The 71,178-nt window shown below is 31.8% G+C and overlaps 7 protein-coding genes across 11 annotated transcripts; 3 read left to right on the plus strand and 4 right to left on the minus strand.

Annotated features, from left to right (window-relative positions):
- The first annotated feature begins 8,195 nt into the window (after nt 1-8,195).
- On the plus strand, nt 8,196-15,440 carry LOC107936250 (COP1-interacting protein 7). Its single transcript, XM_016868943.2, has 13 exons — nt 8,196-8,631; nt 9,120-9,299; nt 9,447-9,570; nt 9,646-9,685; nt 9,820-9,872; nt 9,951-10,006; nt 10,565-10,717; nt 10,892-11,064; nt 11,525-13,041; nt 13,130-14,059; nt 14,148-14,565; nt 14,688-14,753; nt 14,965-15,440. Exons 1-13 carry the CDS (start codon nt 8,573-8,575, stop codon nt 15,030-15,032), a joined length of 3,837 nt encoding a protein of 1,278 aa, XP_016724432.1. The 5' UTR covers nt 8,196-8,572; the 3' UTR covers nt 15,033-15,440.
- Nucleotides 15,441-15,702: 262 nt separating this feature from the next.
- On the minus strand, nt 15,703-17,462 carry LOC107936251 (60S ribosomal protein L14-1). The gene is made up of 5 exons (XM_016868944.2): nt 17,299-17,462; nt 17,094-17,195; nt 16,227-16,356; nt 16,024-16,136; nt 15,703-15,932 (listed from the first exon to the last, which is right to left on the minus strand). The coding sequence occupies exons 1-5, from the start codon at nt 17,299-17,301 to the stop codon at nt 15,876-15,878; spliced, it is 405 nt and encodes a 134-aa protein (XP_016724433.1). The 5' UTR covers nt 17,302-17,462; the 3' UTR covers nt 15,703-15,875.
- A 627-nt stretch (nt 17,463-18,089) lies between these two features.
- Nucleotides 18,090-21,650, plus strand: LOC121214467 (glycolipid transfer protein 1). 2 transcript variants are annotated; one of them, XM_041088166.1, is made up of 7 exons: nt 18,090-18,285; nt 18,657-18,811; nt 19,313-19,368; nt 19,606-19,736; nt 19,839-19,974; nt 20,174-20,305; nt 21,400-21,650. In XM_041088166.1, exons 2-7 carry the CDS (start codon nt 18,694-18,696, stop codon nt 21,430-21,432), a joined length of 606 nt encoding a protein of 201 aa, XP_040944100.1. In that variant the 5' UTR covers nt 18,090-18,285; nt 18,657-18,693; the 3' UTR covers nt 21,433-21,650. The 2 variants fall into 2 exon arrangements, with proteins under 2 accessions (XP_040944100.1, XP_040944101.1); XM_041088167.1 differs by having other exon boundaries at nt 18,173-18,412.
- Nucleotides 21,651-21,740: 90 nt separating this feature from the next.
- LOC107936252 (kinesin-like protein KIN-10A) lies at nt 21,741-25,235 on the minus strand. The gene is made up of 5 exons (XM_041088165.1): nt 24,439-25,235; nt 24,003-24,158; nt 23,695-23,913; nt 22,251-23,597; nt 21,741-22,174 (listed from the first exon to the last, which is right to left on the minus strand). Exons 1-5 carry the CDS (start codon nt 25,048-25,050, stop codon nt 21,884-21,886), a joined length of 2,625 nt encoding a protein of 874 aa, XP_040944099.1. The 5' UTR covers nt 25,051-25,235; the 3' UTR covers nt 21,741-21,883.
- A 5,690-nt stretch (nt 25,236-30,925) lies between these two features.
- Nucleotides 30,926-35,450, plus strand: LOC121214469 (KIN14B-interacting protein At4g14310). Of its 3 annotated transcripts, none has more exons than XM_041088169.1 (4): nt 30,926-32,586; nt 32,941-33,156; nt 33,232-33,554; nt 33,677-35,450. In XM_041088169.1, exons 1-4 carry the CDS (start codon nt 30,994-30,996, stop codon nt 34,206-34,208), a joined length of 2,664 nt encoding a protein of 887 aa, XP_040944103.1. In that variant the 5' UTR covers nt 30,926-30,993; the 3' UTR covers nt 34,209-35,450. The 3 variants fall into 3 exon arrangements, with proteins under 3 accessions (XP_040944103.1, XP_040944104.1, XP_040944102.1); XM_041088170.1 differs by having other exon boundaries at nt 33,235-33,554; XM_041088168.1 differs by having other exon boundaries at nt 32,941-33,554.
- On the minus strand, nt 35,135-44,073 carry LOC107936257 (phosphate transporter PHO1). 2 transcript variants are annotated; one of them, XM_041088171.1, is made up of 15 exons: nt 43,711-44,073; nt 42,068-42,157; nt 41,760-41,976; nt 40,928-41,291; nt 40,618-40,666; nt 39,444-39,515; nt 38,900-38,987; nt 38,677-38,797; nt 38,351-38,600; nt 37,097-37,201; nt 36,864-36,908; nt 36,355-36,504; nt 35,927-36,205; nt 35,554-35,690; nt 35,135-35,446 (listed from the first exon to the last, which is right to left on the minus strand). In XM_041088171.1, the coding sequence occupies exons 1-15, from the start codon at nt 43,963-43,965 to the stop codon at nt 35,359-35,361; spliced, it is 2,310 nt and encodes a 769-aa protein (XP_040944105.1). In that variant the 5' UTR covers nt 43,966-44,073; the 3' UTR covers nt 35,135-35,358. The 2 variants fall into 2 exon arrangements, with proteins under 2 accessions (XP_040944105.1, XP_016724443.1); XM_016868954.2 differs by having other exon boundaries at nt 38,900-39,029.
- A 22,567-nt stretch (nt 44,074-66,640) lies between these two features.
- On the minus strand, nt 66,641-67,737 carry LOC107936218 (uncharacterized). Its single transcript, XM_016868911.2, has one exon. It carries the CDS (start codon nt 67,263-67,265, stop codon nt 66,855-66,857), a length of 411 nt encoding a protein of 136 aa, XP_016724400.1. The 5' UTR covers nt 67,266-67,737; the 3' UTR covers nt 66,641-66,854.
- Between the last annotated feature and the right edge of the window lie 3,441 nt (nt 67,738-71,178).

Genomic DNA, 71,178 nt, shown 5'->3' on the forward strand with positions numbered 1-71,178 from the left:
GACGGTACCATTGAGATATTGAAGGCTCGTTTAGTTGTCTTTGATAATCATTAGATTGAAGGAATCGATTGTAATGAGACTTTGCTCCGGTGGAAAAAATGGTGACTGCTCAAACCTTATTGGCCATCGCTGCATTAAAGAATTGTGAGCTTTATCAAATGGATGTTCACAATGCCTTTCTGCATGGGGATCTTGATGAGGAGGTATATATGAAACTTCCACTTGGTTTTGACGCTTCGGATCCGGGCACAGCGTGTAGGCTTTGAAAACCTTTGTATGGTTTGAAGCAAACACCTCGCTATTGGTTTGCCAAGCTCGTTATGACTCTAAAAGGGTATAGCTTCATACAATCTTACTTGGATTATTCCCTTTTTACATATACTAGGGGCATTGTATAGATTAATATGCTTGTGTATGTTGATTTGATCGTTTCTGGTAACAATTCAACTGCATTGAAGTTTTTTTAAGGCCTATCTCAGTAATTGTTTTCATATGAAAGATCTCGGAGTACTAAAATATTTTTTGGGTATTGAGGTTGCTTATAGTGCTCAAGGTTTGTTCTTGTGTCAACATAAGTATGCACTTGATATTATTTTTGAGACAGGATTATTGGGAGCCAAACTAGCTAGCTCTCTGATTAAATAAAACCACATACTTGCACACGCTACAGAATAATTGATTGCAGATCCCGAATCCTATCGACATTAATGGATCGCCTTATATATTTGGTTGTTATGCATCCAGATTTAGCATATCTTATGCATGTTTTATCTCAATTTATGCAACATCCCAAGTAGAAACATTGGGATGTGACAATTGGAATAGTTCGTTATTTAAAAGGTGCTCTGGGCCAAGGTATCTTCCTCTAAGCAGATAATGAGTTGTCTTTAAAAGGTTGGTGTGACTCAAATTAGGTTGCGTGTCCCATCATTCGATGATCTCTAACTGGATGACTCATGTTTCTTGGGAAATCGCTTATCTTCTGGAAAACTAAAAGGCAACACACTGTCTCTCGATCCTTAACTGAAGTAGGGTATCGTTCTATGGCCTTTGTTACTTGTGAATTGAAATGGTTAAAGGCTTTGCTACTTAGCTCTGGGATGCATCACCCTAAAGCTATTCATTTGTTTTGTGATAGTTATTCTGCTCTGGATATTGCTCGTAATCCCATTAATCACGAACGTACAAAGCATATTGAGGTGGATTGTCATTTTCATTTTACTATGAATGCAATTTATGAGGGTCTTATTTCTCCCTCATATGTCTCTACTACATATTAGCTAGCAAGTATATTTACAAAGGCTTTGGGAAAGAAACAATTTGATTGTTGTCTTAGCAAATTGATCATTTACGATTTGCATGCTCTAACTTGATGGGGGTATTACGGGAAGATTAGTATGTAATATTTTGAGATAATTTATTTAAAGGAGCAGTTTTCTATATTATAGGAAGTAAATGGTGAACAGGAGTAATTTTCCTATTTTGATTCTAAGTACGTTATGACATGTATATATATTCTCTTATGTTGATTAATGATATTTTGTGACTTTCCCCTACTATTGTCAATTTTAAATCATGTGATAATTATTTTAAAAAACCTTTTATTTTGTCTTTTACATAAAATATTATTTTGATTTCTCGAATTATCTCAACTCTACTTATTATTTTTCATCGTATTTTTTCTTTATCAAGGGTTTTAGCGAATTCATAGAACGAATGCCCTTGTTTCATGGAAAACAATTTGGTTATTAAAAAACAATTTAGAGATTCATGGAAAATAAGTCATTTTTTATGTAAATTGATTTACCTTTTTGCAAAATATAAGTCATTTTTCGAAAAAAAACTTTTATGAGTAATTTTATTTTTATATAAAAATTAATTTAAATCAAGCCTAATATTATTATATTAATAATTATCATTTCATTTTAATTTTTTAAAATATTAAATTATTAAATTATTAAAATTAAATATTAAAATATTCAGAATTACTAAACATATATATTTAATAATGTAATCCTAAACTGAATCAACATGATTAATAAGTAAATGGAAAATTTCAATTAATCCATGTGCTACGAATTTGTTATGAATTTAATTGATTTACTTTAATTAAGTTAATTTTTATTTTTTTAATTTATTGAATTGATCAATTTTAGTCTTCATATTTCTTTAATTATAAAATTTCAACCTTATCCTAAACTAAAACAGTTAAATTTGTTTGGTTAAATATCACTATTAGTCTTATACTGTAGTTGTAGATTTTAGTTTACATTCTTCAATTTGATCATTCTTAGTCCTGTATTTTCTGAATTTTAAAATTTCATTATTAACACAAAACGTTGACTTTTTTTTAAAGCAATATATGAAATAAAAATTGACATTGCATTACACTTGTGATAATATATCTGTCGCATAAGATGTTGGGAATAATAAAATTTAGTGAATTTAGCATATACCATTTTTTGCTAAAACTTCATATAAATAAAAAAAGCCAAAACAAAAAATCCCAGTGAAGCAAAGAAACAAGAAAGTAACAGTTTTTTTAACTGTCAATTGGACCACTTTATTTATTTATTTATTTATTTATGGAATTACTCAGGTTTAGTTGTCAACTTGTAAATTTTTAAATGCATTAAGGAATTACTCAAGTTTAGTTGTCAGCTTGTAAATATCTTTTGGTATATTAAGATCAGATTAAAAGATAATTTTGTCTCTATATTATAAGTGGGTATTCAATTTTAACTATATTTATTTTAATTACTATTTGAATTTGTATATTTGGTTTAACACATGCTTATTCAAATTTTACTTCTTAAACTTTGATATTTAATTATCAGAGCTAATAAAAATTTAAATTAATATATAATAAAATTATATTTTGACTTAAAATTTTGGTTTAGTCATTTAAATTATTATAAAGATATAAGCTACTAAAATAGTGAAATTGTATTTTAGTTCTCGTAGAAATATACACTTAATTTCGTCTACAATTTTTTTTCTGACTTCGTCTTTATCTGATCCCAAGTTTAAGGCGCATACTATAATAAATGTGTATGTTTTAAATACTAGATTAGATTATTAGTGATACATATTGCTTATTGTGGATTTAAAAATTAAAAATAAATAGAGCACATAATAATCTCTTAATTAGTTTATAAAATTTTTAAAAATATATATTATCAATGCAATGAAATAAAATTCAATTAATTCTTTCACATTTTTCTTCTTATGAAAAAATAAATGTTCATAATTTTTCTTATATAATTATTGATTGAACAATTGGAATTTTCAAATCCATACTTTTAAACTTTGGATTTAATTTCCAATTTCAATGGCCAACTTCAAGGACTATTTCTATTTCTATGTACCTTGAAGGAAATATTTAATAATGATATTAAATCTAAAAGACTTTTTTTAAAGGTATTTTCATTTTCTTTAACCAATGTTTTATCAATCAAAGGATTATAAAATATTATGTTTAGAAGAAAACTAATGAAAAAAATAAACGGAAATAAAGTTTCAATATAAGCTCAATGGTATCAAGAATTGGCTCAGAAAACGACTTGTTAGTTGAGAGAATTTTTTTCCTTTTTTGGGTTTTACAAATTTATAGATATGTAATGACTCTGTTTTAAAAGCCAAAATTTTTGGTTAGAAAGTTTGATGATAAAATTGATAGAATTTGTGTAACATCCCGGAATCTAGGTTAGAAGGTTTGAGTTTTGTGGTTAGGGTCAGTGAGTGGGTTGAACATCGGGGTTCAATTTCGCGTTTTAATGTTAGAATAGGTTTGCTGGTCTGGTGGTTAATTGTGTGTTAATGTATCTCTGGGTCTAGTATTTGAATCCTTGTGAATGTTCTTCATTTTTTTTACTTTTTCTTTTTCTTCCCTATCGTTCCTTTTTTCTGTTCTTTCTAATTTTAATTGCGCTTGTTTTTGCTTCTTTTGTTTTGCACAATTTATTTATTGTTCCGTCAAAGGAGATTGCTCTTGTGTGTTTCGTGTTATCGGATGTGAGTCAGAATAGTTTTGTGGAGGCGAAGCAGTTAATCCTTATTGTTTGCAATTCTGATTTAAGATGTGTTTCCGAAACTGTTGATTTTAAGTGTTGAGTTATTGATGGATTGCATGATATTCTGCATATTTCAGTACATTTCTGGATTTCCAAAGGATGGGGATCGTTTCGGTGTCAAAAACACGAATTTCAAGCTATTTCAATGTGGTTTCATAACCACACGGGTGGCCACACGGGCGTGTGCCCTACACGGATGGCTCACACGGCCGTGTGAAATTGGGAATTAGGGCTTTTGGGTAAATTTTGGTACCACACGGCCTGGTAACATGGGCATGTGTACCTACACGGGCATGTGAGATCTCCACACGGCCGTATCTCCTCTACTCTTTATTTTTGCCATTTTTGGACAGTGAGTTACACGGGCTGCTCACAATGGCGTGTGTCCCCTCCACATGGGCGTGTGTGGCCTTCACATGGGCGCGTAGACCCCTATACGGCCTGGGCACTTCCACTCGACCGTGTGACCCTATTTTGCAGAATTTTTATTTTGAATCATAAACTGTCTGTTTTATGTTTCTGTGTAATCTGAACCTCGTTCAAGCCTCGATAAGTGTGTTTGGGACTCGATTTAGTTTGGTTTGTGTATATATATACGTTTATGGGCTTTAATTTTATTGCTCATTTATGTGATAAATAAGTATGAGTTTATTATTGTTGACGTAGCTGAATATTAGAATACAAGTGTAATCAAATCTGAATCTGTTCAACTGGAAATGTTAATGTCCATTTCTGTATGATGTCTGCATAATATGTGCATTGTTGCAAAGCATGAAAATTTCGGGATCTGGCCATGAAGAGAAGGAAGACAGAATTAGCAATTTTAATTGTGATACTTTTGTATAGCGATTTACCGCACTATCCTATACGTATACTATCTCAGCTATATACAGTTACTCAAGTGGCGTAGTTCCACGTTGTGGTGTGTAGGGTGGATGAACCTATTATGGTTCTGTGTGGTGTGCATGGTGGACGGGCTTACCATAGCCCTTATGTGGTGTGCTGGATGGACGAAGTGGTGTTTGGTTGGCGGGATGGGATCTTGACTTGTGCATTTGTTCGCATCTGAATATACGTCTGTTTGTCAGAACATTTTGTCTGTTTGTGTGAACTTTTGGTTATTGACAATATAGTTAATGTAATATAAAATGTCCTAATTAATGCGTATGATTGGATCGTCATCTCTGTGGTTTGATATTGTATTTGACATACCGATTGAGACTTTCGTAAGTGATATTTTTATACATATGCTTGCCTGAAGTATTTATTGTGTCACTCTGTCTTTTGCCTTCTGTTCATGTTTCGGATTCACACTGAGCTCGCATAGCTCATCCTTGTAGTGTTTTTCTTTTCAGGTACATTCTGTGTTTTGAAGCTAGACTCGGTATACCAGATGTCTCAGAAATATATGGTTTGATTCTGTTTGAGTAAAATCTCATAAGTTTTATATAATAAAATTAAGTTGGTTTATAAGACAATTATATAAACTGTGATACAAGTTTTTATGCTGGACTTTCAGAAGGTGTTATTTGGACTGAACTTTAGAAACTATGGATTTTATTTCTGAATGTTTGACTCCGGTTTAATATTGTTTCAAACATAATGAACAAAAAGGCTTTCTTGGTTTGAATTAAAGTTTTAGTTTCCGCCACTTCTGGTGGCCAATGTAACCTCCAGGATTTGGTCTAAACTTCTAGGTGGGTTTTGGGGCGTTACAATTTGTAAATGTGCATGGTTAAATTTATTAAATTATTTAGAATTAAAATCAAATTGATAGAATATGTAAGTATTGAGGACTAAATGTGTTATTATACCAATTAGAAAAGGCTTTCCGTTATCAATTTAACGATAGGTGACCAAAACAGAAATAAATTAAAATGTTAATGCCTAAATTAAAAAACTTTAAAATCGAATAACCAAAATAGAAACGCTTGGATGACAATTTGTATAATTTACCTTTTCTTTTATTATACTTCATTAATTAGTTATTATTAATTATTAAAATTAGAATTTTATCTTCAAATTATCAAAATCAAAGTTGGAAGCTTGAATCAAAGTAAACATTTAGTGCCCAAGGCAAAATTTAATATTAAGTTAAAATTTAGTTTCAATTTTGTCTATGAGTACCAAACTATAAAGAAAATTATTTAAGAAATAATATTAACAAATAGTAAAAAAAATTTATAAGCGAAATTAAAAAAAATTGTTTAGTACATAGGATTGAAATTCTGCAACAAGTCTTAATTATTTATTTTTTAATTTTTTAAATATAATTTAAAGACATATGGCATGATTTCAATCCCGTGGAATTGTAAAATTTCCATAATTATCCTAAAAGAATATCATGTGTCTTATTTATTTATTTTTAATTTGTTAAAATATCAATTAATGATACTTAAAAAATAAATAAATAGATATTAAAAATTAAATAAAATTTAAAAAAATAAAAGAGGTCTTTAACCAAATGATACTTAAACTAGGGGCGAAGCAAATAAAATTTGTTGGGGTCGGGATTAAATTATATATTTTTATGATAGTAAAACTGTAATTTTATTATTTTAATAGCTTATATCTTTATAAAATTTAAAAGATTAAATCAAAATTTTATCATTTTTGAGGTTAAAGTACAATTTTATCATTATTAAATTAAAATTTTATAAATTATAAAAGACCTAAATATAAAATTTTTTAATTTTAGGGGGGCCGAGGCCCTGCCAGCTCCCTGGATCCGCCTCTAACTTAAACAGTAATGCTTTGTTAATCTCAAGCTTTTCAAAATCGGACCGGTTCATTGGATTAACAAATTCTGACGGTTTGATTAAATAAATCATTAAAAATTAATAAAAATATTAAAATCAATTCAATAACCGGTTTAACAAATTTTTTAATTCGATTGAACTGATTAATATCGATTCCCAACTCAATTGATTCAAAACCTTTCTCATATCAATATCCTAATCGGTTTTTGTTCAACAAGTCTGGTCGGCCCATCAAATTCGGTTCAGGTAACGTTGGCTAATCTTCAACTTTCTGCTTAATTAAGAGAAAATTTGTTGTGAAGGATTAATTTAGTACACGTGAAGAGCTTGCCAAAAAGAAAACTAACATTTTAATGATTGCAATTGCAATCACAATCTAATGAAAAATTACTAATCATGTTTTGCATCATTATAATTTGGAATTTAAAATTTTCAAGTCTTAAAAAATTATCAAAGTTTCTACGTAAATTTAATAAAATAAAATAAAAATTGAAATAATATGATTAATTTTATCTAAACGTTGGATTACTCGTTTGGCTTGACTGAAGTTTTAAAAATTTAAGTTAATTCTTTTTTTTTCCAAATAAATTTATTTAATAATATATTAATTTATTTAACTTTAAATATAAAATATAAAAATAATAATATAGGGCTGTTTAATTTTAGCATTATTTTGATTTCCATCTTATGAAGTGTAGTGTGATGACCCACGGTGAAGGGGTTAATCACTATTACTAGAGGTGGATACCTGATTCCGATAAAAAAATTATTTAAAATTAATTTGTAAGAATTTAGTATTAGGTTTTCTGTTGATATCAATTTCAAGTTTGATTATTAGATTATTTTTTATCACATTTTTTATATAAAAAAAGCTTGATTATATTTTATATCTTGTAATAATGACTCACATTCTAAATTAGTTTTAACGCATTAAAATGTTTTAATTGAGTGTTCAAAATATCAATACATTGTCACTTAGATTCTTTCGTTAATTTAGTAATTAGATTATTCGATGTTATAAAAGTGAGTTAGTATTTAATGCCTAATCCGATGAAAAAACTTAATTGATATTATACGTAACGTACTCAATTAATATATTTTAAAATTTAAGAAATAATTCAAAATATGAACTGTGGAAGTCTATGTTTTATATATTATAAAAAATCAGTGTTTACCGTTGACAAAAAACAAAAAGGGTAGTTGCGTAAATTCATGAAATAAATAATTTCATCAACTAACTCCTTTACGTTTCAGCATTCCCTATGCTTGCCGTCAACTTTACTTCAAATTCCCAATTATACCCTCTTTCTTTTTCCTTTTTTCCATTTTTACCTCCTCCCAACAGAACAATTTTCCGACCAAAGTGTAAATCAAACAGGAAAATGTTTTGTAATTTCTTTCCTCTCAGTTTCCCACTCAACGAAAGTAGCAGTCTTTGGATCCTCCATTTTTCTCTCCCTAAAAAGATGCCCTTTTTTTTTCACTCTCTCACTAAAAGCCTTTATATATTCTTTTATGAGAACTTTCCCATTTCTTTATGCCTTTCTGATTCTCTGCAAACCCCCCTTTTTTTTTCTGGCGGTTCACTGAACTGAGCTATCTTTAGAACCCAAATGTCTTTATCTTTTTTTTTTTCTGTGAAATTTCATGAAAATTGTTGCTTTTTATTTATTTATTTCATAACGATGTCATTTCACTGTTGAAGATTTGCCTTTTTTTTTTCTTTGAAAGAGGTTAACAATGAAGTCTTCAACTCAGCTTGACTCAGCTGTGTTCCAACTCACACCAACTCGAACCAGGTAATGTTTGTTTTCTTTGTTTTGTAGCTAATACTTAGCTTGATATATGTATTAAGCTTGCTTCTACAACGTTTTAGGATTTGTAATTCTATAGTATCGTCTCTAAGTTTCGAAGTAGCATTAGAGTTTGTTTATTTACTTGGTATGTGAGCATTGATATATATTTAAAAGACTTGTCACGGAATCATTACTCTCTTTCTGGTGTGCAATACACTTATGGATCTTTGTTATTTGATTCATATTCAATGTGAGATTAATGCACGCAGTCCGGTTTCATATGATGTTCGGTATAGAGTCAGGGTTGGTCCACTCTGAGCACCACAGCCATTGCGGCACTAGTGGGGCATTGGATAATGGGTAGTTAATAGTTACAAGTAGACTCTGATATCACTTGTGACGGAATCATTATTCTCGTACCGAATTTGGTATTGTTTGTGTATAATATTTGTAGATATGAATTTTATTAGATTCTGCATTGCTTTCATCAGGTTTGAATTGGTGATATCTGAAAATGGGAAGTCAGAGAAAATGGCTTCAGGTTTGCTTAATCCATTCCTTGCCCATTTGAAGATTGCACAAGATCAGATTTCCAAAGGGGGTTATTCGATTATCCTTCAACCGGAACCCGGTATTGATGCCACTTGGTTCACAAAAGGAACCATGGAAAGGTATGCAAAGGTTGGCCTTGGAGCTATTGTTTTGATGGTTGAGTCCTTCATGTATGTCGAGTTTGTTGTCGAAAAATGGCTCTAGGATGAATCTTTTGTTTCCCTTTGAAGTTGGCACGAGATACTATTTGTTTTTCATTTTTGAAGGTTTGTTCGATTTGTGAGTACTCCAGAGATCTTGGAACGAGTGTACACCGTTGAATTAGAAATTTTGCAGATTGAAGAGGCGATTGCAATTCAAAGCAACAACAATATAGGATTGAGTGCTGCTGTAAGTGAAATGTTTGTGAGTTCTATTACATGTATACTGTAGAGATTAACTCTATTTTTTTCGTTCTTATGATAGGCTGAAGAACATCACTTAAAATCTTCAGAAAGCATAGAAGGTACTGCTAGTAACTTATTGCCTACTATGTTCGCTTCTAACTCCATCCGGATTAGTGCCATTTTACATGTAATTACGAATGGAGTTGTTTATTTATTTTTTGTTCTCTTATTAACACCTGATGTCCTTGAACAGGCAAAAGGGCTACATTGGATTCCAATGAGGAGAAAGCCATCATTCTTTACGCAGTGAGGATCCGCTAAATGATTCTTAGCATTTGTTATGATTTATGGGAACTTGTTTAACTCTTTTTCTTGTTTTGGCAGCCTGGAGCACGGCCACCCTTAGCGAACGGGTCTGCTGTACAGGAAGAAAATCCGAAGTATGTTTTACTATTGCTTGCATATTATCTATAGTTTTTGGTGGTCACTTCGAATTTCACATAGTTTGCATATTATCTATATTATCCTCTGTCTGCTTTACCTTCAAACTATACAAGGTTTACATACTTGAACTTGGCTCACTCGGCAATTTTTAGCTACCTATATGAAAGATTGACTGAACAGTGTATGAATTAAATCCAAGTATTCTTGAAGGTTAGAGTCAAGTCCAAGTAGGTCATGAGAATTTCAAGGAAGGACTAAAACATTATGGTTTCTAGGGGACTTCAATGTTTTGCATAACATTTTGTTGATTTTTCTTAATATTCATAATAGGGGATAAAAATTTATAGTTAATTGGCTAAATGCGGACATTTCATAATTTTCCGAGTAAAAGAATTTTTTTTTCTTTTTCTAAAAAAAGAAAAGACAGAAGGCAAAAAGAATAAGACAACTCGTATGTGGCATCATGTTAATTTTCAGCTGAACATAGTGTTGAATAACATAATTTAATTTGTTGGAATAATCTAACACGTTATTTTTTCCCGATATTTTACTAGAGTTCAACTTTTGAAAGTCCTCGAGACAAGGAAGACAGCACTGCAGAAAGAGCAAGGTATGGCTTTTGCACGTGCTGCAGCTGCTGGTTTTAGCATTGATGACATGGCACCTTTGATGTCATTTTCTGAACGTTTCGGAGCCTCTCGTTTGAGGTATGCAAGCTTTTCAAACAGGGCACTTAGTCGTATTCAAAGCATATATATATTATGCATGATCACATACTCGAACATGATTGAATGCTTTTTCAGAGGTCAAAATTACTCATGGAAGAATAATTGACAAACTGGAGAATGATTTCTCCATCACTTCATTTTTTTTCATTGCAGGGATGCTTGTGTAGAGTTTACTGAATTATGGAAAAGAAAGCATGAAACAGGCCAGTGGCTTGAAATCGAAGCAATGTCTAGACGAGCTGATTTCTCCGCTATGAAAGAGCTCAAGCAAGCATGGCCCGTGATTTCAGAAAACAATGGAAAATCCGGTCTTCAGTCAAGTACAGGTATGTTTTTTTTAGAATTTTCTTCTAGATAAAATGTTAGTTCACCTTTTCTTTTACATGACATGACATGTGTTCTGCTATTCTCTGAGTAACGGGAAGGTTACTTTAGTATTATTGCTCTTTTCATATAATTTGAAAATAAAGATTTCTCCGTACAATGATTTGTTGATATATGTATCAACATGTTCTGTGCATGTGTGATTATGTGCATTAATCTTTCGTCTATCTGGCCTTGCTTCTGGTGCATGTGATAGTCCTAATTTTCAATGTTGGAAACATGGTCTTGTTTAATTTTAAGGGAAAACACTACTGTTTGTTTTCGGGTTTTTTTAATTTATTTTGGATGGATTATTTAATGAGGGGTAAGTTATTCTCGTCTGATTTTCCGCCCACTCTATATGCTGGAACTTACAAATTTTCGTATTATGAACTGAAATAAGTAAAATTCCGACATTGCCAGATGAGAAGCCTCCCATGGATCAACAGACCCCTGGCCGGCAAGAGTATTCCCAAGCCCAATTTCCGCGTCCCCTGTTTCCTCCCTGGCCTATCCATAATTCTCCACCAGGTGGTATGCCAACCTTTCAAGGATATGCTATGCAAGGCATGTCCTATTATCCACACTATCCCGGAAGTAGTCCATTCTTTCAACAACCTTATCCATCAATGGAGGATCTGAGCCACAATGTTGGTCAAAGAATACAGAGACGGCATTCTATGGATAGCCAGAATGGATCAGAAGCTTGGAAGCTGGAGAGAGCAAAACCTCAAGATGATGTGGAGTCGGAGAATGAAACTTCAGTGAGTCCAAAATCAAGAAAAAAGCGTAGCAGTTCGGGTAAAAGACAATCTGGAATGGTGGTCATTCGGAACATCAATTATATCGCTTCGAAGAAGCAAAACTCGTCAGATAGTGACTCACATTCCGGCCCTGAAATGGACGAGGAAGATGGAAATTCAGTGCAGAAGAACTCTCTAAGATCCTCAAAGGGGAAAAGAAGTCAAGCGAAGCCTGTTGATACAGAAGAAACGGTTTCCGGGAAGGAGACAGATGGTGGACACTGGCAAGCATTTCAAAATTATTTGCTTAAAGGTGCTGAAGAGGAAGAACGTAGAGCAAACCAACGCATTTTTTCGGCAGAAAAGGAGGTTCAAGAAAAGAGAATACCGAATAGAGTGAGTGAAGACCCTGTAGTTTTCGGTGGACAAGAAATGGGTCAATACGAAGAAAGGAACATGACCGACATGCATAAAACTAGTGCAAGTAGCGGTCGCATGCTTAAAGCATCATCAAATGATCAGTCTTTGACTTCGATAAAAGGTGGTCACTCAGCTGATGATAGGAATTCCGTTGATGGTTCACATTATACGGAAATAGAGGGTAGGAGGGTGTATAGGAGTTCCACGAATGACGAGTTTATAGTAAATCGACAACAAAATACGAATTCTCCGTCAGGTCGATTGGCTGTTAACTGGTTTGAACGGTCATCAAACAATATTAATGATGATTCCTACATAGTTCCTTTCAGGTCAACTTCAGTCCCTCAAGTCGGAACTGATGATCGCAATGCCATTAGTATGGATTCCGAGTTCTCGTTGTCACTTCAGAAATCAGGAACTGCATCTAACAGGGTCGGAAGCCAAGTCAACTACAAAACAGATGATTTGACTTTGATCCCTGAGCGGGGAATGGAAATTGGGTCGATTGGTTATGATCCTGCCTTAGATTATAAAATCCAGGTTGATGCTGAATATGCTACTTCCCTAGATAAGAAAAAGAAAGAGGGCATGAAACGGTCTAAGACTTCAGAAATCCGGAAATCGAAACTTGTTGCAGATCCTTCCGATAAAAAGAAGACTGTAGGACCGATAAGGAAGGGAAAGCCTTCGAAAATGAGTCCTTTAGACGAAGCAAAAGCCCGGGCTGAGAGGCTAAGAACATATAAAGCTGATCTTCAGAAAATGAAGAAGGAAAAAGTATGCTAATCTCAACAATCTTTACAGCTAACTTGGACGGTTTATCAAAATAAATTATTTATTCATTTTCTAATACTTTCTTTTTCAGGAAGAGGCGGAGATTAAACGACTCGAAGCATTGAAGATGGAAAGACAAAAGAGAATTGCAGCTAGAAATAGTTCCAATGCAGCTCAGCCATCTACGGCCATGCAAAACAAGAAGCAGTTGCTGTTGAAAATTTCCCCCGGCTCTCATAAGGGATTGAAGTTCACTGATGCTGAGCCCGGATTGTCGTCGCCACTACAAAGATCCATCCGGATTACTCCTGTGGTATCGCCTGCTTCTCTTAAAACCCCCAAACCGAGCAAATTGAACAACGGAACCAACTCCAGTGGAAATAGATTAAGCAAGTCGGTTCCATCATTGCCTGTACAAAAGAAAGACATCGGCAGTGTAACACCTGATGCAAAGGTATCCATGGCAATGATTAGGAGATTATCAGAGCCGAAAGTAAGTAGCAGTGCACGTGTTTCTTTGGTGAAGTCACAGAACTCGGAACCATCACCCAGAAGAAAAGCATTTCGAGGGCCTGAAAGCAGAAAAATATCAGCAATTGTGAACCATGATAAGAGTAAGCTCGTATCCCTCCCAGAGCTCAAAATTAAAACAACTAAAGCCCCCAATATTACCCACAGCAATTCCGGAGGAAAGGGAATGACTCAGAAGGTGAATAGAAGTGTATCTTCTACCACCAGTGTTACTGAACTGTGTAAGAACCTGGACAAAGTTTCGTTCAACATTGATGGGGATGACAGTATGATAATTGAAAAAACCATTGTGATGCTTGAACAAGAGAAGCCCTCTGTTCCCCCAGTGAACTCATCAGAAGGTACTGCAGCAATACAGAAGGGAAATGACGTAGGGAGGAAAACCAAGGAGGTGTCAGATTATCCCTCCACTCGTGCACCAGTTTCTTCACTGAATGCCGGGTCACTTGATCATGAACACCTGACACAACAAAGATCACAAGCTTATGAGGTATGGTTTGCTGAACTTGACTGTAAAGGGTTGATTAGCCTATTGCAGTTCTCTAATTCATCTTAACCGGAAATGTACAATTTTTCAGGTGCAAAAGGTTAATGTGAATAACACCGAAAAGGAACCATCGAAGTTTACAAGTTCTAGTGTTACCAAAAAACCTTATCATGCCCCTTTAGCTCGGGTCTCTTCTTCAGAAGATCCATGCAGTGAAGTTTCAGATCATGCAATAGCACCTCCAACTAGATTGCAAGCTGCATCGAAAGAGTCCGAGAGTGTTAGAGCTCGTGTAGCTGATTCAAAGAACTTGAAACTAGAAAAGATTCCTGAAGTGCCGGATAAGCATCAAGTAAAGGAGTCACCCAAAGGGATTCGGCGGCTGTTAAAGTTCGGAAGAAAGAATCATAGCTCAGCTACAGGTGAACATCGCATTGAATCAGATAGTGTTGGTGTTAATGATTCTCCAGCTGATGAGTTTGTCACAAAGCGCGCGTCTACTAGTGAAGGTAATTGCCTTATAGTTCATCTCTTGTGCACTTTTCATATGATAGTTGTTGTTCTTTTGTAGCTTTGGTAGTTTTCCAACCATATTTGATCCAAAACCATCTAATTTTCTCGTTGTTGTCAGTTCATACGTTGAAGAACCTAATCTCTCAGAATGAAAACCCGACAGCTAGCCATACACTGAAAAAGTGTAAGTAATTGCTTCACATTGAACCATACTCATTCTTTGGTTCCTTTTCTTAAGTTTCGCAGACTTTTTAAGTATGTCTCTAATACATATTTGAACATATCCATGGTGGACAAATACCAATATTGGATTATCATCCTCGAGTCCGAGTAACAGAGTTTTACATCATTAAAGTTTGATAATCTAACATGAAGGACTTTATATAATCATGCAGCTGCTCGCTCATTTTCCCTATTGTCACCATTCAAAAGCAAGACCAGTGAGAAGAAGTTGACAGCTTGATGATGATGAAAGGTGAACCGAAGTGTCTCAATTGTCTCGTTTATATCGATTTCCAAAGGAAGTTCCTTAAGTAGACACAATGTTAAACCGAACTGGTTCTTAGCAAGTGACATCCCAGCATGATTTTATGTACTTTCTCTGTTGTAGCCATGGATTTCTGCCATTGTTTTACTGTAAATGAGAGAATGCCTTTGATTTTATCCCATTACCTCACAAGTCACAACCAAACCAAACATGAAACTATCAAAACCCGAAAAAATATAAACCCAACCCGAAGCCGTTCAAACCCACCCGATTGCCACAAGAATGCATTTCGCCAAATTAATTCCATTTTAACAGCAATTGAGTTGTACATCGACCCCTTACTTTTGTACCTACTTTTGTAATAAAAAAGTTGCCTTCTATGTATCATTGGTGTAGATTGTAGATCAATTGATGCAGTCTCTTATATGTTAAAATTCACTTGTGAAATCTACAGTGTTTATAGTTCAATTCATCATCTGTTCTTACTTTATAAGTTAAATTTTTTAAAAAAAATACTGTATTATTAATCAATATATCAGGCAATATCAAGCCCAAATTCTTAAAGATTTTGCTGCCATCAAATGAACAGCCAAGACATAAACACCAGAAATTTGAAAGGAAAAGAATACTGCAACAAGCAACCACATTGAGCAAGCAATATATAGCAATAAACTCACTACAAAATCTGTCATACAGCAAATAAGGTGTCCTCAAAAGACCTTAACCCTTTGTTTAATAGAAAAACGAAATCAATCCCAAAAAGAACTCGCGGAACATTGATGAAAAAACTAGCAAAAAATCCCATAATTCAGAATTACTTCAAGATGCATTCTCCTTTTTAAGCTTTGCAAGCTCTTGCCTGACGACTCCAGCCTTCTGCTCAAAGTTCCGAAAAAGCATATTTAGATGTTGATAAAAGAAATTACGTGTAAAACAGGTAAATGTATTAGTGGTGCAACAAACCAACCTTGATCTTAGCTAACATAAGCTTGAACCTATCGAAGTCGGTGAGCGCTGCCCTTCTCTTCTGGACAATCAGCTTTCTACCCCATGAGCTATTCTCCCACTTGTTCTTAACATCTAAGACAACCGCATAAAACTGATTAGAAAGAGAACATTATTTTGAGAAATGACAGTATGACAAATGTGAGTAAAAATTAGCGTCCTTACCAGCCTTCTCCATGGCTTCAATCAATGTTTTCTTCTTTGGAACTCGGGGAATGTCAATTGTGATATCTGTCAAAGTAAGCCTCTTGAAGTTCATTTGGCCTCTGACCATATCTGGGGCGTCAACAAGAGCCTGGCATACCAATATATAATAAAAAATTCACTTTCGTTTTTTATGCAATCATTACCTATCTTACTTTAACTAGACTCATGATTCTATCCTTATGTATGGTCACTAAAACTAGAATGAACCACAATTAGCAAGTTGCACATTAACAAACATGCTCACCTAATCCATTTAAGATTAGATAGATGTTCCCCCGGCTCTTTTTTTCTCCTGAAATACCCTTCTACAACCCATATCCGACCCATTAAAGTAGATGTGAATATGCAGTCCTCACACTCCCAATAAGCTTACATAATGTTGAACACATACAGATATCCGACAGTCACTCTTGAGTCCGAGCAACATAAGGTTAGAATAGTGATTCTAATAAGCTTCATCACTACAATACCATGACTTAACATCATCAGATTCATTTCAATAACATGTTTCAAACTAGGTTCCACTCAAACAAGAAATATACAGAAAACCTAGTTTTAATCACACTCTTTAGAATCAAAACAACTAAATTCCACTATAAATTAACAAAATTCATCCATGCACCAAATTTAAACCCAATTAAAAAACCCTAATATAAAAAACTTCAAAACCATGCCACATTGAATTTTATCATTTTTCCCCTTAAATCATACAACTTCACACTAAACCCATCATGCATTTCATAATTATAAATCCACCATACGCCTAAAACGATAATAAAAGAAATTAAAATGATGTTATATTAAATATTAAAAAAAGAGACATACTCTGTTCTGGTCAACAACATCAACGATGACAACCAATTTTCCGTAGTCTTTGCCGTAGTTAACGAGAGCCACCCTCCCGATCTCAACATACCTCTTGAACGGCTAAAAAATAATAAGAAAATTAAAAAAATTAAAAATTCCATATATACATGAATAAAAATCATGGACGATATCCTCCATTAAATTTTTTTTAAAAAAAACTCACCATTTTTTGCTGTGAGTGTGTGAGAGTGTAGGAAACTACAGAGGCGAGAAGGAAATAAAAAAGGAGGTGCGAACTGCGAACTACGGATTTTAGTTTATGGTGGATTTTATAGGGTGTTTATAACCGTTGGATCTAGGGTTTTTCATTTTTGGGTAATGATATGAGATTTGGGCTAATCAAATTTCGGTTCTCTTTTGTATAGGCTATTTGCTTGAATTTGGGCCTTCTTTTTCTCTCTTTTTATTGGGTCAATGAATATCTTTCCTCCGGCCCGCTTTGAATTTTTTTTTTCAAGTTTGAGCTAGAGTTTAACTCTACTACTTAAATGATTTGTTTTACAGTTAAAAAATATAAAAAAAATAATTCTATATTAATATTTATAATTAATTAGAATTTGGGTTAGATCATGCTAGCTCAAAATAAATAACATTGCTTGCAAAATGAGTTGAGTAATTAAATTAAGTAGGAATATTATTTGAATTCGGATTAAAAATTGGTTCGATATATTATTATGGACTTAGGAATTAAATCAGTTTTTGAATAAATTGGTCAAAGCAAATAAGTAATTGAAAATTGAAAAAAAATTTGACGATTGAATTAATTGAACTAATTTTTTTAATATTGTTTTAATATTTATATTTTTTATTATATATTTAATTATTATTGTGCTAATGGTCAAACTAATCAAATCATCATAATTTAATCGATCACTAATTCGATTATTTGAACATTAAAGGAAAGTCCACTCAAAGATATTTCATATTCGGGTGCCCGACCCAAATACTTGCTCATGGACAATCCGGATCTTAGCTTTGGTGACCTAAGTGAAACTTCCAATAAGATAAAGACACGTGTACACGCTGAAACGTGAAGACGTGCAACCGACCAACAAACAGCTGTTTCAGCTTCAGTGTCACTTCAATTCAGTTTCTCTCTCGTCTTCAATATTTCAACCGAATCCAATTCTCAAAGAAAAAAAATCGCCAGGTTCCGTTTTTTAATCTTTTATCTGTATTGAATTAGATTCATATACCCGCATTTTCAATCGTTTAGTTATTGTTTAATTCCTCACAATTCTCCATTTTCCTCAGTTTTAAGTGCAGTAGAGCTCCATGTATTGATCTCTCTGTCTCTTTTTATATATATTGTTTTTGATAGATCTGATCAAAATTCACACTTTTTGATATGATCAATTATGTTTTTTTTGTATGATTTTTGAATTGGGGTTTTGGGTTTTGAGTAAAAAGGTTAAAACTCTAGTGATTTGGAGATATATAAAAGTGGCTGGCTTTTTCTTTGTTGGATAATATTAATGTAGTGAAATTGAATCCTGGTGATTTTAATTTTGATTTTTGCAGTTAAGAAAGAAAAAAAAGTTGAAATCTTTTTTGAGCAATGGAAGGATCAGTTTTTACTCCATCATTGGAAGGAATGAAGCATATCAAATCTCCGGAAGGGGAAATGCTTACCAAGCCTTTTTTGGATGTCTGCAAGTTGATTTTGCCAGTCCTAGGTTTGTTTGTTTTTATTATACCTTCGGTTATCTTCATGGATTTCTGATTATGGGTTAATTTACTTATGTTAAGCTTGTTAGATTAGTTAACTTTTAACATCTAATTTGAGTTGAATCTTCATGGAAATCTTTCTTCAAGTTTGTTAGTATACCAGTTGACTTTATCGCTGCAAGTTTTTGAGATTTGCAAAGGATAATAAGATTGAAATCATTAGGGTTGTATGCATGATTTGATATCGAAATACTCTTTGATTATAAATCATTTGGTAATAGACAAATGCTTGATGATTTAGCTGTCAATGTTTTGGTAGGATTGTCTAAGCTTGCATTTCAAACTGGATCCCAGCAGTGTGTGATAGATAGTGAAAGGCCGAAATCTTTGGATGCTGAAGGCCTATAATATGCAAGCTATTACTGGCTTTCTTTCTTTATGGATACAATGTTGATACTTGATTTAGATCAAAAGATTAAAAGCTCTTGCTGTTGCTGTTGCTTTTACAGATAAGTTCGGATCTGCTATGAGCCTTGTGAAGAGTGATGTTGGTGGTAACATATCGGTAAGATGTTTATACTCAGAGTATGCTATTGATGATATTTGCTTACTTTTCCTTGTCCTAGCATGTCTTTTGTTAATTTCGTGCAACAACATTGTATGGAATTTCGAGATGGTCATCATGAGCTATTGTTCCTTTTATATACTTACGTTTGGAAGGCTTTTTAACGCCATGCACATCTGTTTAATGAAACAAATTTTATTTTCTAAAATTATTGTCTTTTGTTGATTCTGTTTCCAGAGGTTGGAAAAGAAATACGAAACTGATCCCGCTAAATACAATCACTTGTACAGTATGGTGAAAGAAGAGGTTGATTGTAAAACAGCAACAGATTCATCTAGTTGTACCAATGGTCTTCTCTGGTTGACACGGTACGTAATCTCGCCAATAAACAATAGCAGAAATCAATCTTCCATATGTTTCATTTCCTTGTATTTGTCAATTTGTAATTTTACTATTTTGATGATTTTCAGAGCAATGGATTTCCTCGTAGAATTGTTCCGCAACTTACTTGCACATCCAGATTGGACTATGACCGAATCTTGTACAGACTCCTATGGCAAAACCCTGAAAAAGTTCCATGGCTGGATTGCTAGTTCCGCTTTCACGGTAAATAGTTTTGTTCCCATTTGATTAAGTTTCTTTTGATCGCTATATCTCTTGCCTGATAATAACCTATGATATGCAGACATTATAATCAATACTTAATGTTCTCATTAGCTTTTGATGAATGAATTACTGGGACTTTCTGGATATCTGAGTATTGATTTACTTGTCCTACATCACTTATTGAATTGTTAGAATACAGGTTGCATTGAAGTTGGCTCCAGATAGGAAGAAGTTCATGGAAGTGATAGCTGGCACCGGAGATGTTAATGCTGACATGGAGAAATTTTGTTCGACTTTCCCCCCATTTCTTGAGGAGAATCACAAATATCTGGTAAGATTGTAAGCTCAATCAATCAACCGTAATAACCAAGAGTGAGTGAATTGGCTTTTAAAAAGATTGTGGAACCTACGACAAGAAAATAAAACAATGAACACAAATGATTTAGAGTGGTTCAGCCCCAATTGTCTACTCCACTTATTTAGCTTTCCACCCTTAAGGATTTTCCCAAATTCACTAATTTGATCAAGGTTTAACCTTATAATTCCACTAAGATTTCTATCTCAAAAGAGTAAACAAATAAGCAAACAGTGAAAAATCTTTACAAGATTAGAATGTTTGTAAGTTAATCACACCCAATGAAAAACACTTGGACTTAGAAAATTCAATGAATGCTCACAGTGTTTACAAGAAAAGATGAAGAATTTAAGCACAAAAGGTTGGTAAAAGAATTTTTTGATCTTTCTTGATAACTTTTGATCTCTAGTTATTGTAGAAGCTTTGGAAACTGGTATTTATAGTTCTTAATTGATTTTCCTAATTGATTTCTAACTGTTTTGGTTGTTGAAAAATTGAATAGAGTCATTGGATGTGTAAAAACCAGAGCATTAATGACTCCTGCAACAAAATTTATTGATATTTTGGCGAGGGTATCAATACAAGGGCAATTTTTTCTTTGATTTTCTAAAACGTCGAACCATACTTTTGATTTTTGTTCAATTTTTCAAAACATCAAAGCTTAAATTGGTATTAATACCAGGTCATGGGTATCTATACTTTGAAGAATACCGAAGGTATTGATACTTTTGGTTTTGCTTTATTTTTTTTGAACTTTCACTTATTTGAAAAAATTGTTTATTACTTTGAACAAGTTCCAAAATTTTTTTCTAAGTGTTTTGAAAGATAGATATATATTTAAAATTTTATCAAATACAAAAGCATTATCACCGCTTTGAAATAGAAGTATGCAAGATAATGGACCATGAATCAAAGTTCATAATGTCATTTTAATAAAATGAAAAGTTTTCTTCAGTTTTCATCTACCATGGTTCTTTTTCATGTCAAATGTATTGTATATTTTAGTATTGTCTATCATAACGATTGCGCATTCTGCAAATCAACTAACCAGATATATTCTATTTATGCAGGCCAAGTTTGGCTTGGATGATATGAAGGCATGATGGAACAAGTTTAATGAGTAGAGGAGAGACTACCTACCTATATTTTTACTCCCGTGTTCGAACTTCCAGTATCTTGCTTCCGGCTTAAACCTTCGTTTTTACTTGAAATAATTAATGACTTTTAAACACATACTCTTGAATGCTTAGTTTTTAGTAATTTTTGGTTAAATGTCTTGACCCTTGAATTAATGTTCAGTTCTTCTCCCTGGTTAATTTTATCTTCTCACCCATATTCTTAGAAAATTTTAGGAAGCTATAGGAAATAATTGGATAAAAAGAAACTTAAGGAAGCTAAAAGAAAAAAGACATTGGAAATTGAGTTTAAATCCATAACCTGAAGAAGACACACTAAATGATATTACACATTGATGTTATACACAATGGAAGAGTATATGTATACTCATGCTGCACTTGAGATTTCAACTGAACAAAAAACAGGCAAATATCGATCCTACCATCTTCGAGCAGTGATAAAGGGAGTGGAACTGAGATGAGGTGATAGCTTAGGTGATAAATCATCACCTTGGTTTGACAAGCGAGTGCTTGTGGTGAGTGGAAGCTTGTTTTCCAGAGGAGTCAATGGTAGTGGAGTCAATTGTAGTGGACTCAAGGGGAGATGATTAGTTATCTGCAGACCCTTTGCTGGCCTTAAGCAAGCCAGATGCCCATTGTTGCATATTGGCAGTTTACTTGCCTTAACAATGGCTTCATTCTCTTTTGGCACAGGCGCCCCGGTCGGATCCTGCACATGCTGAAGTATGAGTACTTTTGAAGACTAGAGACGGTATATTATGAATTGAGTTCTAAGAATAACTTACCCCAAGCACTAGAAAAGTGAATGCTTGATTATCTGCACCGAGATAGATATCGATCAACTTCCGGAGATCCGCGAGTGTTGCATCCTTTATAACCTTCAATGTTGTGATAAACTTTCCAGGATTTTCCTTAGATGCTTCCCATTTCACATAAACATCAATCTGACCATCAGTGCAGTCAGTAGAGGGGTTTTGGTTCTCCTTTAAGGATGCTGCCATTAAAGCACCTGAGTTTTCCTTGTTCAAACTTTTCACAACAGAATCATTATCTGAAGCTACCATAACCGAGGACCAATGAGGATCAATGGTTTCAGTTATGGCTGCTTTTGCAGGTGTTGGAGTTCTGATTTGTTGAGAAAGCTCTCTTTGGTTCCCACAAAGTGTAAAGATGTTTTGGATTCTTAGAAGTCTCGAAGAGTCTGTTTCAGAATCCGACTGTTCAGGTGTCGATTTGAAATCTTTCTCGTTCGAGCATACCCTTTTTTCCTCTATTATCACCTTCTCCACTTCATTCTCCTCTTCTGTCTCTTCTTCTTCATATACAGTGGTTAGGCCTAGTTTTGCACCAAACTGTGGGGCAAAGCCATCATGTTTTGCAGACCAAGGATCGGCTTGATTCACAGCTTTGTCCATTTGTTTCACATCATGAACAAATGGTTCAGGATCAGTCATGTCCAGCTCCATCGACATAACCATCCCTGGAGCCTCATCACCATAAATCCCAACTAGCCTTTTAGCAAAGCTGCTTCCATCCAACTCATTGGTTGATTCATTCTCCTCACCATTACCATCCCTTGAACTGCATAACTCAAATTCGATCTCTTGCAACCGCTTTCTTAGCATCTCGACTTCTTCTTGCTGTTGCAGGATTCTTTCCTCCATTCTTCTCCTTTCCATTTCAACAAACTCCTCAGCCATTCGCCTACATTCATCCAGTTTCTTCTCCAACTCAAGTTTTAACATCTGTGTTCGTTCATTTACCTTCGAGTTGATTTCATCTTCAGTCACACCATAACCCGAACCCTTCACTTCCAGAAGGGATCGAAGCGCTGCAACTTCTTCCTCTTTCTTCACAAGCGCTTTATGTGCCTCATTTCTCTCTCTTTCTCTCTGTTTGTTCTCCATCTGTAGTTTATTTATGAACTGGTCCATTGCTGCAAGCCTGGATCCTAAATTAACAGCTGATGCAGAATCATCATTTTTGTCCTTCAATGGTGTATGAGGCCCCCTTACAATACACTTTGCTTTTGCTCCATATTCAAGGGTGCAAATTGTCTTATGCATCTCTTTAGGATCTGGACTAGCACAAAGTATCATTAAAATCTTTGACTGATCATCCTCAAATGAATCCTGGGGAAACAAACAAACAAAAAAAGAAACATTATGAACCTATGCTACTTGGACTCAGGAATGTGCTGGAAACGGGTTTTGGACACTAGTACTTTACCTGGAGCAACATTGTCAACTTACTATCTCTGAAAGGCACATGAGAATCTCCATTTGCAATGGATTCAACAACTCTTTTAAGTGCAATGTTTCCCTGGTTTATCTTTGCAGTCTGCATTTTCGCCTCAAAGCCAACTTGACCAGCTTGATCAATATTTTCAGAACCTGCCATGTCCACAAGCATAAGCCTTCCTCCAACAGTTGGAACATCAAGAATTATCTGTGAAGATTTTAAACAAATGTTATTAAAAAAAGGATCATCTGCAAGACCACCTAATAATTCTTTTTAAAAAGTAGTGAAATTGATACCATGCAGTGACTTCTAGAACTTCTATCATTACAGAGTGTACTTTTAACAATTCTTCTCTTCTCTACTTTCTGAATCTCTTTTGAAATCTTTCCAGCTTCACTTCCTGAGAGGAAAGTAGCATTCTTTGCTTTCTTTCCCATTACTTCCAGTTTCACCTGTCGTATACAATTCACACCATTAATAACACTAACAAGCTAGGAAGCCCGGACAAGAACACGCAATACGGAAATTTCTAAAAAAAAAATTAGGACACAGATAGGCTGAGACCATTCATGACATGAATTAAGTTTAACTTATAGCATCTCAATGTCATTTTCATTGAACCAGATAATGAATCTGTTTCATTGAATAATCAACTTAAATCTTATATGAACCCTGCAAAATGTGAACTAAAAGACCAACAATGAACAACAAATTTAAACACAAAAAACTTACCTTAGATCCATTGCCTTTAGGCCATCCAATTCCAAAACCACCTCCACCATTACTAGACAAAAGATCATAAATTTCCTCATTATAAATCTCCAAAACAGTAACTTGAACAAAAGTTCCTCCACTGTCATCTTCCCCAACATCTCCCAATATATCTTTCAAAGACCTATAAACTATCCCAGGCTGCTTCAAACACCCAAACATCGTGTGACTCTTCCCGGCACCGGTAGGTCCGTACATCATAATCGTACACTTAGCTCCCATTTTAACCCCATTGATCCTCGACTGAACAAACTTTTTATAAAAAGTATCAAGATCCTCTTCTGAAGAAGAAGAAATCCCATCTAGGGTAAAATCCCGATACCCAATATCAGCCCTCACACGGACAGTCTTGTTATCGGGATTTATATGGAGATAGGAGATGGGGTTTTTGTCTTTTTGCTCGCCTGGATAGTTCCTTATCCTGCCGATCACTTCCACCGGGTGTTCCCCCGGTGGGTGTTGTTCAATTGCTGGGTTGTTTCTTGTTGAAGTGAAGTTGAGACGGTGTTTGAATTGAGGTGTTCTCATCTGGGTTTGGTTTAGTTTCGAAGAAGAAGATGGCGTTGGAGCCATTGTTTTTTACTGTGTTTTAGTTCTTCAAGATGATGATGATGATACGGAAGAAAGAAACGAAAATGGAGATTTTTTTTTTTTGAGTTGTTCAAGATTATGATTGTTCTTGAAAGAAGGAAAAAGGAAAATGAAAGTAGAAAAGGGAAGGGTTTCGAGTGGCAGTTTCGAGATTAAAAGTACGAAAATAGCCGTTACAGTCAACGGCTATTTTTCTTTTAATAGGTGGTGAAGTTTAAAATGCCCGACCGTTTGGTACTTGATGATAGAGTGGGGTTATTTGCTGGGCCGGGTTTCAGGTTCGGATCTGGTTGGATCCATCTAAATGTCTCATTTTATTGTTTTAATAAAAAAATTTATATTGTTTATACATTTTATAATTTAAGTTTAATTTTTTTCGTTAAAATAATTTAATTTAAATTCGGATAAAACCAAACCGGCTTGAAATAAAAAAATATCACCTTAACCAGCCCAAAACAAGTTGGTCAATTGGGAAGTGGAACACTTTACTTGTAAATAGATCTACTTTTTTTTTCTTTTTTTTTAAAGATTTTTTATATGAATAATCATTTTGTAAATTGGTAATTAAATTTTAAAAAAAGCCAATTATTCTCTTTAATTTTTTTTTTAAATTTAGATCGAACTATATTAAATAAACCCCAAAACAAAATCAAAACAAAACAAAACAAAAGAGAATAGGTCGAAAACTAGCCTTAATCCAAAAGCATCTATTGTAACACTCCTATACCCGGTTCGACCGAAGGAACCTGATATAGGAATATTAAATTTGATGCCAAAGTGATTTTGGCTAATCACTAATATATTTGAACCTAAAATAAATAAATTTTTATAATTTATATTTTAGTCCCTACTACTTAGAACATACTTGATCTTCCTAATGTACATGTCATTCTATTCAAAATTTTGAAACGTACCCTCTTGGCACTTGGAGATGTGATGAGATGGATGCTCACAACTTAAATTACAACTCTTCAAAATTATGTTACCTAATCTGGGCACGGAAAACAAAATTATACGCTGAGTAAAAAACTCAGTGGTATTTCTATAATTCGAATATTTAAAGATAATATAATATAATAGGCACAATTGAATTATAAGGACATATTAATGTCTAGTATCATAACTACTATTTTTCATTTGTTACACAATATCCTAATTCACACAATTGTTATATAAATGGTTATTCACATATCAAACCATATTTATTCGTACAATGGCATCAGTCATGCAATACTCAATTCATGAATACATTATTTCATACCATACTCAATTCTCATCATTTGTTATATAATAGCTTTTCACAATATGATACACATATAATTTAAACAACAATATTATTCCTTCCATGTCCAATTCATGAATACACAATTCATGTGTCTCAATCCATATTTCAAATCACTGTTTCATTTTCATTCCACATACAATATCATCCAATATCAATTATAGTGTCATTTCAATTAATTTCTCCTATTAACACGACTCGGACTTGGACGGATACACGGATCCAACCAAAACACACCAGTTTGGCACCCAATGCTTTATCGGATAATTCGAAGTAATAAATTGACACCCAGTGTCTCATCGACTAAACCGAAGTAAATTGGCACCCAGTGCCTCATCGAATTAATTCGAAGTAGTAAATTGACACCCAGTGTCTCATCAACTCGAAGTCGAAAAAATCTCTGAACTCTTCCAATCCTATAGCATGCCATCTATATCCGACTTAGCCCAATATAGTTAATAGGGTTCCAATTCACTTTTCAAATACAACCAATATTCATTTCAATTCAAATAATCAATATATTCAATATATATACTAATTCAATCTATTCAACCAATTTAAATTCAATTCAATGATAAAGTGTCAAATACTCACATCAATACTTACCATATGCATTAAATAAAAAAAATACAACAAATAATAACTAAGTTCAAATTATAGAAATACAAATCGTAAATTTCGAGCTATTCCTCATCGACTTTATCTTTTCCCTTTTTAGTCGAGGGTTCTGGTACGACTTTAGCTACGGAATTAAAATAATTAAAATTCATCAATACAACACAATTCAATCTCATATTTAATATTTCAAATTTTACTCAATATTTACCTAAATTCCAATTTAGTCCCTAAACCGAGACTAACTTTATTTCTTTATATTTAATTCTTTATTTTCATACAAATTCCACTTTAAACTAAATTTAACTCTCTATTTTCACTCAAATCCCTAAATTTTGATTTTTTTTACAATTTAGTCCCTATTACTCAAAATTTACAATTTATTCTACAATTCAATCATTTTTCATTTCTAACTTAAAAATCTATCAATTTAATCTTTAATACTAAAATTATTCAACATTAACAACACTTAAAAACTCAATAATTTCTAAAATTTTGACATGATTGGGTAGTATTTAACACCAAGATTCTAAAAATGTAAAAATTATAAGAAAAATGGACTAAATTAACTAACCAATTGAACTTTTAAACTTTGCCCTTCGTCTCCTTCTTTCTTTCCCTTTTTCTTTTCTTTCTTTTCCTTTCTGCTTCGTTTCGCTTGTCTTTCTTTTTTTTTATTTGTTTTATTATATTATAATATATAATATATATACTTAATAATTAAGTAAGTATAATTTAATATAATATATATATATATTAAATTTACATATTTTTAACTTATGTGGCCTCATTAAAAAAGTTGCATAATTGTTTCTTTAGTCCTTTTAATTTTTCTTTAATCCATAATTCAACTTTCACCCTATATGCAATTTAGTCATTTTACCTAATTACTCTTAATTCAAGCAAATTCTCTTAACCATGACCTAATTAACTACACAACTAACTTCGTAAATATTTTTAATAAATATTTATTAGTCCAATTTACGGGAACGGAGTCTCGGGAATACACTTTCCGACACCCCTGACTATCGAGTCATTACAATTGCAGGAAAAGGAAAGTAAAACAAAAAACAAAAAGACTCGGTCCAATTCCAAAATGGATTGTCACCCATTTCAAGCTTTTCTAGAAAGCTCATTAATCCTCTGTTGTCGATTACAGTTCTCCGACGCTCACAATGAGTCTTCTCCAAAATCACCATCCATTGTTCTCCTCAATCTTCAAAAACCTAAAACACTCTTCAATTAAAATTTTAATTTTTAGATACAGCTAAACAATGCATAATTAATTTTTTAATCCAACTTATAAAATTAATAAAATTTCACTATATGTGCATCTATTAATCTTTGTATTTGCAATTGTACTGATCTTTCTACTTTGAGTCCTATAGGTTTTATCTTGTTATCACCTTAAAGGGAGACGTCCTCTCCTCATAAAACGTATATGACTCTCGACGGAAATGGAGATAAAACTCTAACACAAAGCAACATTTTTTATTATTGAGGACTTATCGGTTACCTAAAAAACAACATTTCGAAATTTTTTTCAAAAAATTGTCCCCTCAATAGTAATAATTTTATTATTTAATTTAAATTTGAATCAAGTGATATTATCTAACTAGATTTAATTAATGTTGGACGAATTGCAATATTCTTATAATTGGGGTATATTTATATAAAATTTATTTTTTTGTGAACTAATAAACAAGTAGGCAACGTGGACTTTGACTGTAGTTTTCACCATTCTTGTAAATGCCCATACATTATGATATTATTAAAAATGGGATGATTATTATTAATTATATTGACAGTGAAATTACGGGAAGTTGTCATTTGTCCCTTTTTAATTAGTTTCTTATTTGTTAATATTTTTTTTCGCTTGTGAAAGGTTTTTTTTTAGAAATTGCATTGCGAGTGTGCAAAACAATTTTGTATTGTTAAAAAAAATTATTACTATGGTTTTTTCTTTTTACTTTTAAAATTTTAAAAAATTGCAACTTAAAATCAGCTTCAACACTTTATTTATTCAATTTTGGGCAAAATAATAAAGAAGCCAATTTTTTTAAAATTTATTGAAATAGACTCGGTATTTTATTATTTACCGGAATGGGTCATTTTCCCCTAAATCGCGTCCACGTAAGCGCGAAATCAGGGGATATGTCAGCAAATCGCATCCACGTCAGTGCGCTATGTTGACGTAGCAACAAAGCGCGTCCTTAAAAGCGCGATTTGTGTCCACGTCATCAAAGCGCGCTGACGTGGACGCGATTTGCTGCCATGTTGCGCGCCCTTGGGGACGCAATTTCGCCGTGTTTCCCATGTTAGAATTTTTGGGGTTTTTCGGATTTTTAGAGAAAAAAAAACGTCAGCTAAAAAAACATCGACTAGAAAAAAGATTTAGCTACCAAAATTAAAACTGTTTCTTTAAAATAGCATTCATTCCATTTATTTAAGTGATGATAATTTGACCATACCATCTCCTCTTTTTATAGAACAAAATTGTTTAATTTTTTCAAATTATAATTTTGCTTTGTGGATGTGAATATCGGTGTAGTCCTTCAGATTGATTGTTGGTTGCGATTTCTCCAATATTTTTGTAATTTTATTTTGTTTTTAATTTCAATCCACATTATTATGGTTTTGTCTACAGTTTCGTGATTTTATTTTGTCCATAGTTTTGTGATTTTATTTTGACCACTCTTATATAGGTGGTTTTACTTTTAATTTTTAATCATGTTCTTACGTATATGTGAGATTTGCCAGTGCCGCCAGACCTATTAGGAATTGTTTTTAAAGGGTTTTATCATGATAGATCATAATGATGATGATAAATTCAAAATTATGAGGAGAATGATAGACCATTTGAGACTTAGCCTTTTGTACATCAATGATGCAATGGGTTTATTGAGACTTTTAACAATATTTTATTGGTTAATCAGTGTTCATTGTCAGGTTAATTTGATGAGAGCTAAGTTAGGATGCAAAGTTCAACGATTTTATCAAGTTGATATATATCTGGTTTGTTTTTGAATTAGTCCAATGTTATAATTAGTGTCAATTTATCCTTTTTTTTAGATTACTTTACAAACATGACATTTATGCATTAATTTATAATAATTTATTTATCAATTGTACTATGTGACGCGTATTTGTATTATTATTATTCATGATTCTTACTAATAATAGTATTTCCTTAAAACAAAATATGATAAATTCTAGGCATTAGAATTCATCACTATTGACACCCATGAACCCAAACTTATCATACACCATACACAACATTCTAGTTGATGATTATTTTTAAAATTTGGTAGATTAAAAGAATTTTAATTCTATAGATTTGAGTGCTTAGTGAAAAAAATTAGACTAAATCTTTGTAACTAATGAGAAAAATTACTTCACTTAAAAATGAGAAGGGCTTTAATGGATAAAAAATGTATATTAGGGTTTATTTAATTATAAAATAAGTATAAGATTTGTTTAATTTAAATTTTAAAATATATTTAAAATATCTATAGATGTCTAATATATAAATACTATAGAAATCAAAGAAAAAAAAGCATATGTAGATATATTAAATATATTTTAAAATTAAAATTAAACAAATTTTTAGAAATAATGATAAATATCAAAATTACACATATGTTGCAGATACAAATAATTATATTAATTTAATGTAAAAATAAATTGGTGTATTTATTTAAATGTGTATAGTTGAATCAAAATCAAAATTGTAAGTATACATTGAACTGCAATTAAAGATTCATGTGTATAATGATACAAAATTAAAATTAATGTATCAAATTGCACAATAAAGTAAAGTTTATGTCCAATTATGAGTTTTATCCCTTAGAAAAAGAAAGAAAGAAATTAAAAATGAGAATATTCCCAAAAATTCAAAATAGCATTCATTTCCCGCCCAAAAATTCAAACTTTAAGTTCTGAAAAGATCATTTCTCAGTTCTAAATTTCTAAAGTATCCGTTTCAATTTACTGTTAATTTATTTAATCCTCAAAAGCTAAAGAGAAAAATGTCATCGTCGTCGGCTCGCCGGCAAAGAGACTTAATCGCCGGCAAACAGAGACCTGCAAAAAACCTGAACCCAATCTCCGACTCCACTCCGACCCTCAAAAAAACATCTTCCGGAAAAGAAAACCCACGACCCAGCGGTCTTTCTCGGGCTTCCGTGGTGACCCAGAAGCCCAAAATCCGGCCTGTCCCACGCGTCGAGAAGGCGGCGGCGGTTGGTGGCTCCGACAGTGAAGGCCAGGTGCGGTGGTCCACTTCATCGGCGCCAAGAGGTAGGAGTCAGAGCCCATCTGAATTTGTTAGGGTCTTTTCTGATTTGAAAAAAGATAGGGTTTCAATCGATAGGGAAAAGAAGGGTTTTAGGGGTTCAACAGGTAGAGGTAACAAAGAAAATGGTGGGTTTAGGGAGAGTTTGGTGATGAAAGTGAAGGAAAATGAGGGGAAAGTAAAAGGGGTTAGGGTTTCAGATGGGAATTGTAAAAAAGATGCTAAATTTGGCTCTGATTTGGGAAAACCAAATGGGGATAACATCCAAAACGAGGGTTTTGGGGCTTTTAATGAAAAGGGTATTTCAGATTTTGATTCAGAACTTGGAGCTTGTATTAGGGTTGATGAGAAATGTGACGCAAAGTTTCTAAAAGAGAAGTCTTTAAGTGATGGAAAGAGCTTGGTGATTTCAAAAGAGAAGGACTTGAGTGTGCAAGAGAGTGAAGGGAGTGGGGCTGTCATTAAATATCCAAGCAAACTTCATGAAAGGCTTGCTTTTCTAGAAGGGAAGGTGAAGAGGATTGCTTCAGATATTAAGAGGACTAAAGAGATGCTTGATATGAACAATCCTGATGCCTCAAAGGTGATCCTTTCAGATATTCAGGACAAGATTTCTGGTATCGAGAAGGCTATGGGTAATGTTGTGAGTGATTCAAATTGTAAATCGAGCAGTTCGAAAGGTTCTGGAGATGAAGAAGTGAGTACTAAAGAAGCTGATGGCAGTCAGAGTAAGCGGGTGGTGGGTAATGTTAAGATTTCTGTTAAAGATTTGAATAGTGAAGAGTTGGAAGCTAGATTGTTTCCTCATCACAAATTGCTTAGAAACCGCACATCATTGAAGGAACCATCAGGGAGCTCTCAAAGTCACGAACCCTCTGATGCCATAGAATCTGGTTGTGAAATAAGGGATGAAAAGAAGTTATTGAGTTCCATTGAGGATAATCCAATAGCTTTGGAGTTCTTGGCTTCACTTGATAAGCGAAGTCAAGTCACCACAAGGAATGAGCTGGCTACTATGGAGAATTCTGATACTCAAGATATGGATGGTGGTGGTGGTTCAGGTGCACAAGGGCCTTCGAAAAACTTATTTGTGAAGCATGGTGTCGAGTTCAATCTTGAATCAGATGAGATACTTGAGGACTTTGATGACCAGGAGAACAGGCCAACTGCTGTTATTGATGAGGAGTCTGAAGATCCTAGCATTTATCCGCTCAATGAAATTGGCCCTAAGATGTCAACTGGAGGATGGTTTGTGTCAGAAGGAGAGGCAGCTCTTCTTGCTCATGATGATGGATCATGTTCCTTTTATGACATTACTAATTGTGAGGTATTCTTCCTTGTACCTGTCTGAAGTTGATTTTTATGTTCCATATTAGTATTCTGTATTCAACTATCAAATTGTCTGATGTTCTCTGTCGTTTCATGATAGTGATCTGAGCATAATATCGTATTTCTTATCTCTGCTTGATGATTTGTGTTCCTTCTGATTATTTGAATGTCTCTATTGCTATCTTCATTCTGTTAAATTCAATGGACTTAACTCGGAATCTCATTTCAATTTCATTAATAAACCAAATTCTTTTGCATCTTTATACTAATTGAGCGTGTTGATAAAAAAAACGGAGTCATAGACACAACTGAATTTACAATTTCTTAAAATGATGGTCACTTGTTTTTTCAGGAGAAGGCTATCTACAAGCCTCCAGTAGGTATCTCACCTAATATATGGAGGGATTGTTGGATTATTCGTGCTCCCAGTGCAGATGGTTGTTCTGGGAGATATGTTGTGGCTGCATCCGCTGGCAATTCCTTAGAATCAGGATTCTGCTCATGGGATTTCTATAGCAAAGAGGTGCGAGCTTTCCACACCGAGCACAGGGAAATGGCTTCAAGAATGGTACTTGGTCCCTTACCAAACAATGCTTTGTATAGAAGAAATGCTTTGTGTAATAGTTTGTCACCTGAAACTCAGCAGTGGTGGTATAAACCATTGGGCCCTCTTATGGTCGCTACCGCCAGCACTCAGAAAGTTGTCAAAGTATATGACATCCGTGATGGTGAAGAAATTATGAAGTGGGAGGTCCAGAAGCCTGTATTGACAATGGATTATTCAAGTCCACTGCAGTGGAGAAACCGAGGGAAGGTAGTGGTAGCCGAAGCAGAAATGATATCTGTCTGGGATGTGAACTCTTTACATCCTCAGACGGTACTATCAGTCTCTTCATCTGGTCGAAAAATCTCTGCACTTCATGTAAATAACACTGATGCTGAGATAGGTGGAGGGGTTAGGCAAAGGTTAGAACTTTATCCCATGTTGTTGTTTATCATGTCATATTATTTCTACAACGGTTGTTTTCTAGTTTCCCAGCATAATATTTTGTGTTTGGATCCTAATGTTTGCAAAATTTGGATTGCAGAGTAAGTTCATCAGAAGCTGAAGGAAATGATGGTGTATTCTGCACTGCAGATTCTATTAATATCTTGGATTTTCGCCATCCATCTGGTATAGGTGCGAAAATAGCAAAAGTTGGTGTTAATGTGCATTCTGTTTTCTCCCGTGGGGATATGGTCTTTCTTGGATGCACAAATGTAAAGCCATCAGGGAAAAAACAGCCTTGTTCTCAAGTGCAACAATTCTCGTTGCGCAAACAAAGTCTCTTCACTACTTATTCTTTGCCTGAATCTAATGCTCATTCCCATTATTCAGCCATAACACAGGTTTGGGGAAATTCGAACCTTGTCATGGGTGTTTGTGGGCTGGGGCTTTTTGTATTTGATGCCTTGAAGGATGACGGGCTTCAGGCTTTCATATATGATCAAGGAAGTGCTCAAAATGTACGAGAGATTGTTGGACCAGATGACATGTATTCCCCTTCTTTTGACTACTTGGCATCTCGTGTTCTCTTGATATCCAGAGATCGCCCAGCACTATGGAGGCACTTGTCATAGGTATGTATGATAGATGTTGAAAAAATGTCTAAATTCTAGGAGTTTATGTTTGGCTTCTCATGGCATGCTATGTAGAACATATAATGCTTATGTTATTTATTGATTGCATATATGTGTGATAAGAACACCAGTTGAGTGCAGCATCATGCTGACTCTCTATGTTCTAGTGTTTTTTTGGAAGAGTGAAGAATATTTTATGGTTTTGGTTTTTTCCAATGTTGATAACATGATAGCATCCGTTATACAATTATGGTAAACATAACGCACAAAAACATGTTTTATGTTAGAAAAAATAGCTTATGACATTCTTGTTAGCAAAATCCCATTAAATGGGATTCTCTAAATCATTGGACAGTCATGCATGTATAATCGAGTTAAGTCAAGCTTAAGCGGTAAGAAACTTGAGCTTGAGCTCAACTCAAAATTTGAGGCTTGAGACTCAAAGCTAGACTTGAGCTTAACGGAGATTCTTTTTGAAAGCTTGAGCTTGTTTCGAGATAAAAACCGATTTACCTGAGTTAATTCTATTAGATTCAATTAGGCTTGTTCACCTAGTAACAAATAAGCTCAAGTTGTAAGCTTGATTTCAAGTTTGATTATTTGCGTTTGAGCTTGAGCTCTAATTTCCATACTAATTAAAAGCTTGGTTAGCTTAGAAAATCTACTTGAGTCAAGCATTAGGATACTCAAATTCAGCTTCTCTGTAGCTTGAGTTGCTCCAGCTTGATTCGAAAATGATCGAGCTGAATTCAAGTTGTTCTGAGTTGAACCTAAATAGCTTCAGAGCACAGTTGTCGAGTTTACACCCCTATGTATATCCGAAGTATATGAAGGCATAAAAGTAATGCAAAGAGTAAGTTCTGCCACAAAAATTTCTACCTTTTCTACAATATAATTCACCTAACTCACTTGGGGGAACCAAATCGAAGCAAAATTGTAGACTTCAATTGAATTATAATAATCTCAGTGGCAAAGAAATCACATGATCTTAAAAAAAAAGTAAAAATCATTTGCAGGATAATGAATAGAGAGAGTAAAGCGTATTGGCTAATACATCAGATTGATTCAGATATCAGCAAATCACCAGTTAGAATTGCAGTTGGCTTGTTTGGCTTCTATGTCATCTCTGATCATGAAATTTTCATGGATTTCAATCAGAATCCATCTCACGGAATGGCAATGGGACGGTCTTTACTGCTCGGAACTTGCCGGCATTGTTTAGATGTTCATTCTCCAACCTGTTACAGTTAACAATTTCTCATGTTGTGTCAGACCATTTGATCTCAGAATCATCATGTTTCATATTGGTTTTTTGACTGGGAAAAAAATGAGAAATTAGAAATACCTGTAAAAATTCCAATGCCCTCGTCGAATGACCTCTAGGGAAGCCAAGAAGAAGTCCAGCAAGTGTGTCTGAACTTGATTGATTCGAAACCGTGTGATGCTTTCTATCCAAGCAACTCTTAGTACTACATTCAGGGCCTACAATTACACAATTGTCTCATTAAAGATCCTTCTATGGGAAAAAAAAAAACTAATTTTTGTGTGTATGTATATAGTTGATGGAAGGATTGTTAGACTGCTCATTAGTTAATGTGGCATCTTTTTTTGAAATATAGAACTGTGAGAACGACTTTTATACCTTCGAAACGGACAATATAAGTGAACAAGACAATGATATTCAAAAGTGTGACAAAGTTAAAAGGAATATAACTCACAATGGAAATGTAGTAAAAGCTCTTGTTCTTTAGCATCAGATCATCTCTAAGCCAAGGGTTTTTGGAATTAGGGTTAAGAAGTCCCCAATCTTTAACAAAATCCCAATATAATTGGTAAACAGTGGCCACTATTGAAGTCACCAGAACTACACCAAACCACAGGCTGTTGCTCTGTGTCGCATACGTTAGCCGAGCACCGGCAGCCACCATTGCTGAAACATACTTCCCCATGTTAGCCAAATGGTTCGGATCCGATTCATCAAACCATCTTCTTGCACACTTGAAATCAAACCATAAACAAAGGAACACAAATACACATTAGTTAAAATGTATATGATATGAATTCTTAATTTATAAAATGTTATATAAATACATAATCATAATTCGAGAAAATTTACAAACATGGCATGACAATATACGAATTTTACCTGCATGGCACGCCAATAATAAGGCGAAAACGAGATAACATAAGCGAACTGTCGGTAAAGGCTTCCGTTTTTGCAGGTATATTGGCGAGTTTTGAAGCTTTCAGCAAGAAAATAGCAAGCTGTTGATTCCAAGTGTCTTAGCAATGGAATCTGTAATAAAAAGAAAAAACATGGTTGATGATGAAATGCTTGAATTTAGAAAAAGAAAATAGAGAAAAATGGTTGATAAAATGAATATTATCGAGTTTAGCTTGAGTGTGTTTGAGTATCTTAATACTTAATTCAAGTAGCTCACAAGTTTTTATTTTTTAAATTTTTAGTTAACATTGAAAATTTTCAATTCACATTTGAATCCGAGCAACTCGTTATTGATTAATCAAGTTTGATATTGATCATATGAATCGAAATTATCTTTTTGAGGTAAATAAGTTAAACCAAATAAATACATTTATTCTGAATTAAATTCAAGCTTTTTTAAAATGAAACTCAATTGAACTCAAGACAACTACCTGACTAGTAAGTTGGTCAGCCATGAAAAAATCTACCATCAAAACCTGCAAACAACAACGAAAAGTGTTCAAACTTCATACTATCTAGAGCTGTTCCAGAGCTGGATAACTCAACCGCCCAAATTAATTAAGTTTAGACAAAATAATTTATATCCTAAATTGGACTTGAATTTTTTCGGAACCCAACTGTTACCCGATCCATTAGCAGATAATAAGTATGGAAGTAAAGATACCTTATACAGTGGAGAGCAAATTATGTTGCGCATTATTCGAAGGAAGCAATAACGAGTTGGACGGTAAAAGATGTCAAACGGGCAGATCAGCAAAGCTATAAAAATCTGAGATTGAAAAACCAAACACAAAATAGGGGATTTAAATATCAATCAGGGGAGAAGTCTGAAAATTAATTTTGGGAATTAAATTATATATTTTTATGATAATAAAAATGTAATTTAATCATTTTAATAGTCTGTATCTTTATAATTTTTAAAAGATTAAATCAAATTTTTATCATTTTTGAGAAGATCAAGTGCAATTTTACCATTAATAATTTAAAATTTTAAAAATTATAAAATAGTCTAAATGAAAAATTTTCTATTTTAGTGGCCCAACCCTTCCAATTCCGCCACTGATATCAAGAGAAGTAAAACAAGTTCAAATAAATAATTTATATATCTCAATTCATTGTTTACAAAAATAAAACAGATTCGGATACTAAAACTTGATAGTAACCCATTGAACATGAGTATATTCAATTTTTTCATTTATATGAGGGTTATACTCATGTTTAGAGGTGATCATGTGCTAGGTTGGTTTTGAGCCAGGCCTCAATAGAATTTTAGGCACTTTTTCTAGGCCCAGGCTTGATTCGGTCTGAAAAATGGGCCTAAAATTTTATCTAATCCTAACTTGGATAAAAATGCTAAAACTCGAGCTCGCCCACTCGTATTAAAATTTTTTATATTATTATTTTTATATAAAAATAAATTTAAAAAATATAATAAATCAAATACACTAAAAATAGTAAAATAAATATTTTCCAACAAATTAAAAATAAATTTTAAAAAATTTATTTATACTTAAATAACACTAGATGCAACTTAGCAAACAAATATCTCTAAAATAGTAACAAAATTAGTAATAAAATAAGAATTATATAATATTTAAATAAAAACAACAATATAATAGCAATATAATAACAAAACGACACCAAAATAACAACAATTTTTTTTTTGCAAATTTGGGCCCGGCCTAGGTAAAAAAAACTTACACAAAGCTTGACCTATTTAGAAAATGAGCCACATTTTTTTGCTCAAACCTATTTTTCGAATTTATATTTTTGTCCAAATCCTCTCACTTTTTGGGTGAGTCATCTGGCCTGGCCCATGATCAGTTCTACTATGTTCAAAATCTACCTCGGCACAAATCATTTGAAAAAAGAAAATAAAAGAGTGGGAGCAAGAGAACAGGGAGTTAATTGAACTAACCAGGAGCAGAAATCCAGGAATGGTGTCAACATGAGAAGGAGAAATGGCAGCAGCAGTGAGGAGGAGATGAATGAGCAAAGCCCCAACAATACAAGTCATCAAAGTGGTGCAAATTAAAAAGGCATCCCTATATTTAAGGGCTGTGTTTGGTGCAAACTCAAATATGAAATTGTAGTTTATTCTTGTGTTCTTCCACATCATCATATTGCACCCATACAAGAACATATGCAAGCTTAACAATGCAAATACACTGCACCAAAAAAGAAAAAAATCAAATTTCCATTTAGTACACTATCAAACTTGATATTTTTCTCAGGTTTACAAACCTGAAAACAGGGTAGACAGTTTCCATGTAAGCAGTGCCAGTGGTAGCTGAGAATATACCACACAAGTGTGCCAATATTATGTATATACCAAATAGTGATACAAAACAGCCTGTAAACAATCCTGCAAAACCACCAAAAGTGAAGGTTGAATCCGAATTTGAGCCTTATACTCGTATTTGAATATATGTCGAATATGGATATTTCGGAAAACAGAGTTAATTACCAGAGAAAAAGGTGACCAAGTGAGAATCTTTGTGCTGCCGAGGTCTCAAGAACTTCATAGCCCTTTTCCTGTCATTGTTGGCGAAGTGCTGTGTGAATATGGATTCCACTTCATCCATTAGTCTAACTACCTAAACAATTTTCATCATAAATAAACCTGTTTGATTAGAAAACAATACATTTCTAGTAAAATTACACTAATAGCTCGTCATTCCATTTGTGGATTATGGACTACTAGTAAACCACGTGTGTTCAATTTGGTACTTGAATTTACATATAGGATTAATATATTATTTCGTACTTGAATTTAATTCTAGTGTTTAATTTGGTACTTAAGGTTTTTTTAGTCCCATTGAAGTACTTATTTTGTTTATTACAGTGCATGTGTCAAATATTTATTAGGCCTCTGATGCTGGTACCAAGTTATATATTAAAGAGAAACTTAACCGAATTAAGACGATGAAAAACTCTTATAGTAAATTTAAAATTAAAACTAAAATTAAATATCGGATAATATATTAACCCTAAAATATATAGTAACTTACCTTATCAGAGCTAATGAAATGGGATCTCTTCACTGCTTTCAAATATCTTGCTGATGCTTCTTGTTTGGATACCTGTTCAAACCATTATGCCCATTAGGTATGCATACGGGCATATAGAAGAGTATGATTCTTCAAACATATTTAGAAGGGTGAATCTAGGTAAATTTTTAGGAGGGACCGGAATTGAATTATAAATTTTTTAGAGGTTAAAATAAAATTTTGTCATATATTAGTTTATGATATTATCATTTTTTAAACAATTAAATATATATATTTTTCATTTTTCGGAGACTAAAGTAAAATTTCATCATATATAAATTTATAATTTAATAATTAAGAGGGAAAAAGTACAATTATTTATTTTTTTTGGGTACATTCACCCTAAACATATCTATATTTAGACTTGTTTATGGGCTGAGCCAAACTCAAGCCTTGACAAAATTTTAGGCCCATTTGGTAAATCCGCACAGATAAAAATACTAAAACACAGGCTCGACCCGCCCATATTAAATATTTTTATATAAAAATTATTTTAAAAATATAATACATAAAAACATTAAAATAAATATTTTCTAACAAATTAAAAATAACTTTTAAAAAATCTTTGTACTTAAATAACACTAATATAGGTGTAACTTAACAAATAAATGCCTCTAAAATAGTAGTAAAATTAACAATAAAATAAGAGTTGTACAATATCCAAAAAATAATAACAAAACAGTGAAATGATAGCAAAACAATAAGAAAACAATGGGAAAACAACAATTTTTTTTTTTTTTGTAAATTCAGACCGGGTCAGGCTCGAGTTAAAAGCCTTGATCGAGGCTCGATCCGTTTTCTAAACAGGTATTTTTTTTGTCCAAACCCATTTTTAGGAACTATATTTTTACCCAAATTTATTTTTTGAACTATATTTTTATCCAAACCCTTTCATTTTTGGGAGACTTCCCGACCAGGCTCAGGTCTACTCATATTGGATACATCCACAGACCTTAGCTGTATAATTACGACTTTAGACCCTCTTAAATGTTAACAAATTCAATTTAATGTTTCTTAGTCTCTTTATTAAATAAAAGAAATAGATTTTTGTCTCCTTTAGGAAATTAAAATTTTAATAAAAAAATTTCAATTTATTTTTTAATAGAATGCATTTTGATATAAAAAATAGAACTACCTTGTCAAACTTCTTGAGTATCTTTGTAAAAGCCACCATATTTAAGGAGCTGCCAAAATAATAATTCAATCATATTAATAATCTCATCAAACAATAACATAAATTTTTTTAAAAAAATTTGTAAATCTAGGGACCCCACTGCATAAAATTTAGACTATAGTTTTGAAAAATCTCATCTGGGCCATATATTTACAATTATGGCATAAGAACTGAATCTGCAACTTATGCAGACTGCAGGGACTATTAATAGAATTTCACCTAAATTAAATAATCAATTCTGAATTTTTTTTTGTAAGAAAAACGAAAGGACCTGTAAGTTTTGAGGAGGCCAAGGCCCCTGTAGAGTTCAACAAAAGCGGTCCTAATCATCTTTTCAGCACATTGGATCTTCTTTCTGTTGATGGAATGCCCCGCCGTCGAATCTTGTTTCGTGGAGTTGCTGATTAGATCCTCCCACAGCATTGATGTCACAGCTGAGATGGCGCTTGTCGGCGTCGTGGCCGGGATGTCGATCCTCATCGCAGCCTTCCGCTTCTCAACTTTCTTCCTCTTGGCCCCGCCGCCCGCCGCCGCAGCCGCCGGTGAGTTCATGAATTTCACTCCATTCCTTTCAAATGCTGCGATTATCTCATCTGAGATTTCTGTGGAACCATCGTTTAATCCTAAGGGACTGTCTGCATTTATTTACTTCTAATTAGAAAATCAATATTATTATTAACCACAATTTAGCTTGCCTCCAGTTTTTTTCCCCAAAATTTTAAATTTAATTTTATTCTAAAAATTATGGTAAATTCCATAAAAGTCCCTCAACGTTACCACTGTATTTGGATTAGTCCTTTACTTAAACATGCTTATACTCTCAAATAAAGACTTAACCTTTAATTTGCATATAGGGGTATAGTTTAAGGGCATTTTAATCGTTTTAGCTTAAAAATTATGATTTAGCCATGCAATTACAATTTTTATATGCATATAATTCATTATTTAATTTTAAGTTATGTTTAAGATATAAAATCATCTTAGGTCATGGACCGACCATTGGTCCATAAACTAATAAAAAATGTTAATACATTCCCCTAAGTTTCACAAAATTAAATAGGTTAGCACTTAACAATATTGAAAAAAACAATGCAAACTCTCACCCGAGAAGCCGGAGTTGCGACGAGAAGATGACGATGAACGCGGAAGGATATTCGGCTTCCATCGTCGGTTGCCGTCGAGTATCTGCTTCAAGTCCATTAGGGTTTGAAGTTGATCATTCAAAGCCTCTCCTCTCTCAAGAAACTCACTCTCTTTAGTCTTGTAAAATTGATTCACCTTATTCAACTCTTCATCCAACCTCTCAAAAAATACCCTCACCTTCCAAAAAAAAACAAAACAGAAGAAATGGATTTAGTATGTATATTCAATCTCAAACAACTTCAAATGATAATAATAATTTTATGTATACCTCATCTTCTTCAGAAAATAATTGAAGAAGCTCAGTTTGATAGAATTCTACTTCATGATCAGAAGCATCCTCCGTGCTTTTACTCCTTACCTATAACATCAAAAAAAATGTAAAATATATTAAAATTCGATATTAAATTATTTATTCCACAACCTTCCCCTTATATTTGGTGTCTTCATATAGTTGTTTCTTTTTGGTTTTTTTCCTAAAAACTTTCGATATTCTTTTATTAACTTTAGAGTCGAGCCTAGTCAAATCCTTAATAGAGGGGCAAAGATCATTTAACACTATTTTTGTCGTTCAGAAGATTCGAAGTTGTGAGCTTACTTAAAATAAATCGAATTTCTTACCATTTGATCTAAATATTCTTAAAAATTTAATGATAAAAGCGTTATATTTTACTGTTGATAGTTGCCGCAATTGAACGTATCAACATTAATTGTAATTATTACAATAAACTTAGCGTGACACAAAACACACATTTGTAACAGTCTGTATTCCTAATAAAGAAAAAGAAAGATTTTTGCTAGAAAAGAAAAAGGTGACAAACCCACTTAAAATGCAAGAAAATTCAACCCATGATGAAAAATTAACTTTAAAGTTAATTAAATAGTGTATTAAAGATGCATGTTTTCGGCACAAAAAGGGTTGCCAAATCTTTGCTTTTTATTCATCAACTTTTAATCATGGGAGGCTTTCGAAATTTTATAAATTATCATGTTCATATTGGTCTAAATGTTATAGGTTTAATATAATAAACACGACAATAAAAGTTTCTTTAAAAAAATACAATAAAAATTTTATTTAATATTTTGATAAATTTATGGGTTAAAATTATTATATATCAAAAAGTTTATTTTAATTCATTTCGATTAAAAAGAATATTTTAATTTTTGAATGTTCGACGTTGTTAATGTAATGACATAACTTATAGTAACTGATGTTGCTATTAATGAGAATTGATATAGATTAAATTATAAATAATTTAAACAAAAATAAAATAAAATTGTAAACAATTTTATGGTAAAAACAAAATTAATATCTATATTTCTATTCATTCTTTAAAATTATTGTTTAGCTTTTCAATAATCAAACGTTAAGCAATGCCATTCTTAACAGTAAAGTCAAACGTGCAACGATTTAAATGTGACTTTTCAATCTTATAGTGATTAAAATATTCCTTTTAATTTTAGAGTGATTAAACTAAATTTTATGGTATGATACATGGGGGATTTGTAAGAAACTTTAACCGTATTTATGATCAAAGGTGAGAAATTGCTTTCGGAAGAAAAAGCAGACCATGTGATATTTATAGAAAAAATGAAAACATGGTAGGTAGACGGTAGACCTAATATTATTAAACATGAAGCATGGAATACGATACAAGTTTGGACATAACACAAAAAAGCACGACATGAATTGAAAGAAAGAACATGGACGACTCAGTTTAGAAACAAGCAGTATTATCGGCCATTGGAAAGCATACAGCTGAAACCCTATTTCTCTTTCATTGGAAAATTTTCACAACTTTATGTCAAAATCATTGAAGAAATGGAAGAAATGAAAAGAACCTACTTTCGCAAACACCCTAAAAAGAAAAAGAAAAAAAAGTCTGATTGATGTTTTTGAGTCAGAGCTTGTACCTTTACGGTCTCATCATCGTCAGTATTGGTGTTGTTATTGGAGCTGAAGAACAGCTTGGTTGAAAGTAGTTTCATGGCAATGAAACGAATGGGGTCGACAATAGAACGACCAAAACCATGGTTAAGTTGAGTTGGTCTCTTGTTTCTAGCGAGCTTGATCTTCTTTATATGTTTCTTGAGCTGCCAATAGTTAACAAAGGCATCTTTCCATTCTGGTATTAGTTGAGCTTCAAGCTCCTTTGAGAACTTCACCATGGTTTTCTATCTTTCTCTTCTCTTCTTTTCTCTTATTGCACTTCTCTTCTTCTTCTTCGCTTTTTTTGAAGAGCAAAATGGGAAATGAGAGATTGAGAGCTTGAGAGGGATTAGTGATGCAAATGTGTACATATATATATAAGTTGAGTTTGGTAAGATCTCCATATATTTTAAACAAAGGGTGAATATATAGGAGAGGTCCCTCTATTATATGAACATGATAAAATGAGTCCCTCAAATATCTAAATATAGAGAGAAAACGAAAAAGAAAGAAACGTGGAGAATTTGCTTATTGGTAAGGGAAATTTGAACTTTTTTTTTTCTTAAGTAGTGTTTACACTAAATAAAGGGAGAAAAGATATGAGAGTAGAGGGCAAAAGAGTTTGGAGGCTTTGAAAAATATAAATTTCAATTTAATTTGGATTGAATTATTATTAATCTTTTTATAATTAATTATTAAATTATTATTTTTATATTAATATGTTAATATATTATTTATAATTAAATTTAAATAAAAATATTTTTATGAGATAAATAATAATTTAAATAAAACCAATTTAAATTGCAGAAATTTTTATTTGACGACAGATAATTTTTATGAAAAATTGGGTTAATTATGATATTGTGAGAAAACACACGTGTTAGTATTTTTTTTTAAGAATTTACCAATATAAGTATATAATATAATATACATAGATATAAAATTATATAATTATAAATATATATTCAAATAATTATAAAGTAGAATTAGTTGAATGCAAAGTATAGATGAACAAAAAATAATAATATAATCAGATAAAATTTATAAATAACAATTATACATAATAAAATTAAAATCCACATGATAATTATTTAAACGAGTCTTTAACACATTTTTTTTCTTTAATTGGGCTAAAAAGTAGGGAAAATATGGGCACATGAAAGTTGAAACACATCTAAGATATAGATTTAGTGGAGCACATTGGTGGTTCAAGAATTAATTTAAAAATAATTAATGGACTGTTTTGAGATTGGGTCAAATTTCAGAATTATGAACATACATAGGGGTCAACACGAAAAAGTTAAAGCCATTGGCCAATCTATCTGCCACTATGTTTTGTCGTGGGATTTAAAATTGGTTATGGGTTTACTTTTGGTAAACATTTTTAGTACAGTTTTTTTAATTTATATATAAAAAAGATGCGTTAGCATTTGATATATTGATAGTATATTTTTTTTTTATTTCATAAGGAGTTTTAAAAAAATTGTCAAGCTTTCTCTCGTAAATCTATTCAAATGAATAAATTCTAAAAAATTTATAGAAATAGTAAAAAAAATTGACACTTATTTATAGAGTCAATGTGAGCGGAGCGAGTATTCTCTAGCCAACATATGATTGATAGTATAAATGCTTAAAAATAAAACTACAAAGCTAAACATAAATATTTATTTTCTTATTTAATCAAAACTTATTGTCTTTTTTACTCGCATAGTGGAGTAAAAAACAAAAATTATATAAACATATAAAAACAATCTTAAAAATTGAACCACTGCAAAAACAACTTAAATCTCACAATTTAATTATTTTTTCATTTTAAAATTTTAATTATAACATAAGTTAATTAATTTTAAAAACATTATAAACCTGCTCTTATAATAAAAATTGTTATTTCCAAACATTTTTTTTTATTTTTTTCTCAGAAATTCTATTAACTCAATTTATCAATTTAATATAATATAGATGCATTGGTTTATTCATGTAATGCTAGTTATGTCATCAATCCACGACAAAACCAATTGTCCTTTACAAGTACCAGTCAATTTTGTGATGCATCGTTTTGCATTGTGTGATATTGACCAATTTTCGTACATTAATAATGAATTGAAAACAATTATTTATATAATATTTTAAAATTATAATTGAGTTTTAATTTAATTGGTACGATCATTATTACAATTAATAAAAATATGTGAGTTTTCGTATGAATAAAAGTTACCGTTTTATAAAAAAGTAAAATTTTAAAATTATTAATTTTATGGAATAAATTTTTATTTTTATTTGTAAAAATAAGAGTGGGAAAGGAATACACGACGTACTATTTGTGTTGATCCACTAAGACCAAGTCACAACCCATGCCCTAAAAACCTCATTGGTGGAATGTGTAGGTGGTACAAAATACCATGTTAAAAAAACAATAATTTGTATAAAAAGATAAAAATACAATACGAAAAATATAAATGATCTGATTTTATTCAAAAAATTAATATTTAAGTAATTAATGAATATCGATTAAGCTTAATTTAATTCACATCATTATTATTATGAATAAACTACAAAAATAGTCACTTTTGTTTGGCTCAGGTTACATTTTAGTCACTTATGTTTGAAATGTTACGTTTTAGTCACTTATGATATTATTTTGTTACGAAGTGATCACTCTTCCGTTAAGTTCTGTTATCTCCCTAACGGTAATCCTACGTGGTAGTCCAACTAGATTTTAAGTGCCAACTTGGATTTCCTAATGAGATGAGAATAGATTTTTAATTTAATAAATTTAATAAATTAAAAATTTTAAACCCTAAATCTTAGTTAGAAAACCGTTCATCTCCCCCTTTTTTTTAATTGACTAAGAAAGCTATTATCATCAAAGCATTTTTCATCAACCACAAACTTGGCCTTCTTCAAGGGTCTCAACTCATCAGTTTCACATGCCTCCTTAGCATTAACTGGTTGGAGCTTCCAACGCCCACAAATTGGAGGAAATACTTGTCACTTTCAAGGAACCTACAGACAAGTATTATGATTTTTGAGGAAAATAAGGATGGAGTGAAGAGTGAGAAGTTTGGCATGAATTTTGCTGGCAAATTTGTTGTTTCGGATGGATAGGAGTTGAGACGATGGTTGTTCCACTAGTTATGCCATTTCACCTGCAATAGACAATGCAAGAGAGAGCCCATTCTGAGACGAGAATTCTTGATTGATGGCTTTGCAAGTTGTCAAAGGGGAAGGCATTCATTATGGAATCATGGCCTTATGACTGCCCTTGTTGGAGAAGGATCAACCATTCTGAAAATGAACTCATTCTTTGATTCCAAAATCATCTAGAGAGTGCAAGCCGCATAGGTGTAAGCATTCTTTGAACCGATGGAGCTGATGTTGCTTGAGTTGAGCCAATGAAGGAACTAGATGATAGAGAAGAAATCTGAAGGGAGTTGGATCAAAGGGCAAGCAAAGAACCAAACCAAATTGCCCGAACAAAATTGCATTCAAGGAAGAGGTACTCAATGGATTCCCTGCTTTGGAAAGACGCCTTGAGAAGAGCTCATTGGTTGGAAGGCAATTTGTGCAAATTTTCCAAAGGAAGACGATAATCTTATAAGAAAGTTTTAACCTTCATAAATTAATCCATGCTTTGCTAGAGGGTGAGGCTGCAGGTGTTAAGGATCAGACTAACACTGATGGGCATAGGGTTTTTTAACAGAAAAAGAAAACTAAAAAAAAGGGAGATAAATAATTTTTTAACTAAGATTTAGGGTTTAAAATTTTTAATTAATTAAATTTATTTAATTAAAAATCTATTCTCAACCCATTAGGAAATCCAAGTTGGCACTTAAAATCTAGTTGGACTGCCACATTGGATTACCGTTAGGGAGATAAGGGAACTTAACGGAAGAGTGATCACTTCGTAACAAAATAATAACATAAGTGACTAAAACGTAACATTTCAAACAAAAGTGATTTAAATGTAACCTGAGGTAAACAAAAGTGACTATTTTTATAGTTTACCCTTATTATTATAGTAATTAAAAATACGCGTGTTAAGCATATATTTTTTTTGGATTTAAAATTTTGGGGATAGAAATTATGTAGGTATTATATATAAAAAAAGTAATTAATTAGTGGAGTGTATGACAAACATCTCACTAATGGGGATGGCATGCTAGGATCTAGCCTTTGAAGTGACTGAAATTTAAAAAAAAAAAGAAAAACTTTTTAATTTTGCAATTTGGGACATTTTTATTATTTAGGGTTTAGATAAAAGATACCATTTTACTTACAAGGTTGGACGAGGAAAGAATCTATGGGTACTATGGGTAGAATTTTAAGGGCAATCTTGTATGCTACAAGTGCCTAATATTTTACATATATAATACTCTTTGCCTTGCCTCCTATCGGATAAGTCCCAAATTAGGGAAGCATGGGGGCTAATTAATTAATTAATTAATTAATGGGGGTATCCTTCAGCTTGGTATAAGTTCTTGAATGTTAGTATTATAATCATATTTGGAATACTATATAGCTATCTAAATTTTGATTTGTCTATATATATATATATATATTATTTTGTACCTTTTTCGTGACATGTCATATAATTATATTGTGTCGAAATTATGAATTGTTCATAGATATATAAATGACTCTAAGGATAGTTTGAGGGAGGTGGTCCTTCAAAAATAGTAAATTTATATTTTAGTTCTTTCAAGAATTATGAAATTATGATATAATACAATAATAAATGTATACTTTACGTGACTTTTTCTTTAAAAAAAGATTAGTAGTAAAAAAGTGCACCAAATATAACCTAAAGAGAAAAAGAGGAAAACAAGTTTATACGTTTTTGTTTGCCTCTTTGGGTTTTAGTTTAATAATAATAAAATATGTTCACTTCCAACAAAGGGATGAAAAAATTTAAATATTTTCACACTTTTCTGAATAAAAGGAAAGGATATTTATAGTTGATATTTTTATTTTATAAGAGAAGAGTAAAGCCCTAACAACAATACAATTAGCGCGACTCAAATTCAGGTCACACTTATAATGACGATGAACACCTTGACTAATACATGAGATTTTCAAATTAAATATTTTAAGTTCTTTTTTTCAAAGCTCCAAATTCATATGTTTTAAATTATTAAAACAGTTGAAATAAAATTTAGTGGGACAATAAAGTGTACTTTATTTTCATCTAATTAAGAAAAATAAATAAATAATTAATTAATTAATGGTTATTCCACATTTCCACTACTCTCTAGTCTCTACTTGCATATATTTTCTTATTATGGTGGTGACCTACTGTATTTAACTTGTGCCTTATCTACTCTGTCAGTCGTGGGTCACTTTAATATATACTATTGCTTACACTTACTTTTCTTTAGTGTGATTAAAATTAGGTCGGCCGGGTTAATACTTAAATCAAATTATTTAAAATGTAAAAAATTTTTAATCGAATTGAATTTTTTTTAAATATATTAATTAAACTGAAATATTTTAATTAATTCGATCGGTTAACTGAATTAACTAAATTTGATTTGTTTTTATCTTTTAGTTAAAATAAGTAAAAAACAGATAAAAGGTACATTCTTAATATTCATTTTCTCTTAATAGTTCAAAAAAACTTTAAATGGAGGTGAAAACAATAAATAAGATATTAGAAAAATTACATATAAGTCTTGAAAGTTAAAAACCAAGCACTACATAAGTCTTGAAAACAACAAATATTTTGGTTAATTCGATTTGAAACCTAGTAATTAATAAAAATAAATATTGTTATAAATAATGAATTTCAATTAGAAACAATAGCCCTTTTTGATACAGGAGCGGACCAAAACTGCATTAGAGAAGGAATAATTCCAACAAAATATTATAATAAAACATCGGAATCTCTTAAAGCTGCAAATGGTAAAAAACTAAAAATTACTTACAAAATTCCCAATGCAGAAATACCCAACAAAGGTATAAAATATCAAATATGTTTTTTACTGGTAAAAGATATTACCCAAGATGTCATATTAGGAACCCCATTCATATCCTTACTCAAACCTTATAAAGTAACAAATAATTCTATCTCCACCAAAGTTTTAAACACTAAGGTAGAATTTCTTTTTGTAGAAAAACCGAAAATAAGAAATCTCAACCTGTTAAAATCTTTATCCATTCATAATGGGAAAATTAATCATTTAATTAATTATAAACAGAAGCAAATCTCTTTTGTAAAAGAAGAAATATGTTTTAAAAAATTAACGGAACAATTAAGAAAAAGAGAAATACAAAAAAGAAATAGAATCAACAATTTGTTCTGACATTCCTAATGCCTTTTGGAACAAAAAAAACACGAAGTAACATTATCATATGAAAACGATTTTGATGAAAGACAAATACCCACAAAAGCAAGACCCATACAAATGAATAAAGAAATGGAAGAATTTTGTAGAAAAGAAATACAAGACCTTCTTAATAAAAATTTAATTAGGAAGAGTAGTTTCCCCTGGAGTTGTTCAACATTCTATGTAATAAAAAATGCAGAACTTGAAAGAGGAACACTAAGATTAGTAATTAATTATAAACCTCTTAATCAAGCCTTAAAACGGATTAGATACCCAATACCAAATAAGAAAGATTTGTTACAAAAACTTTGTAATGCAAATATTTTCTCAAAATTTGACATGAAGTCTGGATTTTGGCAAATCCAAATAAAAGAAGAAGAAAGATATAAAACAACATTTACCTTACCATTTGGACAATATGAATGGAATGTAATGCCCTGGGTTAAAAAATGCTCCATCTGAGTTTCAAAGAATAATGAATGATATTTTTTTACCAATATTCTCAATTCACAATAGTATATATCGATGATGTATTAGTATTTTCAGAAAATTTAGAAAAACACTTCAAACATATATCAATCTTTATAAAATTCATAAGAAATAATGGTTTAGTAGTTTCCAAATCCAAAATAAGCTTGTTCCAAACCAAAGTAAGGTTTTTAGGTCATTATATTATCCAAGGAACCATTACTCCAATAGAACGATCTATAGAGTTTGCTAGCAAATTCCCAAACCAAATTCTTGATAAGGTTTAATTACAAAGGTTCTTAGGAAGCCTCAATTATGTCATATACTTTTATCCAGGTCTTAGCAAATTATATAAACCGTTATATGATAAGCTCAAAAAGAATCCACAACCTTGGACAAATAACCATACCAATATTATCACCCAAATAAAAAAAACAAATCACTAAGCTTCATTGTCTATAATTAGCTGATCCAAATACCCCCAAGATAGTTGAGACAGATGCTTCTGAAATAGGATATGGTGGGATCCTAAAACAAGTTAAATGGGGAAAAGAGCAAAGAGTCCAGTTTACTTCCAGACACCGGAATCCTACTCAGCAAAATTATAGTACCATTAAAAAAGAAATTTTATCAATTGTTTTGTGCATTACAAAATTCCAAAGTGATTTATTAAATCAAAATTTCTTTTACGAATCGATTGCAAATCAGCAAAAGAAGTTTTATAAAAAGATGTTCAAAATATTGCCTCAAAATAGATTTTTGCAAAATGGCAAGCAATCTTAAGCATATTTGATTTTGATATTGAATACATCAAAGGAGAAACTAATTCTTTGCCTGATTTTCTCACCAGAGAGTTTCTTAAAAAATGCCCCTCAAACTTCGAGACAAAGGAAAAGGGAAAATAGAAGAATCATCTAAAACCCAAATCATCTCAAAACCAATTAAGTCATTGTATGAAATTTTCCATGAAGAAGATGAGAAATCATCATCATCGTCAAAATCCTCCAAAAATACAATAATTCAAGATGCACAAGATCCAAATGATATTGGTTCTCAAATCAAAAAATGGATTGAGTCCCTATCTCAATCTCCAGAAGTAGCATTGGCCTTTTCACAAATGAAAGAGGAAACTCCTCTCAAACAAATTGCTGCTGAAGCAGCAAAGGTTTTAAAAAATAAAGAGATAATTTTACACAAACCAAAATCTTTTAAAAATGTTTTAAAATAGACTTCTCTCCAAGATGTTTTTCCAAAAGAGATAGCAGTGTCTTCACAGACTGCTGCACAAAAATCTTCACAATATTTTCCAAACAAATATTTTGAAAAATTCTTGTTATGGAGGAAGAATTTTCAGAAAAACCTCCACAAATGAACTTTTCAATGGATGACATTTCAAACCATTAGATTCTCAAAAACCCCAACAGTATTATGAAAATATACTGGTCCAAACTGGATCAGTATTGTTCAAACATTACACAGATCCAAATTTTATTACTCATTCAACAGCCCAAATATTAAAAATTCTTCGACCAAGAGATTGGAGTGAAAACCCAAATACTCCAAAGAATTCCCAGCCAAATTTACCACCAAAATAGACCATTACCCATATTTTACATATTGGGATTACCAAATGGCATGGTACAATGCCTTCTTAATGAACAACCAACACATGAGACATTCTTGGCTAATATATTTCAAATATGGCACCCAATTCAAATTCCCAAACTGGTTTCAAGAGTGGTAGAATTGGTATGGACCATCATCCTTTGAGATACTACCAGAAAAAATTCAAAACTTATGGCCCAAATTCTTTGAAAATTTTTATCCTGAACCAGATCAAAAATACATTTATAGGACAATCCATTTTTTCTCAAAACTATGTATTTCTTGGATTGTCTCATGGAATTATTCTTATGAGCAAGACCAACATACTGGAATCCCATTATTAGTTCGCAACTACAAGACTAAATGGTGGGATAAATTTAATGATGAAAAATATGATTCAAAATATTTGGATAATTTTTTCAACAAGAATCCAAGATTATGTAAGTCTGCAGCCCCGGATCAAACCACTGTAAAATTTCTTCACTCAAAGTCGACAGCTAGTGCAATGTTAGCTCAAGCCAAGACCAAAAAAGAATACAAAAAACTCATGGCTGAAATGCTCAGCTCATTGAACTCTAAATCTGAAGATGAATCTTCAGCATCCTCAATCAAGACGGTAAATCTTGCAGATGATACCACTTTGATAACCATCACCAGGTCCAAAAAGAAATAATACCAGAAATGATGAATGAACAGGAGAGATTCCCTACAAGAAATGATGTGTGAACATGAGAGATTCCCTACAACAAAATAATGCGTGAACAGGAAATATTCCCTGCAAGAAATGATGCGTGAACAAGAAAGATTCCCTGCAAGAAATGATGTGTGAAAAAGAGAGATTCCCTGCAACAAAAAAATGCGTGAATAGGAAATATTCCCTGCAAGAAAAGACAAGTGAATAGTTCTGTAATTTGTATTTTTGTAATTAGAGAATATATTCTCTGAAAAGTTTTAATCAAGGTTTCAAATGTAATGATTTCCCGATTCAGATAATGTAAAGAGAGAAGAGCCCTCTATAAAAGGCTATCAGTTTGAGAATGAAAGACAGAACTCGATTTACCCATTTGAATTGTTTCTCTAAATTTTCCAAAAAACTTATTCAAAATTTAATTTTAAGTTTCCAAATTTTCAAATTGAGTTTTCAAACTTAAGTTTTCAAATTACAAATATCTCATTACCAATCTGATCCTCAGATCCTCGGAACTTACTTGTATCAGAGCCAAGGAATAGCAGGTATTTTTAAGTTTAGGAAAAAAATCAATTTGTTTTCAATATTTCTGAGTTCTGATTTAACTATCTTCATTAATGTATTATTATTTTGCTGAAAATTGATACGGTGTCCAATTAGCCATGGGTTAGGCATGTTAAGGACATAATATCCTTGTAGGCAACTTAATTAATTCAGAAATTTAGATAGTAGAACCCCCTGTAGGAAATAAGAAAACAAAGAATGTTTCCTTTCCTTAGAAGAATCAATTCTTCTGCAAGCTTTGTTTCTAATCAATCCCAAGAATCTGACCAAACCTCAAACAACACTGTCAATGAACAAGAAGAACATTATGAAAATATTCCCCAAAGATTTGATAATTGGACTCTTCCAAGAGTTCCAACAAACCAAGTTTACAAAAAAAACTTTTGAAAATTTAAATGCTTTTTGCAGTTATGTTATAAAAACAAAAGAAAGGGGTTTACCTATTCAAAAAGAATATGAAATAATCTAATTATTAGATAAAGTCGTCATTAATAAACTCAAAGAATAAAGATACAAATATATTCATTTTGGATTAGTCTAGGTTGGAGTCAAATCTCTTAGTGTTGAAGCCACTAAAAATACCTCAATATTAGTAGTCTTAAGAGATCAAAGACACATCATGTTTAATGACTCATTATTAGGAACTATAGAAACAAGCCTATGTACAGGCCCAATACATTTTAATTGTTATCCAAATTTTATGGTTTCTTTGACTGATAAAAATATTTTACAATCTTTGACCCTCCAAAATACATACCCATAACTACAAGATGCTTCCTGGTACGAAAGTATTAACTTTAGTGTATAGACTCCATTTCAAAGCTATGTATTCTGTTGTTAATACCAAGGCTTTACTCCAAAGCCCAAAAGGAGAAACCCTCTTAATAGAGACAGACACCACAAGATCTCATACCACAATCCCAAGAACAATACAATAGCATGAGATAAATCTTCCTGATAAGTGGAAACTTGAAGGTGCTACAGATCTCGTGGCACCAACCCCCATAAGAAACACTTCATTAAGTGAAATTTCTCAACACCAAGATGGCACAGTCGGATTAAAATTCAATAGACCACAAAGAATTCCTCCAAGATACTCCTTCGAAATAGGAAGTACCAGCACAACCTTTAGGAGGTTAAATATAGAAGAAGAGTCAAATCCAGAAACACAAACAATAGATTTTAGGACGGCCAGAGCCTCTGTCTCTTCTATCCCAACAACATTTAGAACTGAATTATAAGGAATAGATAATTCATCAAATATAGCTCAACCTATCTATGCCAGACAGGAAGAGAGTCCCCAAAATTCACTTAATATGTCACTAACATATTCATCAATGACTAATAATGCAAGACAATGAGAAAATTCAGAAATATTTGTTTTAGAAAAAAATTTGAAATAAATAAAGAATGGTGTAGAAAGCACTTCTATTCCAACAAAAATAAGCAAAAAAAGGGAAGATTACTTTAAAAATTATAATGAGAAAAAAGAAAGCATTGCTCAAGAATATTATGGATTTATGAATACCCATAAAGTTCATATAAAATTCTTTGAATGGTTTGAAGAATATTATTTAGAATCTGTTAATACAATAAGACATAATACTAGATGGCAGACTAATAAAGGAGAAGTTGAATCTCGACATCCCTCTTTAATGGAAGTTCAATATCTTCATAAGAATACTGGAATAAAAGCAAACCCTTTAAGAATGAGAGCTCCTGATGCAGGAGAATAAATCTCATCAAAAGATATTAAAATGATAGTAGAACAAAACAATTATACAAATATTAATCTTCATACAACAGGAAAACAATTAGATTATATTGAGAATCTGGTAGAAAGTCAACCAATCAGGAAAGAACCAGTAAAAGAGATAATCAAAAAAAGTTCCAAAGAACAAATATTCACACATTATGAGATTCCAAAAACTTTCCAAAAATCCCAAAATGAATTCTTAACAGAAATCCAAAATAGACTTAATGCTTTGGAAAGCTACAAGTCTGAATTAATTGCCCCTGATACCCCAATACAAACCCAATATTCAGTAAATACATTACACCAATCCTCCCAATCTGACTCGGATTAGTCAGATGAACAACAAATTAACAAGATGGCTTGGAAAGAACCAAAAAGATTATATTATCCAAAAATCACTGCACCTGATCTTAAAATAAAAGAAAAGCATGTTTTCCAAAATAAATACAATGTTAATACAATCTATGAATGGAATATAGATGGAATGTCTGAATACAATATTCTTAGTTTATTACAACAAATGACAATGGTTTCAAATGTTTATAAAACACCAAAATCAAAATGGATTAATCAGTGATCATGCTATAGCTAATCTTTTAGTTGCTGGATTTACTGGTCAATTAAAAGGATGGTAGGGTCATGCACTCACTAAAACCCAACAGGAAGAAATTTTAAAAGCAATAAAAAAAGATGACCACGATAGGATTATTTTAGACGAACAAGGAAGAGAAATCCAAGATGCAGTAGCAACTTTAATTTTCTCAATCTCTAAACACTTTATTGGAGATTCTTCTCATCTTAAAGATAGAAATTCAGAATTATTATCAAATTTAAAATGCAAAAAATTAACCGATTTTAAATGGTATAAAGATGTCTTTATGACTAGAGTTATGCAAAGATCTAATAACCAACAACCATTTTGGAAAGAAAAATTTCTAGCAGGACTTCCCACTTTATTAGGAGAAAAAGTTAGGAATCAAATAAGAAAAAATTACAAAGGTATTATTCCATATGAAAAGCTTACATATGGTGAACTAATTAGTTTCACCCAAAAAGAAGGATTAAAAATTTGCCAAGATTTAAAATTACAAAAATAACTTAAGAAAGAAAGATATCAATGTAAAAATGAATTAAGATCATTCTGCCACCAATTTGACATCAGGAATGAATCTTCTTCTTCAAAAACATGTTGCTCTGAAAAGCCAAAAAATAGGAAAAAGAATATTTCAGAATATTATAAAAAACCTAAAAATAGAAAATACAGAAAAGGGAAGAAACAACAAAAAATAGAAAACAAAATTAATAAAACAATAAAATGTTATAGATGTGGAAAACCAGGACATATTTCAAAATATTGTAAAATCAAAAGAAAAGTCAATAATTTAAATTTAGATGAAGAGGTAGAACAAAAATTAAATGAAATCCTATTAGAAACAACTTCTTCTGAAAATGATGCATCTAATGAAACAGATGAATTACAAATAGATGAATTACATACAACATCTCAATCTTCTAGTGATGAAAATGAACCTTCAATTAACATGTTAACCAAAGATCAAGAATTTATGATTGAAGTTATTGATAAAATTCAAGACCTAGAGCTTAAAAGAGAATACCTTTTGAAATTAAAATCCTCATTAAAAGATAAACCAGAAAAAGAAAAAGAAATCATTTCTAGTCAATCACAAATGTATAATATATAAGAAATAATATTTAATAAATATGAGAAAATAAAACCAAGGCAAATTACAAATTCTGAATTACAGCTGGAAATAAAACAGATTAAATTGAAACTTTCTCAGTTTAAAACAGAACAACAAGAAATGAAAGAACAAATGAGGTCATTAAAACACGAAACCGCAAAAAAAAGTTCGTCAGAAACTGAAACTGAACCTTCGAATCGAATTAACCGATAATCAAAATTTCAAAAAATCATTAACCAATCTCGAATTGAACTAAATTCAACCATTGACCGATTAACCGAATTAGATTGATTTGGTCGGTTAATTTAATTTTAACCGAACTGAGAATACCCCTAGTTAAAGTTTATAATCCTTAGTTTGGTTATTAGTACAACAACATGAGGAAAAAAAGTTTATTTATTACATATATATATTATAATAGTTAGACATAAAATAAGTTATAATTAGTATAATTTTAAACTTGAAATTAGAAATATGAGTTTTTTTTTCTGTAAAAAATAAGACCTCTTCAAAATAAGCGAAAAATTTTCTTTTTTCTTTGCTAAAAATAAGTCATGGTAATGGCTAAATATTACCAATTAAATTAATTCATTGTTAACTTATATACCAAAACATGCGTAAAAAATAATACTCCTATCAAATGTAACTTAAGTATATAATATTAAGAAAAAAAATTTAGTATATTGTTAATGGAATTTGAAATTTTCACAAGCAGAATTAGAGTGATGATAAATATAATTTAGTATATATTTTTATAAGTTAGCTTAAATAAATGCATACCCAATCAATTTCTCATTAATTATTATTTTAAAAATTATATCGGTAGTCAAATAAATTAGATTATCAATTTTTTGTTTAATCGTTTGTATGGTTTTAATCAAACAAATTATTAAAAATATATAAAATTAAAAATTATGCAAATCTGTTCAATTAATTTTTTTCTCGATTCAATCGGTTCACTTAAAAGTCAGTTCAATTTCTTAATCTAAACTGATACTCTAACAAATTTCTGATCCAATCAAATCGCTCAAATCTGATTCTGACTATCATACTATTAACTCAACCCAGGATTAAAAGAACCCCAACCATTAAAGAAACAAAAACCCTAACTCCAAATCTCCAATTTTCCCAATCTAAAATCATTTCTCATTTATGGAAATAGACTATAGGATGCTGATATAACCCTTAATAAAAAAGATCATATGCAAAGTAACCCTAATTGACAAATCCTAGAGGAGAATCTCTCTTGTTTTGAAAATGGGCAGAAGTAACAAGGAATCCATTGTCTTTTGTTGTTGTCTTAATTTGTTTAGTGCATCAATGGTGGTCGACTTGTTTTGCCATTGTTGGATTTATGTTTTTAGATGCTCGGACATAAGCATGAGGCTATAAAACGAAAACCTTGGTCTTCCTACCACTTATTAATATAGTTCATAGGTGCAAAATATTCATAGGATTGAGTTTCATTTAAGATTTAAAGTTTAAGATTATAAATTATTATTAATTAATAATTCAGTATAATTTAACCCATATCCTTTACATTAATTTATAACTCTTCTCGTAATTCTTTTTAAAAAAAATGTCAACCATCTATAATTAATAGATAAAACTTCAAAAACTTTTCTCAAAAAAGTCGATCAACAAACATCGTTTGATTTGTTCATCAAGTCTCTTGCCTGAACATTATTAATAGAGAGAAGTTTGCCTTGGAGTTTTACTACCCCTATAGCATCAAATAGGTGGTTCTATGTGACATAAGATATTCTTCTTCTTTTACAATTGTATTTCTTTTATTTGTGAAATTTTAATAATTTATTTTTTACTTAATTTACAAATTAATATTTAAATTATATTTTTTTTTCATGTTGGTAGTTAAATTATTTTTCCTTAAGTTGGCGCCTCTATTAGTTAAACAATTAACGCTACTTAACTCATAAATTAGTATCTAAACTATGTCATTTTTCCCATTTTAGTATCTAAATATTTTTTTATCGCAAATATTATCTAAACTAGTTCCCCCAAGTTGGTACCTCTGTTATTAGTTAAACCGTTAAAGACAATTTTTAAAACAAAGTAACTAATTAAAAATTATCATGTAGCAAAAGAAAAAAAAGAAAAAAATATTTTTTTCTTTATATATATTTAAAAAAATTATTAAAAATTCACCAAAAAATCATTAAAAATTCATTAAAAAAATAGAGAGAACTAATGCAACCGGTTTTTTTTTTTAGAATAGTTCACCTTATTTGTATTTGTTCACGAGTTAACTGGTTCAACCCCTATCTCTGGATTGATTTTTAGTCTAACCAATTGATCTAGTTTGGTTTTAAAAATACTGATTTTGATTTATGAAAGAACATTTTTTATCACATCAGATTGAGAAAGTAAGCGGTGAAGTTCAAAAACAAAATTAGTCGTTAGCATTTCGACCTCTAGTGGGCCAGTTTTGAACATTGTTGGCATTGCCAAATATTATAAAAGAATAATAAAGAAAAATAGAAAAAAATAGAGAGAAATAATGTAAAAGAAAAGAAAAGAATTAATTTTTTAAGATTATATGATGTGGCAATCAATTATTGGTTGAAATTTTTTAACGGATATAATATTTTGGTATCAAATGGATAACGGAAGAATTGTTTAGATACCACTTGTGACCACAAAAAAAAGTTTAGGTATTACTTTCAAACAAAATTTAGGTATCAACTTGGGAAAAAGAGTTTATTTATGTACTAATTTGTAGGTTAAATCTTTTTTTAATAGACTTAACAATTTGACTAACGGAGTACCAGTTTGAAAAAAAATAGTTTAGGTACCACTTGTGACTAAAAAACAGTTTAGGTACCAAAATAAAAAAAAATGGCATAATTTTAAGTACTAATTTAAGAATTAAGCCCTTTTTTTTTCTTTTTTTTTTTTACAAATTTGAGTATACATATAAAGGGTTGAAATATTAAATACACTCCAAAAATTTGTTATTTTTTAAAAAATAATAGCTAGTTTTAATGAATTATTTTCATCACAGTAATCAACCTTAATATAGAGGGAAAAAAAAGAAAGAAAGAATAATTTGCTTTCTTCACCATTCATTGTCAGATATGAGAGGGGCTTCAAATTTTTGCTTTGTAGAATAATGTTCTGCCTATTTATTTCTTTCTTTCTGATGATGATGTCTAACACAAATTACATTTTCATTATAATTTAATAATGTGATATTAGATCTAATTGTTCATTTAAATTAGTTGAATAAAAAATTATTGGTTTGATTAATTGAATCGATGTTATAGATTCTAATATAAATCAAATCGTTGTGAATCTGTAAAAAAAAGGAATATCAAAAGCAAAAAAATCGATGATTTAATTTACTGAAATAGAAGTGTTCATATATTGGTTTGAGCTGGGCTTATGGATAGCATTAATACCATGTATAGTTATCCAAACCCGGCTCAACTTGAAATATAAGCTTCAAAATTTACCTAAACCCACTCAATTTGTAAATGGCTAACTCAATGTTGTATATATATGTCCATATATTTTTTTTTATTTTAAAAAATTTAATTATTTTTAAATATTTAATAATTATATATTTTGCAACCAATATATATATATATTTCTTTTATTAAACCTAAACAAACACAACTTAACATTTTCTTTTATATTTTTAATATGATTCAAATTACATAATATATAATATAATATATCATAAACTTAAAAACGAATCAAGCTAAGCTTATGTTTAAAATTAGAACTCGAGCCCAATCCAGGCCTATATTTTAAATGAGCATAAAACTTTTTCTCAAACTCATTTTTTAGATTAATATTTTTGTTTAAACCTTTTCAAATTTTAGGTAAACTTTTGGACTTAAATGAATAACTCACCATTTACCATGTTTAAATTAAATTGTTTATGATTTTTTAAATTAAATTTTACTATATTTTTTAAATATTAATTTATTTATAATTGAATAGATTGAATTGAATTTAACATTATTATAATCATATAAGCATAAAGCTAAAATTCATGCCCCTTATATTAATGACATCATGTCTTCGCATGGCAATGAAAACAACCATTGAATGTATTTCCTATTTATCTTTGAATAAAATTACATTATACTCACAAATATTAAATGTAATAAGAAAGTATATTACACTCCTAAAAAGAGAATTTTAATTTATATTTTGAAAGTAACGTTATTGGAAAGAGTAACTACGGACCCTAAAAATATTTCATAAACCGTAAAATAAGCATGAAGATACGTTAACTATAGAAAGAAAAAAAAAATAGAATTACATTCATCCTCTTCCAAGTAGCATGTTGATGGGGCCATTAAAACCATGATTACTTTGCATGAGGGCTATTCCAATAGCCAAAAGCCGATAGAGATCTTATGAAGAATAATGGTAAACTTTAGGATGAAAGACTCTTAAATCTACATTAGAAGTCGAAACTCCCTTTTAAACTCATTGTGTTCTTACGGAAGGTTCTTCACAAAAGTACTCATGTTTGAGAAGAATTCAGAATGCAACAATGGCGAAGTAAAAAACAAGGAAAATGATAACATTATCTTTGTTTGCAAAATATTATATGTTCAATCCAAGTTTCAAGCAAGAAACTACTTTCATTAGTTTGATTAGTATGAGTATTGTTGTCAATGCAAGAGGACATAAGTTCAAATGCGCTAAAATGCATTATCCTCGAGTTATAATGAAAAACATGGAAACAGTCTATGATGAGCACAAAATCATTGATTTATCATATATTTAGCTGAATAACAAGCTATGGTATATATACACAATCTGTCAAGATAATTACAACAACTGTTAACTAATAATTAACTGTTAACCAACTACAACAACTACTAACTACTAACTCTTACCTCTTAACTTTTACAACTGTTTTATTCCTTAACATGCCTTCAGCTTCTTAATTTCTACTGTTTGTTCACGTTTAGCAACCACTTTGAGATACGATCTAAACTTTGTAAACAAAGGAGCTGACAAAGGTTTGGTGAAAACATCTACTACTTGTTCTTGTGCTAGAACATGCCCCACACTTAACTTGCCAGTAGCAACCTTTTCCCTAACAAAAAACAGATCCAACTCGACATGCTTGAACTTTGAATGCAACACTGGATTAGCCAAAATAGCAACAGCTCTGGAATTATCGCACCAGACTGCAACTTTTCTAGAAGGAAAGATATGCAACTCAGACAAGAGAGATTCAAGCCAAACTACCTCAGTAATAGTATGAGCAAGTCTTCTATACTCAGCTTCTACAGTTGACCTGGAGACAATTTGTTACTTTTTGGATTCCCAGGCCACAGGATTACCACCAAGGGACACACAAAGCCCTATAGTAGACCTCCTATCATCCACATCAGTTCCCTAGTTTGCATCTGAATATCCTACTAAATCCAAGTTAACAGCTACAGTAAAATGAAGACCATAATCCATAGTGCTTTAAAAATACCTGAGAATACGTTTCACAGCCTTAAAGTGTTGATCGAGAGGCTTGTGCATGAATTGAAAAACTCTATTGATAGTAAAGTAATATCAAGCCTGGTGATAACCACATATTGCAGAGCTCCCACGATGCTCCTATAGTCAGATGCATTTTCAATTGCACTGCCAACATGTTGTGACAAATTTGTTGAAGTAGCCATGGGTGCAGGAGATCCTTTTGCTTGATCCATTCGAGCTATCTTTAAAAGTTCAAGAATATGTTTGCGTTGACTCAAAAATAACCCACCAGTGGTAGGAAGGACTTCAATGCCAAGAAAATAATTGAGAGGCCTAAAATCCTTTAATGAAAACTTTGTATCCAAAGTTGTGACAAAAGTATCAATGCTACCTTAATGATTGCCAGTGGTAATGATGTCATCCACATACACGAGGACATACAAAAGCACACCCTCAGCTCATCGAACAAAAAGAGAACTATCTAACTTGGCTAAAACAAACCGGAAAGCAAGCAAGAAAACTCTTAGTTTAGATAATCAAGCCTTGGGAGCCTATTTAAGACCATACAGTGCTTTCTTCAGTCTGCATACTAAAGTTTGATCACCATGCTTTTGCTCAAAACCAAAATGTTGAACCATGTAAATTTCTTTAGACAAGTCACCATTAAGAAATGCATTATTTATATCAACTTGCCTTAGCTGCCATCCAAACTTCACAGCCAATGTTAAAACAACTCGAATTGTTTTTGGTTTTACAATTGAACTGAAGGTCTTGTGGAAATCGACTCTTGCTTCCTGAAAATACCCTTTAACCACCAAACGACCCTTGTATCGAGCAATAGTACCATCTGAATGGCGTTTAAGCTTGAACACCCACTTGCATCCTACAGCCCTCCTGTTTGCAGGTAAGGGAACTAAGTCCTATGTATTGTTTCTTAGTAAAGCATCATATTCTTGCTGAGCTGCCAGTGCTCATTCCTTGCTAGAAAAAACCTCCTCAATTGTGACAGGTTCAGTAACACCTAACTCAGCTGAAAACACTCTGGGTTTAAAAATGCTGCTTTTAGACCTGGTTTGTATAGGATGAAAGTTGATAGGAGGAGCAGACAACTCCTCAACAACCTGATTACTACTAGAAGCCAATCGTGAGGCCATTGAAGAAGCTTCAGCAGGATGAGATAAGGATAGAGGATGAGAATGAGTAGACCTATTACTGCTAGCTGCATTTCCTAGCAAGATGTCAGTAGTTGGCCTTAACTGCAAACCAGTAGACTCCAAAAGGATAAGACATAGGATGAGCACCAAGACCAGACTGTTGCAAAGAAGGGACCACAACTGGTACTTGAGACTGGCTGAATCCCAAAGGAGACAGAACCACTGCCTGAACTAGCAGAAGTAGTAAAGGGAAAACAGTTTTCGTCAAACACCACATGTCTAGAGATAAATAGCCTACCAGTATCATCAAGACATTTGTACCCTTTGTAAACAGAACTATAGCCAAGATACATACATGGCCTGAGACGATACTGCAGCTTATGAGTGTTCAATGGCCTAAGGTATGAATAGCACCAACAACCTAAAACTTTTAAGTGCATGTAGTTAGGCAAAGTTTTATGCAACATTTCATAAGGAGATCTTCCATTGAGAACATGTGTGGGAAGCCTGTTAATGAGATAAACAACACTAATGAATGCATGAGCCTAAAGATGCATAGGGACACTAGCTTGAGCTAACAATGTCATACCAATATCAAATATATGCATGTGTTTCCTTTCCACCGAGCCATTTTTCTCAGAGGTGTAAGGATAAGAGAGTCAATGGTGAATTCCCAGCTGAGAAAGTACTGTTGGAAAATAACGAAATTCGCCACCCCAATCAGTCTGAAGAACCTTTATCTTACATCTAAATTGAATTGCAACAAACTTTTGTGGATGAAGAAATTTTTCAAGAGCCTCAGACTTGTGTTTTATGAGAAAACCAAGTATATCTAGAGTATGCATCAACAAAAGGGACATAGTAAGAATGACCCTCAGATGCCACAAAAACTGGCCCCCAAAGATCAGAAACAATAAGTTCAAAAGGAGCCGAATACACAGTAGTAGAAAGAGAGAAATGAAGCTTATGAAACTTTCCAAGTTGGCATACTGAACAGATTGAACTCAACTTAAAACTATTTGAAACTATATTACATTTTTGAAGAACTGTAGTGACAGTTTTATTACAATGGTGACCAAGTCGTTTGTGTCACAAATAAAAAAACAAGACTACTAGAAATAGATGACCCCAAATGAGTAGTACGAGCAGTGGCTAGAGAAGGAAAAGCAGTCTTGAACCTTTAAGAGTTTGATAGATCAAACTGGTACAGGCCATCATGAATGCGGCCCACGAACAAGATGCTCACTGTCTTCATATATTTCACAAAGTAATGAAAATGATGAAACTCAAAATAAACTTGATTATCTTTTGCAAATTGTGCAACAGACATTAAGTTTTTACAAATTCGGGGAACATGCAAAACATTTTTCAAATGAAAAAACTCTACTTTCAGTTGTAAAGAGGCTTGAGCCAACATGATCCACAGGTACTGGCACACCATTCCCCATGAAAAGCTTGTTGTTACCTGTATACAGTGCTGCCACCTGCAAATTGTCCAGATCATTGGTAACATGATTGGATGCACCTGAGTCTAGATACAAACTTTCGCATTCAAGAGGCTCGTGGGAAGCTGCCCTTATTTGGAGACTACATTAGATTGCAAGCTAGAACCTTGTACAGTACCTCTGTGAGAACAACAGTAAAGCCCACCATATGTCAAATTGGAAGGGCCTTGGAACTGATGACAATGCACCTACATAGACTGATCAGAAACACCTTCAAAAGTCTCATCAAATTGATAATAGCACTTCTGTATAGTATGACCAATCCGTCCACACAGCTAGCATTGAGGCTTATTATGGACAAACTTTCTTCCTCGACCTTTGCATCGAGAAGACCTACCACTACCCCTATAGGGTGGCCTAGAGCTTCTATCAAACTGACTTGTGTTGCTATCATTGTTACCATGTTACTGAGCAACATTAGCCTGTAAAGACACACTTGAAATCAAATATTGTTGTCGAGTTTTACAATCAGTGAGCATTTCAGCAAGAAGATCAAGAGGAACACTCATTGCAGAAGCCACAATCCGAATCGGTTCATACTCCACTGGCAGACCAACAAGAATAATGCTAATTTGTTCTTGCTCAGAAATAACATTTCCTGCAGCCATTAGAGTGTCACACAGGCTTTTAACCTTAGCCAAGTATTCTTTAACGATTAATTGCCCTTTTTTTCTGAGAATATAAGGAATGTCTCAGAGTAGAGACTGTCAAAGTGGACTTAGAAGCAAAACAACGCACAATAGTACTCCATACATCAAAGCTTGATCGGGCACCAGTGAGATGTACCAAGATATCATCACAAATAGTGGATAATGGCCAGGAAGCTAAGAGCTTGTCTTGTTGCTTATGAAACAAGAACTCAAGATTGGCAACAAGATTACCATCCCTATAGACAACCGACTGTGAAAGAACACTAATAGTTCCAAGAACAAAGTCATGCAGCCCATATCCTTCAAGAATTAACATAACTTGTTTCTATAAAAGAAAATTATGCTCACCGAGTTTCACAATGTCATGCTTAGGAAACTGCTGAATCTTTCTCAAAGAAGCATTATTAGGATCGAGAGAAAAACCATCTGCTGGAGCAACTGTATTGAATGACTGACGATTCTCGTCATCATTGCCAAAGACAACTTCAGTTGCCATGGAGCAGATACAAAGAAGAGAAAAAAAAACGACTACGGCTCAGATACCATAATGAAAAACATGGAAACAGTCTATGATGAGCACAAAATGACTGATTTATCATATATTTAGCTGAATGACAAGCTATGGTATATATACACAATCTGCCAAGCTAATAACTAACTGTTAACTAACTACAACTATTAACTACTAACTGTTACCTACTAACTGTTACAACCTTTTTATTCCTTAACAAGTGGTCGTGAGTATTCCTAAGAAGACATTATCAGAACCTATCGTAACAATGGAAATAATCATAAATATTAACAATTTAAAATATAAGCATTTCCTATTTATCACCAAATAAAACTACATTTATACTCTTCCAAGTGCATGCTGAGCAGTATGTAATTGACATTAATGATCATAAATACCATAAATGTGAACTTTTTACCTCAAAATAATAATAAATACTAATTTAAAATATTAACATATTTAATTTTTTTCCAAAATCTTAAAATTTTTCATCCAAACAGACACTAAAATTAAATAAATAAAAATACTAAAAATAATTTAATTTTATATTAAGATAAACGAATCTCTCCCGTTTACACGAAAATTCGATTGAGACGGGACTCGCCACGGAAAGAGCTACATAATAGAGAGAGAAAGCAGGATAATCAGGTGCTAGTGAGTGCAAACTTCCATTACGTGGGTGTCAAAATTTCACCAGTCGTATACCGCCACGTAATCTTCGAAATTTGGAATTCCTTTTGTTCACATCTGTATCCAGCTGGCCAGCTGGGTAGGATTAACAATCCCCGGAATGTGGGCCCCATCGCCCTTCAAAACGCTTGCCACCTCAGCATAGCTCGGGCACTCTTTCTTACCATTCGGTTCGGTTCCCGTCTTGACCTTTCGCGGTCCAGCCAATGAGCCGACCATCGGAACCGCCTCCGATCGATCCGGATCGAATTTTTGACCCAACAACGTTCCCCTCGTCAAGAACTCATGCGCCATGTAGCCAGCTAAGAGCCGGTTCGAGCAATTAGGTTGGGGCGGGGATTTTGGATTCGTATAAACCGAGGATTGAACCGGAACGGACGGTTTAAAGGAATAAAAAGCTTCTCGTTCTTTACGCTTTCTACAGATCCCAGGTGTCAAAATCTTACGCTGTTGATGACTCATTTTATAATAAAATAATAATAAGTACTGCCACGTAAGCAGATAGTCAACAAAGGGTAAAAACGTCAATTAAAAAATCTTTTTTTACTTGTCGATTGGGTAAAAACGTCTAATCATCTTTATCGAGAAGTGAGCGTAAACGTCCAAAACAAGTGAAAAGACCCAAAAACAGAATTACAAAAGAACCAACTGGCCGACCATAAAAATTGGGGAATATATATTTTTTAACAAAACCAGTAGGAAAAAAATTCAAAATAAAAACGAAAATATGGAAAAAAAATTATCCGATAAAAAAATCACGGGTTGCAGGGAATCGAAAAAAAAAGTCCTTGATCTATGCTTACAAACGGCGGTTAAAGTGGTGGTCGCTGCCGTAGAGAGACGGCGTAAGGAGTAAAAAGAACGGCGGAAAAGCTAAAAAGAACCCAGGAACTGCAGGCGGAGAGAAGGAAGAAAATATAAGGTAGAAATGGCAGTGGAGGAGTGCTCAAAGAATATATATATGATATGAAGTACTAGAATTAACCTTTATGTTTAAAGAAATTACACCAAATACCATTTTTTATTCTCGAAAAGACAGAAATATCCTTTTCCTTTTTAACATTATTCTGTTTCCGTTTTTGGTTTGTATAAGGTTATGAAATTACGGTTATAACCCTTAGTTTTAATTTACCTGGAATGGACGTTTGTGGGGTTATACAGTCCATCTACAAATGGTTTGAATTCAAAATGAGTCAATATACTTTTATTTTTAGAAATTTAATCTCTCCATTTTTAAAATTTTTTAACTGTCTTAAAATTATTTGGGTAAACTATAGAATTAGTCACCAACTATTAGCGTAAATATTGAGGATTAAATGTGTTATTATACCATTAAGGAAAAGGTTACATTATCACTTCCGTTAACCATTTAACAGAGAGAGACCAAAATAGAAACTATCTAAAACACGAGTTACCGAATAGGAATGATCTGAAATGTTAGCGACTAAATTGAAATTTTCATAGTTCGGTGACCAAAGCATAAACACACTAATAGTTGGGTGACTAATTCTATAGTTTACACCCAAATTAAATTGTTAAATTTAGGTCTATTACAATGTCATTTTTGTAATTATATTACTACCAATTGAATGTTCTTTATTTTAAAATGTTATACCAACAAATTTAATAATAATAATAAAGTAATTTTAACAATTGAACTTAAATTCATAAATTTGAAACATGGAGGGATTAAATTCTTAAGAATAGAAATATAATGACTAAATTTAAATTTTACGAAAAATACTTATCTCATATTTTAGCTTTTACAGATTAAGTGGTTTAGTATTCAATTTGTTAGAGTATGTTAAAATATTTGTTAAGAGAATTACTTTCTCCTTTTTAAGATTTAACTCTCCTATGCGAAAAAAATATTATTTAACTCGTATATTTATTAAAAATTTATATAAAAATTAATTATTATTTTGGTTATAATGATAAAGTTAATTGGGTTTCGAATTTTTATTTATTTATTATATATAATAATATAAAAATATCTTCTTATAACTTAATTTGTATGTCAAAGGGTAAATTAATAATTTCACAGCTGAATTAATATTTGATTAACCCATAATACCAACTTAATAAAAAATTACTATAACCATAAAATTTTCTTTCGATTTATATGATTCAACTAAAAATATTTTTAATATTGAATTTATATAGACAAACAATTATTGCACTCAAATCGATAAAAATTATAAAATTACAAATAGTTTTATTTAAAACTCGACCCGAAACAATGGATCGTTTGACATTTGTAAAGTAAAATAATCATACTAGAATATGGCACACTCATTGAATTTTTATGTAACAAGTTTAATAAAATTTGATGTAATAACTAGTATGGTTTTGGTTAAAATGGTAAGTAAAGTTATTAAAATTTATAATGTTTTGAATTTGAATCTTATTAAGTGCAAATACTTTTCTTAATTTTATGTGGAAAGATAAAATTACCCTCAAAACAATATCTTCTGCTTTGTAACAACAAACGACTTTAGATAAATTCTTTATTGAATTGGGGCTGGTTGAAAAGTGAAAATAGAAAAACTTTAAATAAATTCTCTACTAAATTAAGACTTGAATTAAAATACGACATCGGTTTAGTAAAAATCTTTACTACTATTTAGATATAATCATAAAATCAGCACAATAAAAAGGCTATTGGCATCACTTAAAGATATAATCATACCCGAAATAATAAACCGACTATCTACTCTTTTTTACACTATACTCGAATTATCCGTAACCTTCAAACCTATATTATTTATAAAAATTATACGTTCTCAATTCTAACCATACAATTAAACCCAAATATATTAATAAAATGTTTTTTTATGTTAATAAATATAAAAATTATAAGTGAATGTGTCACCTTTCAACATGTAAAGTTATTATACATAACATTACATCATAAGCTTTTTTTTTTATGCTACAAAAAAATTGATTTGTTTTCATAATGATTGGGGTATTTGTATCAAATAAGATAACATAAATATATTATTTGGTGTTACAATTTATTTATCATTTTATTTTAATATTAATTTATATTTATTATGATGATATTTTTTTGTGTTTTTATGCTTTTATATTAGTTTTAAATAAAAAATTAAAATTAATATATCCAAGGATACCCGTGTTAACTGAAGTTAACATAAATTCTTTACCACTCTATTGATCATTATTGAGTAAAATTAAAAAGAGAATATTTTCTACATGAAATGTTTTCTTTCACACACATTGTGGGTGTGACATAATCTAATATAATATTAAGTTATGGACTAAATTGGAGTCATAAATTGACCAGGAACCAATTCAATTGGATAATAACTAAAATATAACTGTCTTACAAAGTAAACTGTATTATTTTGAGGGTGTTTTAAATTTTTAAATATCAGATCAATTACTTTGATTCAAATCCATATAAATATAAAACTTTTTGTTTTATAATCATGTTCATGTTTCTATTAGAAGAAAATAGGTATGAATTATGTTTTCATTATTGAAAACAAATTTTTATTTCATTTTACCAAATATGTTTTTTAATTTTCAAAAAATAAACATAAAAAAAGAAATTATTTGAGAAACCAAAATGGATAGGTTCTCTCTTTCTCCAATTTAACCTACATATTTGAATAATTACAATCCAAATTAAAATTACAAAGCACAATCAAATTATATATTTCATTGTTTAGTGAATGCTATTTTTAATACTATATTTATGCTCTAAATATGTGCTTTTCACACACATACACATATGATAAAATTATTAATCGATATTTAAAAGTGTGTTTTTTTTTGTTTTTAAGAATAAAATTTTGTTTTGTTAATATTATAATTTTACTAAAAATATTTTTGAAAATATCTATATCGATATATACTGTATATAAGTCATTGACTGGGCTAGTGTTAGTGAGCACTAACTCAGTGGGTAATAACTAAAATACCATTTCTTTACAAAGTAAATTATATTACTTACTTTAAGGGTATTTTTATCTTATTATATCTTTTATATAAAAAATAAAAATACATACCTAATAAGATTTAAACCTAAGATGATTTTCAACATGTTTGTTTTACTATTTCAATTAAAGCCTTGTTTGTTTCTTTTTTATGTCAGTTTTTTGTAAATGTATTTTTCACTCAACGAGGAAAATTACTTTAAAATCATATTTTACGAAGTGCTTATTATTAATATAAGAGTGTTTTCATTTAAAAAAATTTATTTTATGTCTAAATATTGAACCTAAGCCAAAGGAAAACTTATTTAATTTAACTTTACTCATCTACCTATGATTCAATTGTGACATATTAATTTTTTTTATTTATCTTTCACCCACATCGTGGTTGTGACAAAATATAATACTATTATAGTATG

The sequence above is a fragment of the Gossypium hirsutum genome, chromosome D02 (genome assembly GCF_007990345.1).
Source record: "Gossypium hirsutum isolate 1008001.06 chromosome D02, Gossypium_hirsutum_v2.1, whole genome shotgun sequence".
NCBI classification, from domain to species: domain Eukaryota; kingdom Viridiplantae; phylum Streptophyta; class Magnoliopsida; order Malvales; family Malvaceae; genus Gossypium; species Gossypium hirsutum.

Bases quoted from the DNA above. Each gene is read 5' to 3' on its own strand.
- LOC107936251 (XM_016868944.2), bottom strand. The intron at 16,137-16,226 runs GTAAGGACGCTA...CGGTTGTCTTAG, and splicing joins TGAAGCCATGGAGAAGGCTG to ATGTTAAGAACAAGTGGGAG. The intron at 15,933-16,023 runs GTTGGTTTGTTG...AACTTTGAGCAG, and splicing joins TTATGTTAGCTAAGATCAAG to AAGGCTGGAGTCGTCAGGCA.
- LOC121214467 (XM_041088166.1), top strand. From the start codon at position 18,694: ATGGAAGGATCAGTTTTTACTCCATCATTGGAAGGAATGAAGCATATC. The intron at 19,369-19,605 runs GTAAGATGTTTA...TTCTGTTTCCAG, and splicing joins ATGTTGGTGGTAACATATCG to AGGTTGGAAAAGAAATACGA. The intron at 19,737-19,838 runs GTACGTAATCTC...GATGATTTTCAG, and splicing joins GGTCTTCTCTGGTTGACACG to AGCAATGGATTTCCTCGTAG.
- LOC107936250 (XM_016868943.2), top strand. From the start codon at position 8,573: ATGAAGTCTTCAACTCAGCTTGACTCAGCTGTGTTCCAACTCACACCA. The intron at 9,873-9,950 runs GTGAGGATCCGC...TTGTTTTGGCAG, and splicing joins AAGCCATCATTCTTTACGCA to CCTGGAGCACGGCCACCCTT. The intron at 10,007-10,564 runs GTATGTTTTACT...ATATTTTACTAG, and splicing joins GTACAGGAAGAAAATCCGAA to AGTTCAACTTTTGAAAGTCC.
- LOC107936218 (XM_016868911.2), bottom strand. From the start codon at position 67,265: ATGAGTCATCAACAGCGTAAGATTTTGACACCTGGGATCTGTAGAAAG.
- LOC121214469 (XM_041088168.1), top strand. From the start codon at position 30,994: ATGTCATCGTCGTCGGCTCGCCGGCAAAGAGACTTAATCGCCGGCAAA. The intron at 32,587-32,940 runs GTATTCTTCCTT...TTGTTTTTTCAG, and splicing joins ATGACATTACTAATTGTGAG to GAGAAGGCTATCTACAAGCC. The intron at 33,555-33,676 runs GTTAGAACTTTA...TTTGGATTGCAG, and splicing joins GGTGGAGGGGTTAGGCAAAG to AGTAAGTTCATCAGAAGCTG.
- LOC107936257 (XM_016868954.2), bottom strand. From the start codon at position 43,965: ATGGTGAAGTTCTCAAAGGAGCTTGAAGCTCAACTAATACCAGAATGG. The intron at 41,292-41,759 runs GTGAGAGTTTGC...AAATAAATGCAG, and splicing joins TCGCAACTCCGGCTTCTCGG to ACAGTCCCTTAGGATTAAAC. The intron at 39,030-39,443 runs GTAAGTTACTAT...AAAATTGTTTAG, and splicing joins ATTTCATTAGCTCTGATAAG to GTAGTTAGACTAATGGATGA.
- LOC107936252 (XM_041088165.1), bottom strand. From the start codon at position 25,050: ATGGCTCCAACGCCATCTTCTTCTTCGAAACTAAACCAAACCCAGATG. The intron at 24,159-24,438 runs GTAAGTTTTTTG...TGTATACGACAG, and splicing joins CTAAAGGCAATGGATCTAAG to GTGAAACTGGAAGTAATGGG. The intron at 22,175-22,250 runs GTAAGTTATTCT...CAGCATGTGCAG, and splicing joins TCACTTTTCTAGTGCTTGGG to GATCCGACCGGGGCGCCTGT.